This window comes from Carya illinoinensis, chromosome 16, assembly GCF_018687715.1.
Source record: "Carya illinoinensis cultivar Pawnee chromosome 16, C.illinoinensisPawnee_v1, whole genome shotgun sequence".
In the NCBI taxonomy this organism is placed as follows: Eukaryota; Viridiplantae; Streptophyta; class Magnoliopsida; order Fagales; family Juglandaceae; genus Carya; species Carya illinoinensis.
The window spans coordinates 6,289,618-6,361,706 of record NC_056767.1 but is presented as its reverse complement, the minus strand read 5'-3'; the positions used below and the strand labels follow the sequence as shown (position 1 = coordinate 6,361,706).

The window sequence follows — 72,089 nt, the reverse complement described above, 5'->3', positions numbered from 1 at the left end:
TACCGTAAATCTGCGTCTTCGGGGAATAGAATAAAGAGTTAGAATTGGCTCAGAAAAAGAAGAGGGATGCATATGGCATTGTTCCCCTTGTGTAGCTGGGGTCCATTTGGTTGTATCTTGGCATCTTCTCATCTGTGTAGACAGTTTTTGTGCTAAAACTTATTGCAGTATTTTGCTAAAACTTGTACAATTGACTTAATTGCTTTAGAAAATTTAGTGAAACTTCAATAGTCTCATCCTCTATATTCTCATAGAGCAAAATAAAGACAATCTGCTTCAAACAAAAGAAAGAACACAAGGAAAATGGAGGAAAATTAAAGAAAAGAGAATAAAACGAGATTTATCAAACCAGATAAATGTAGCCGTCTACATTCAAACCATACAAATGTAATCAAACCAGATAACTCAAACCGTAAGCATTGAAAACATCTTCACAAATCTACAAACTGACTTTTCGTAGAGATGGCGACAGGGTGATGGTTTTGATTAGAATTTTCCACATCTGTGGACTGCAATAAGAATTTTCCTTTGTTCTGTCCATTACCAAGTTAAGCATCTTCCAACAAGAAAGTCTTGACCATGTAGTTTTGATATTCTTTATTGACAATAATCTTATTTTTTATGTATCTGAACAGTTCTATGATATCTCTAAACCTCTGTAAAGTCTTGACCATGTGCTAAGATAATCTCAGATAATCTAAACTGATCTGTAAATAATAATGTTTTGTAAATTTTATTAAGCTTTGTTTGAATGCATGAAATAAATTAAGATATATTTAAATGTATGAAATATGTTAGAATATGTTTAACTTTTATGTTAAGTTCAAAAAATAATAGATCCTATCAATAATTCATTTGAAATAAATTAAGAATTTGACTCCCAAACATTGCCTTATTTTCTACCTCGAGTATATTCAAAAACAACCAACGTTTGGATGTCGCAATTTCTCCAAACGAATTAATTATACATGCACAAAAACTTGAAACATTAAGGCCACGTTTGGTAGGGAGAATATCTGAAATTGAATGGAACAGATATTTCAGTTTGATTGGTCTCTGTGACAAAAATAACCATTCCATGATGAACAGACCTTTAGAAAGTGAGGAAAATAACTACCCCTGAGATATTGGTAAATTCTTGGTGAAAATACCTCTATTTTCAAAAACTGATCTTCAAGACTTCAACCATTTTGGATTATCAGCTACCCCACAAAACCCATGGGAGTGGTCTAATGACCCCTGATTGTGGCCATGGACATGGCCTTTAGGGGTGGTACAATTACCCTCAGACCGGCTTTCCAGGTGTGGAACCACCGCCGTGATCGTGTGTGGTGCCCTTTGTTAAGGAATAAGAATGAGTATTCCTAATGAGAATGGAGAGGAATAAAGAATCCCCATTATGCACAGACAGATCAAATCATGGCCATGTTTGAAAGGGTGTGTTCTGTGCATTCCAAAAAATAAAAAATTACATTGAAATGCCTATGTTCAAACTTATAGAGGAAATTCTAGGCTAGGGAGAAATGTAATGGGACATAATATTGTAGATCTTACCACATAAAATTATCAATATAGATAACATGCATCCAACTAATTCATTCCCTAGAGGTATATCTTACAAAGAAAACATCTCTTAAAGCTGCAAATCAAGCCTTACAATAACAACAGTTTCCTTTTCTCACCAGTCATCACATTCCATAATTCAAGGCTATTGTTACTTATTTTTGCTTACTGATAATTTAGTCTGCAATATTCTCGGTAGTAGCACAAGCCCCCACTATTGGTTACCATTCCTATATATAACTTCACATTACTTATATATATATATATATGCATATATAACATATGGACATGCCCGAAAGGAGGGGTGTGTTTGTGGAGAGGGAGTGCCAAAGGCAAAATTTAAGGCATAACCTTGCCTATGAGATAGAAGCTCAGCCAAATCTGATTGCCCCAGAAACATCATTATTGTTGGCATCAGCATAAATGTCACTGCTGCAATCAAGAACAACCATGTAAGTAACTCTTTTAGTTACATTTATGGGTCACTCCTCCACATATGTTAGCTGTGCAAACTCTGTACTCAGACCCAAAATTTTTCAGTTACTGATACATTATGTCACGTTTCAATGTATTATCTGCAAGCGAAAAGGCTGGCAGCACCAATGACAACAACTTTTTTGTTTTTTTGATAAGTGAAATAATAAAACATGTTTAATCAATTTTTTATTTCAAGATACTTGCACACCCACAAATATAGATTAGAATGGTAACATACTGGCAAAGATTACATGTTGAGTAAACAAGGACCATCAACATACACACAAAGTTTAGTATACCTTTATATTTGTCTTCTTTTCTGGCCAAAATAAGCACCATGAGCAGGCCAATGAATCCTGTCATTATAAACTGGGGAACTCCCATCTAATGCACCCTAGATTGACAATGCAACCTTAAAGAAGTTGACACCAGAGGTCATGCCCTAGCATCCACGATGATTGAAACCATTTTACTCCAAGACTACCAATAATCAGCTGCTCACTGCTCCTCCCTTAGCAAACTTCTTATAACAATGCAATCATGGACGCCTGTTGGGCCAATGGGCAACAGCGTAACAAGTGTAGGCTACCAGGTATTTTCATACTTGCATCAGCAAAAAAGCAATTCTCTTGCATCATATGGCAGAAGTATCATGAGCTTCACACGAAACCTGTTAGTGAGAAAGATCAAGCCCCCCTGCCTAGGGTCCTCACCCTCAAGAAATAATTGTCTGTGATATGCAAGTATGAGAGAGAGAGAGAGAGAGAGAGAGAGAGAGAGAGAGAGAGTAGATATTGACCGTATGATACAACTAATAACATTAAATACTACTTTCTGAAGATTTTCCTAACCATCAAACAATAACCATAGAAACAGAAACAGTTTAGCTTGAATCACGAGTTAGGCTAATCAACCTAAAATGTTCAACATAAGGCCAAACTGATCGCTACTAAAGATGGACAAAAAAGGTAAAGGTTGATTTCCCATATCCAAGTAGACACGTAGAGATGTCACCAGAAGTTGTCAATATCTTAAGAGGATGCGCATGCATGAAAGAGGGATTTTCCCAAATTATGAAACCAAGAGAAAAGGTTAGGGTTCCCTTCACTTCACTAGACAAATGTTGCTACTGAAAACAGATAAGTTCAAGGATAGGAGGTTGGGTGAATCAATATTTTGCAGATCAAAATGCAAGACCAACACCAATGCAGTAAGAATTTGCCCCGCCAGGTTGATATATTGTCATTAAAGACAATTATCTAATTCAGTTTACAAGGATCTCCATTAGTGTTTTTTTTTTTTTTTTTTAAAGTAAAAATATTCTATGTATATATATATATATCAATCAGAGTAACCAAATACACTAGACGTATACAAAAAAACACCTAGCCCATACTAGAGATCTCCTAATGACCTGAAGAGCCCATGAAAATTAGAAATCTATCCGAAATACACCAAGCCCAAATTGGAATGGAACACACCTCCCCATATCCAACCCCTTGTTTCCCTTAAGACTAATACTCCTCCCAAAACTCCCTCTCTACAAGGAAATCTTCATAAGCCCTCCCTTTAGTCTTCCCTCGACTTAAGCTACCTCCCTTAGCGTCTTAGTTGATTGCCACTCCCTGCTTTTCTTAAAACTTGATTTGGTTTCAAGCAAATAGCCCGCCTCAGTCGCAGTGAGTAGTCTTTAAATTGGTCTTCACATCCTCCATATGAAAGCCCCACAATATACTGAATCTCGTTAACCTTATGCAAACCAAATTCAATGATGAACCCGCTATATTGTTTATTAGAGGGAAAGAAACTAGGGGAATAACATTATCCTCAGACACAGTTCCCAACTACACTCCTGACCTAGACATTCCTCCTCATAAGACACCAATGACAAACCCATAATTTCCTCTCCTCCCCACCATACCCTACATTCAAATCCCGAACCTCCTCAACAGCTATATTGTTGTTGTCCAATGCTGTTGTCACCATTAATGATTCCGGCATAGGTGTTGTCATTCCATTGACGAGGACAGTGCTTGCAGGTGCCCCACCCCCTGACGATCCTTTCTGTGCCACTTTTTCAGACCCCATTGCTCCCTTAGCAGGCATAGAATTGGTAGGGGAAGCACTATTTTTTGTTACCCCATTTTCATCTTCTGAAAGAGACTCATCTACTTTTTCCAAAGCACTCAAAACCCTTGAAAGACCCCTATCTTCAACTGAAAGTGAACCCTGGAAAAAGGTAACAACCCCATTTGCAACTGGTGATTGAGGGCAATCAGATGACAAGCTGCCAATGTCCTAAGTGATACCGGTGTGAATTGTGATGCTAGCGTCCGATGAGCCTATCAATGATGGTGTCAAAATGCCTTGTGTCAGTGCAATTAAGGCCTTCAAACCCATAGGATCTAACCCCCACCCCCCCCTTTTGTCCGTTTTTAACCCACCATCCAAACCCATGACCAAGTCTAGCCCCTTATCCATTGTAATAATAAGATCCTTCACATACTCCATAACTCCCGTCAATTAAGCTTTTACAACCCACAAGACCCCCTCCACTTCTCCCACCCTTAAACACTAGACAGAGGCAACCATTTCACCTTGCAACACATGGTGCTTACCTTCCACTTCTCTCAATGTCACCTGACAACCATTGTCTCCTCCAAGTGTCTTACCCTTTCCTTCCGCCGCGGAGCTATTATCTGTCGGACTACCTGTCTGTGACCTCAACACCATGGCGTATGAGGCACCTTTGACCGAGGGAGGCCTTCCCACTGTCTTTCCATCAACAAACTCCCCTTTGTTTGCATGCTTCAGAATAGAAGCTTTAGACCTAATGATGCTTTGAATGGAATGCAGAAAACCTTTCCATCAAATGCCATTGCGCATTCCAAGATCACCAATATCCTTTCCTCCTTCCATTCCATCTAAGAGTTATAAAAAAACTACTCCTTGCATTAATATGATGTTGAATGATGATAACTCCATTACCTATCCTTAGCTCCCTAAAGAATCCCCCATGACAGATGAGTTCTAAGCAATCCTCTATCCCCTTAGCCACCCATAAAGCTGCCGTCTCACATAGACACATGAACTTAGACATCCTTTTACTACATTCAGAAATGCGAAAACCATTTCCTCCCTCTTTCATAAAAACGAAAGTTTTTTATTCCACCTTCAACCTTATCCAACCCTATCTACTGCATACGTTATATTTCCTTAGGCAGCACCTAAATATCTTTGCTTTTCACCAAAGGATGACAGAAAATTTAATTCACAAAACCAGAAACCACAATTAATCTCCAGACCAAAGCAGAACACACATCAAATCCAACACAATAATCCAGTAACTAAGTACTCATCACAGACTATGAATAATGTGTAAACCTATTCCAGCATCCCAGGGATGCAGAACAAGGATTGCAGATAGGCAATATAACCCTGTTTCCACATCACCCTGTTTGACACAAGGAAGGCATATTGGCTGCAGGGAAAAAAAATAGATGTGCGAATGGAATCAAATATGCAGTATTACATGCATTCCCTTAATTGTAGGAAATTATTGCGCTTTGATCATCTCCCCCTGAAAATTTATTCTTAACTAACAGTTAACAACCTTTTAAGTCATACTCTCATTCCCACCTCAGACTAAGGTCACTCATGAAATCCTCAGATACTAACATAAGAACTTAACAGTTAACGTATCTACTGCCCTTCCAATTATGTGCATCAAGAGAACTAGCTAATAGCAAAGGCTTTAGTAGACAATTTCTTGTAATTAAAACCAACAAAAGAAAAGCAGCAATTGGTTAGGAAAACATGTGCCGTGTCTGTGAACAGAAATGGCAGGGGGTTTCACTCATTCAATAAAACACAGTCAAAGAGTAAGTTTACCAAATGAGCAGAAATGGTATGTGTGAAATTACAACTTGCAACAGCAAAGATTCAAGTCTAAAGGCAATTAACAGCATTCGGAATCAAATTAAATACATTTAGAAAAAAGAGGCAGAACTGGATAACACAACACAAAACAATGTAAACGGAGCAAGAGCAAGCATGCCATTTGAGCTGGAACTTCTGCTGGAAATGCTTATCTAAATACCCCGGGAACTGCTGTTACCACTTGACCACCTCTTCAAAATGCTAACCACCCCTAGCTTCGACTTCCACGAGCTTGATCGAGCAGTACTGCTCGATGGAACAGCCGCCTCCATCTGGGTATTCACAGGAGGAGGAGGTGGGTTTTCAACAACGTTTTCTTGTGCTCCACCGTCACTCGCACTCGCATCCTGATGATCGGCCGTACCATTATCTAAATTCACCGCAAGTGATTCTCTAGTTGCCCTCAACCATTCAGCGCCCTCGGGCGTTACTCCTCTACACTTCTTAAGCTTCACTTTCACCAAATTCGGGCAACCGCCCGCAAAAGCTTCCAAACCTTGATCCGAAACGGGGCAGCTTTTTATACAGAGCTTCTTTAATGCTAAGCATTTCGCACCAATGCAAGAAATCTCTGCGTCGCCAACGGTATCGCTTCCACATAAAGCTAAGCGCTCTAGATTCTTGCAATTCGATGCTAAAGATTCCAAACTCAGTTTTGTAGGATTCACACCGATGAGAACCAGTTCCTGAAGATTAGAACAACCTTTCGCGACAGCAATTAAGCCCTCGTCGCCTATCCTATTCGCCTTCCATCCGTCAATGTGAAGCTTCCGCAAGAGCCTACAACGCTCTGCGAGCAATACGAGCCCCATGTTCGTGCACTCCGGGGTCTTGACAAGATGCAGAATTTCCAGATCCAAACAACTAGAGATCCCCGCGAGGCCGAGATCGGTGACCTGAATACGTTCGAGATGCACTTCGACTAAGCAAGTGACACGATTCGCTATCACTGGGAGAAGCTTATCCCAATCGCCAGTGCACTTGATCAGCTTCAAGGTTCTTAAATTCTTTGCGCCAATAATAACTGGACCGAAACACTGCCCGTTGTAGAGCTCCTTCAGGCAAATCGTTTTGAGAGCTAAAGCGGCTACGCCCGGTCCAATCGGCTCAGCCGCCCCATCGGTGATGCCACGCAGGCGCTTCACGGATAACTCTTCGAGAGCCGAGCAATTATCGAGCACCGCGTTCATTCCCTTGGCTCCGAAGGTGCAAGATCCACAGGAGAGCTTCTTCAAACCCTTGCAATTCTTCGCGAATGCCTCCATGCCAGCATCGGTCAAACCGCGACAAGAACGAAGCTTGAGGCGCTTGAGATTGCGACATTTAAGTGAGATGAGTACGAGCCCCTCGTCGCCGATGCTCTCGGATTTACGATCAGATTTCAAGGCGAGTTTGGTGACGGCATCAAATCGAGAGAAGATACAAGGGATCATATGGAGGAGTTCCGACGGGGCGTTAAGTGAGAGACGGTGACGGCTCTGTCCCTCGATCCGGAGCCAGCTGCGACAGACGAGAGAACAGCGTTTGCGGTCACCGGAGCCGAGGGACTGGAAAATGCAAGCCAGACACTCGTCTGGCAATTTGGAGATGTAATCTTTATCTCCATCGATCGTCCCCTGCTGTCCTTCCGCGTCATCAACTTGCATCGGGTAGATCAGGGCCTTTGATTTGGTCTTTGATATCTGGCTCTGACTGCTTTCACGGCGGCCAGAACTTGCAGCCGTCGAGGTTGACTGGCCCATCCAGGGCTCAAAACAAAAGGTCGGGCTACGCGGCCTCAGGGTTAGACACCGCCATGGCAAAGCTCGAAGTCGGAGCCACTCATCTCTCGGCCTGGCCTTCTTCCTTCCACGAGTTCTGAAACGGATTCGAAATCAGATTTCATTTGGGTTTTGTTGAGTTCTTTCGTACGTACCCTCTCAGACTATTATCATGAGCTTCGCACGTTTCTCCTCCGAATTTTATTGGATACTTTCCCTAATTTATAGCGGGGGTTGGACACAACACGTGTTATAGGTCCCAAAAATCTACGAAATCTTCAACCATCCATGGGGATACACGTGGAAGTCAGTATGTATGGTTTCATACTTTTTTTAAAAGAGTTTTATGAATTTTTTTAAAAATGTTATATTTAAGATAGGAAATCTTTTAAATGATTCTTCACATTAAATAGCTGAGAAAATATTAATAATTATTTTTTTTGAGAAATTTTATTTAATATTTTAGAGTATACAAATCTCGATACTCTTTTAAAAATAATGAGTAAATTTCAAACTCATAAATTAATTAATTTTTAATAATAAATCTCACTTTTTAAAAAAAATCATAATAAATTTACACTTGTAAGACTGTATTTTTATTTTTTATTTTTTATAGAAAATAGAACTTGCAAAGAGATATTAAAGACCTCAACCTAAGTTCAAGATAACCGATCCACATAAACAAACGAGGCCCTCTTCTGGACGGTTACGCCGTTCTCAGTCCCTTAACGGCAACAAATAACAGATAGACACGTGAGCAATCCACTTTTAAATACTATGAACCACGTTATAGGGGATAGCAAAGTCCAATACATTAGAAAAATAGAGAACAAATTCACTTCGGTATTATCCCTTGCGCTCCGTCGCACGTTCCCAGTCCGTCACAGCTCGTCGAGCGCCCCATCACCCCTCCCTCCCTTCCTCCGTCTCTCTCTCTCTCTCTCTCTCTCTCTCTCTCTCTCTCTCTCTCTCTCTCTCTCTCTCTCTCTCTCTCTCTCTCTCTCTCTCTCTCTCTCAGGAACCCACTCCCTCCCTCCCATCGAGCCCACCCGTTCAATGTTTATCTAGATCTTACAAAAATCGCACTGTATTTTATAAATACAAAAATCATAGATCTATCCAAAAATTTTCACACTAAAATTTGAAATAAATTTGGGGAAGATTTTTTAAACTGGTAATCGTAGCTCCATCCAAAAACTTTTTGGTAGACTACTATAAATTTACATTAGAAAGAATATGGAGGAACAACCAGTTTTCCACCTTTGCTCTTGGGATAGAACTGATTTCGTTTATCAAGCTTTGTACACCTGAAAGTAAAAATGTAAGAAAGTTTATTGTTAGTCCATTGTACATGCATCTTTCCGATATTTGGTTTGAATTTTACTGCAATTAAAATTGGAAAAAAAAAAAAAATCTCAATGATCATGGGTAGAAACTCAGAAGCAGCTTTGAAGATAACTTCTTGATTTCCCAGAATCATCAAAGGAGTGAAGATGACTCACTTTGTTGCATTTTTCGTGTTTGGATGGAGTGGGTGGGGCTTGAGCTCGAGGGAGAGAGTAGTTCCCGAGAGAGGGGGGGGCCTGAGAGAGATGGAAAATGGAAAATTTCTCTACAATGCAGCCACAAGGTTGAAAAATAGAGTGTCTATGTGGCACATTCTCATTGGATGCCATTTTTGAGAGAATAAAGGATACGCCTGCGGGAAGATTTTCTCTAAACAATATGTTCAATAAAACTAGGCATAGAAAGCCACCACAGCTGCATTTGTGAAATAGTCCTTGCATGTCTAGCTAGCAGCATTAGCAAGTTGACCTCCATGCTGCATTGTGCAATCCGTGACGCGCTTCATTAATCTTTTAATTTCAGCAATGACAGTCCTCATGACTGTAAAAGAATCCTCTTCACTATTAATTTCATCAACCAAATATTTATAACCACTTTCTATCATAGAGTTTCAAATGCCATTGTTAAAACAGAATTGCAGTCCTCTCAAAACAGCAATAGCTTTCACAACTTTTAGTTCAAGAAATTCCTCTTCTCCTCTACTTAGAGCCATAACAACAAACCCATAAGAATCTCTAAGAATTGCTCCAATGCCGGTTTTATTTTGGTCAAGGAATATAGCTCCATCACAGTTAAGTTTCAGCCTATTAGAAGGTGGTGAAGACCACCTATACTTCACTGTTTTGGAACTAACAAGTTGTTGCAACCCAGAATCTAGCATAATCTTCTTAGAGAAAGAAAACTCTATTACTTGCAGAGGTGGTAAATTGATTTGCTCGTAGATCATCTTATTTCTCCTATGCCAAAAGCCCCAAGCCATTAGAACCAACTTAGATAAATCCTCTGCTGATCTTGCTAAAAATACTTGCATTGTAGTAGCCATGAAAATAGGAAACTGACTCTATTGTTGCAAAATAGGAAATTTCCTCAACCAGTACTCATGAATGAAAGGACAAAAAGCAATGCATGAGCAAAATTTTCCATCCTATAGTCACAAAAACAACAGCCCCATCAACATCTACCCTTTAATTAATTAGATTAGCTTTTGTGGTAAGTATCTCCTTGCATGCCCTCCAAGCAAAAACTTACTCAAAATATAAATTATTTATTACTTAGTTGTCAATCAACTAACATCATCTTAGAAGATTTTAAATAAAAAGATATTTTAGTCACAAAAAAAATCTTACAAAAGTAAATCTACAAAATGAATAAGCCTTATATGATATGTTATTTTGTAAAATTATGTTTATTATTAAATAAATTTAATATATTATATAAAATCACGTCAGTTTGTGAATTATTATATAAAATACAATAGTGTTTTTTCTATCCAACTTACACTTTTAAGATAATAAAATCAATAACGTGATCTTACAAAGAGTTTAGAAAATTGAGTAACGAGACACATACGATTTTTTTATAATTTTAGGAGTAATTAAGTAAAATTAAAACATTCAAATCAATAAAATTTTAATACTTTTTAATGGAAAAGCACAATTAAATTAATTAGTTATAAAAGAGTAGTAAAATAATTATAAAACCAATATCGTTATTTTAGAAAGTTTATTGCCTAATAATTGTTGCTTTACCAAAAACCCAAAATCTTCAACCGTCTATGGGATACTCGTGGATCACCTAAAGGCTGTCTGGATTAAGAAATATTCTTAATTTATCTCATTTCATTTTATCATTATAATTTTTTTAAATTTTTATATCAAATATAATAAATAACTCAAATTTTTTTTAATTTCTATTTAATCTTTTCAAGTATCAAAATAATAATAATATTCTAACAATATTTTATTTAACTTTCAAATTTCATTTAAAACTATATCATCTCATCCCACTATCCAAACAATTCTTAAAGCCAAAGTCATCAACAAGTGAGAACATGTTATACTATTAAATAAAATGAATTCATTTTTTCAAAAAATAAAAATAAAATGAATTCATAAATAATTATTAAGTTATTTTAAAACTAAATTTGTGATATTTTCATATTATCATTAAAAATCAATAGTTTTATATAAAATTAATGACACAATATTTTATAATAAAATTAATAACACTTTATCAATCCTAACTTTCAAATTAGAGTGATGCTAAATAGAGTTTTAAAGTGTGTAAATTTTATTTTATTTATAAAAAGAATATATAATTACAAAAATAATATAATAATTGATATTTTTCATACGGTTCAGATACGTTGAAGGGTAATATTAGTACGACAATGACCTTAAAAAAGGGAGCGGTCAAAAGGGTAGGGAGGAAAGGACTTTAGGAGTGGCATCATGTATCACGTTGTAGGCCACTAGGCCATAATGCAACGTGCAATTTTGCAAAGAAAATGGTTTTATCACGGTACGAACGTGAGATGAACGTCCCTTTTCTATCCTTTCCGATTATAATCTTTCTCACCACAAAAATAAATAAATAAATAAATAAATAATTTAAGTTAAGATATTTTATTAAATTATGAAGAATGAGATAAAAAAATTAAATAAAAATATTATAAATTTAAAAATTGATTGGATATATGTTTTTAATATTATTTTTATTTTAAAATTTGAAAAAAGTTATACATTTTTTGTATTTTATTTAAAAGTTTAAAATAATTATAATAATTAAGTACTGATTAGATGAAAATGTTAAATTTGAAACATATATTATATGTTTGAGTTATATTTAGAAATAAAATATATATATGAAAATATCTGAGACGTTGTCAAATGTTCAAACTAGTCTTAAGAGATAATAAAGAACAACTATACATTTATAGTTTTAAATAAATACATATTTCACCTTTGGAAACTTGTTTGGTCATAGTTTTCTAAGTTTAAAAAATTTAGTTTTGATAAAGATTCCGTTCAAAATTTGTAGGTCTGATTTGGTTTTAAAAACATTTCAAACCATCTCGTCTCAATATTTAAATAATATTTAAATACAAACATTTTTTTATTTCAAATTTTTTATCTGATCATTACCTAATCATTACAATTTTCTTAAACTTTTAAACAAAACAATTAAACAAAAAAATAATTTAAATTTTTCAAATCCCAAAACAAAAATTATATTCTAACCCTTTTTTAAGTTTATATTTTTTTTAATTCCAATATTTCTCTCTTCTTTCTTAAAACTTCATAAAAATTTTAATTTAAATTATTTTATTAATATTCATAAATTATCTCATTACTATTTATATATTTCTTATATTAACGAATGAAGCTAAAGTTTTGGGATCTAATGATTTTTATTACTTTTGTGGAGGGAAGGATATTTTGGGTGTTTAAAATATTTTGGGTTTTTAAAATTTTCTAGTTAAATTTTGGTCAAAATAATATTTCGCGTAATTTTCTAAGAATGTATATCTTAAAAATAATAATTTGGATTTTTAAGTGTTAAGATATTAAAGGTATGTTTGGATATTTAAAATATCTTATAATTTTATAAATAGTAGTAATATATTTTGAGTGAATATATTTTATTAGATTTTTGAACGAATAGAAAAAAGTTGGATAAAATATTATAATATTTTTTTAAAAGTGTTAAAGTTATTGATTTTTATGTTTTATTTTTAAAATTATAAAAATTGTATTGATTTTTGTGTTTAAATAATAATATGACATTGATTAAATGAAAATTTTAAAAATTTAAAATTAAAAAATATTTTGTATTTAAATAATATTTAAAAATAAAATTATGAAAAGTTTTAATAACTGAATAATGCATTTCACCCTAATGAAACTTTAAAAAGAAGTAAACAAAAATAAGCGACGTGGTGCAATCTAGTGGAAGCTTATCTTAGGGTTCAATTTGATAACCGACGGTAATTAAGGAGTAAAATCTAAGTGTTTTTGTAGTTTTTTTAAAAATTAATGATTCTTAATTTCTTAGTAATTTACAAATGAAAAGTGTATTTAAATCCCAAAATTTAAAATACTTCTGATGGCAGGTGGGAGGTCAAAGCTGTCTACACTAAAGAAGAGGTCAAGTCTTGATACGAAATCGATTCATTGGCAATTTCCTGTGTGCTTCTTAAATGGATCAAGCACAGGGAGGGAGATAGATTGAGGTTCTCTTATATATTTTGTGAATAATAAAAAAAATAATGATAAAATATTAAATAGTCGTATAAAATAATAAAAAATAAATAATAAATAATAATAAAATAATAAGTAATAGTGAAACATGTGAATAATACTCCACTACTCAAAACTGCAAGTTAAATGTTTAGATGGGATATCTCTTAAAATCCCATAAATGTCTGTTAATGATTTAGCATTTGCCTTCTCTCTCGTGATAATTCTTAGTAATATAGTCTTTATACCCCAATCCCTATATTAAAATTAATTATAAAAACATTTTGTTTATGTCAAACTTCAATTATGTCAAGCATTAGAGCTTTAAGGAATATTGGGGGAGCGAGGTCAGGTGAGAAATATATAAATAGTAGTGAAATAGTTTTAATTAAGATATTTTATTGAGTTTTAAAAAATGATTAAGGAGAATTTGAATAAAAATATTATTAGAATATAATTTTTTGTTTTGAAATTAGAAAAGATTGAATTGTTTTTTATATTTTGTTTACAAGTTTAAAAAAGTTGTAATAATTAGGTAATGATTATATAAAAAAGTTGAAAAATAAAAGTTAAAAATTAAAAAATATAATGATTATTTATATTTGAATGATATTTAAAAATGAAAATATAAGAAATTTTGAAATAAAATTGGCTATATTTCCTAAACAACCCCTTAGTTTTTTTTTTTTCTTCTTCTTTTTTTCTTTTTAATCACCGCCATATTGTGATCAACAAAAAAAATTGTGTTAAAAGGTAAAATAAGAACATGTGCAAAGGCCACCAAAGGCCCATGGAAGATTGAAGCTCCACTGTACTTGAATAGAAGAGAGTAGGAGGTTATATGACAAATACAAGGAAATGATTAGACATAAAGTAGGAGGGAAAATGACATAAAGTTGAGGAAAGTTGAGGGAGATGAGATATAAAGTAAGAGGGGTAAAAATTTTAAATTGGGAAGGATGAGACATAAAGCAAGGAAAATAGATCAACTAGAAGAGGAAAGAGAGGCGGCAAAGGGAGGAATTGACTTCATTTAGAGATCTTAAGGGAAGGGAAGAACAAGAGAGAAAGAGCTCCAAATTCTTTTTTTCTTAGAGAGAACTCTATGGGAGCAATTGTAAAGAGTTTTGCAAGGATAAATAGTTTGTATATCCATGTGAACATAGGTTTTGGTGTCGAACCAGGTAAATATTAATCTTTTTTATTTGTTGCAACTTATTGTCAAACAGGCCATGGATGAACACTTCAAATACATTACTTTCAAGAACAACTGTATGAAAGGAGAGGGTCATCCAACCAAAAACAAATGCATCAACATACTGTATTATTGAAGATATACCTTCAATGAAAATAAAACTTGGAAAAGAGAAAAACTTATCTTTCTAAAATATCATTTGTTTCTCTTTCTCCCCCACTTTAGAACATAAGTTGTAACTTACCCTTTTACTAAGATGAGACAAATAGGTAATACTAACATCTAAAAAACTGAAATAAATTGTAAAAATAGTAACAACTCAAAAATAAAGTCACAACTTTAATAATTTAATGCCCCTATACAAAGTTTGACTTGAAAAAGAAAAATATAGCTGTACCATAAAGCCAATGAATTAAAGAAGTGTGTGATCTCTTTGACAAAATTGGCCAACAACACTATCACAAGAAAACCATGATTTCAGATCTCCTCAAAAAGTAAGTTAAACCCATTAATAAATATCTTGCAACACTAACTCCACCACCCACCAATTGTTGAACCTTTGGAAATTTGAGATTTGAACTTCAACGTCATTCACCCACCCACGATCTTATCTTTTCCCTCCTACTGTCATCCAACCTTAGATTATTTCATTTGCCACTCTATAGAGATTAACACGGATTAGAGATGTGCATCTGAATTTGGATTTGAATATTCGAAAATGTGATATCTCTTTTTTACGTATATTTTTATTGAAAGAATATTTTAATTTAATTAAAATAATAGTTCTTTTATTTGAAAGTATTGGATTTTAATTAGATTTTAATTGCTGTTGAGTTTAAATTATTTAATTTATTTTAGCTTATCTTTGGATTTAAAAGTAAATAGTTAGTTTTTACTAGTTATTTACTTTATTTTAGTTTTACGTAGTGTTTAAAATATTTTTTTGGTTTTATTGCTTTTAAAGTTGTTTCCGTTAGATCAATTTTTGGACTCTAGAGATGAGGATTGGATCTCATTTCTTTTCCTTCATCTTTTCTTTTCTCTTTTCCCTTTCTCTTTTTCTCTTTTCTTTCTTTTTCCTTCTCCCCCGTGTTTTCCCTTCCCCCGTTCGGACTCACTTTCTATCTCTCTTTCCTACCCATTTCGCCGTTTAACCCAGCCGCCCAGTACCGCCGCTCGCCGGCGACGTGCTCCACACCACCACCACCAATCTCTTTCCCTCCCTCCGGTGAACCACCCCACAAATTTCCACTGTCAACGGAGTTGCCGTTTAGCCGAAATAGCTCCTCCAAGCCAAACGGTTTTTGCTCCGATTTGTCGCCGTCGCTCCACCTCCGACCACCACCTCTTCACCACTTCATCACCGACTCTTTGCCATCCTAACCCACCCATTTCCGGTCTCGATCCGTCGCCGGAGTAGCTCCCACAAGTTAGTTTCCGATTTGGATATTTTAGCCCTTCAACCGCCGTTTTTGCCGTCACCCACGGCCAAACTCAACTTCCCTTAACTTCATAAACACCCCTAACCAATTCCCTATAAATCCTGAGCTTTGGTTTGTTCCCGTTCAAAAGTGGGTATTTTACAACCCACAACCACAGTGTTTTTACACTGTTACGTTGCTTTTTCTTGGCCATTTGCCGCTCGTCGATCATTCGAAAATTATCTTATAGCGCTGTAAGTATTTTTCAAACTTCATTTTAGATTTAAATATATTATTGCTTTTTCAATAAATACTTGTGACTGGTTAGTTATTCCGGACTGAGTCCGAAGAGTCGAGGGTCAGATGGATTTGAGGATGGAGTTGTTTGTTTGGTTGTTATGGATATTTGGAAATTGTTGGTTAATTGGTGTCGTATCATTTTCATTGCATTGTGCACGCATATGCATGTGTTAAATATTGAAAAATGGGTTTTCAAGTGAGAAATATTTTATTAGTATATGTGAACGTTTGGATTGATTGGTTTGATTCAGAGGCATGTGTAGGGATGGTGGTAAGCAGGGATGGTGGTAGAGTCCCGCCTGCGATTCTTGCCTACGGTGCATGCGGCGTAGGGATGGTAGTAAGCCGGGATGGTGGTAGAGTCCCGCCTGTGATTCCTGCCTACGGTGCACGCGTAGGGATGGTGGTGAGCAGGGATGGTGGTAGAGTCCCGCCTGCGATTCCCGCCTACAGTGCTCTGATGGTTTGGTTAATGGGTTATTTTCTGGAAAACTGGCGAGATTGGTTTTTGGGCCATTATCTGAGATAATGGCGAGAATATAATTAAAGGATATATTTTGGGTCAAATGGGATTTTGGGGTGCGTGGTAAAAAATGTGGATTTTTGGGATATGTGCATTGGGCATACTTTCATGCATATTGTTGTGACTTTAATATATTTTTATCTTGTGGCGTTTGGAATATTACTTACTTGTGGTACCATTTTTGGTACCGTAGATTTTGATACAGATGTAGAGGAGGAGGGGGCTGAGCCTGAGGAGGTGGCTCCGCCGGAGGAATGATTTGGAGTGTTTTTTATGTATAATAGTTGTAGTTGATTTTATTGGTATGTATTTGGATTTGAGATGTTGTTGAACATGTAATATTTTATTTACGCTTGTTTTAAACCGGTTTGTAATTGAACAAAAATTCTGGTACTTAGTTATATGACTTTATCATCCGTTGCGTATTTTTAATTGTACACATATTGCATGTGTACACACTTTTGGCACTTGGCAATGGGATGTGTGACCCGTGTTGACATCATCCCGACGTCTTGATTTCCACGTGGTCGTACGTGGGAGTTGGGGGCATCACAGATAGTATCAGAGCAGTTCTGCTCTGGGTAAAACCATAAGTCCCATAGGTGGAGTACCAGAAAGTTTTAAAATCTTGAGTTAAAATTATTTTATTTATTTAAGTTGAATTGTTTTTCTTTAACTTGATTCGATTTTATTTGATTTGAATTTATTTTATTTATTTCCGTTTTATTTGGTTTGATTGAGTTGATCTTATTTGAATTAAAAGGATGTTGTTTTAATTGTTTTATTTATTTTGTTTTAAGTTATTTGTTTTGTTTTGTCCGAAGTTAAAAGTGGGGTTGAGGATTATGCTATGGTAGGAGAACAGTACTATTGAGAATGTCGTTGGTAGGAATAAATACTTAGTGTAATAGGTTTGAATTTTATCGGGGTAGGTTACTTTTATAATATTGTGGCTAGAAGGAAATGACATGGTTTAGGCGATCTCTTGGGAGTAGGAATGCAAGTTGCAACTAAGGAGGGGAATTAGCTTTAGGTCGCTTAAGATGATTGAAGTTCGAAGTTCTGTAGAATTTATGTATTAGTCTATGGAGTAGGGAACTATAAGTTCAACAAACTTCAAGAATAAGTTTATGGGATTTAAAGTGGTAGCTTCAATGAGCAATTGAAGGATTACTTAATTTAGAAGTTTTAGATTTTGCGGACTTTGAAAAAAAAAAAAAGTTTGATAACATTGGGGTTTTAGAATTTACGAACTTTATGAGGTGATGTTTTAGGTTTAAGGTCATCGAACTTGAGGATTTCATAAAATGATGCTTGTATAATTTAAAGTTTTAGAATTCGCAGAATTGATGGATTGAAGTGTGATAAGATTTGAATTTTAGTTTCACATACTTGGTGCGCGAGCTTGATATACTCTGGAGATTGATTAGGTTGTAACCACAAAAATGGGGTTGATCATGGTTGAATGATAAATATAGGAAATTTTCAAGGAGAATATTTATTTGGGGAATGAAGGTATTGATTTAGTTTGTGTAATTATCTGAGAATTAAAGATTTGTATCGAATTCGGGAAAATAAATGTGATAGCTCGAAGTTTTTGTAGTAGATTTTAGGATTGATCTATATCAAGTTTGAGGATAATAGATGGTACAGGTTTTGGAAAATGATTTTTGTTTATTTTGAGGATATAGCTAAGGATGTTGGAAATAGAAGTGATGGATCACTTATACGTTGGAATGCTTATTGGTTTTAGCTAAGGGTGCATGAGATCCATTTATAGTGGTGGTGAGTGTGTATGGATTTCGGAGAGTACAAATCCTAGTCTCATTTTGGCTTGAGAGAAGTGGCTTTGGGATCTTAACTTTGAGTTCTTAGTGAGTTTATCGGAATGTACAATTGAAGCGGATTACCAATTGGAGTGACGGTTGGCATTAATTGTTGAGATTATCTTCAAGAATTTATTGTGACTTTAGGTCACATAGGAATTTGAATTTTGAGACTATACTTTCCTTTGGAGTTTGAGTGTCCAGTTGGGAGAATTATAGACATTATTATTTAACTTGAAAAGAGATTGTTGGGTCGTCATGTGTGGTGGATAATAAAATCTTGAAAGTGGAAGCTTAGGGATCAACTATGATTAGCCTAACTAGATACGTGAGGTAATAAGCAGTAGGACTCAGGAGTTTAGTGCAATAGTTTTGGTGGATTGGAGATTTGAATAGCATGGCCTATCTTGAGATTTAATTTTGTATGCAATTGAAGGAAATAGTTGTGCTAATATTAGGGTTATGAGAATAGAAGTAGGTAAGCGAGTTTACAAGAAGGGTTCATTAAGGTTATGGTGAATTTAATCGTGGTTCGTAGTGAATTTAGTTATCCCTAAATTAGACGATATTCAGAATTTAGGTGATGATCTTGAAAGTATAAGTTGTTGGGTAGGAGTTATAGGTGTTTTATTAGTTGGTCGGGACGGATTCAAGTCTTATATTCTTTATCTTAGATAAGATTGGTGTATTCTGAGACAATGTTACTTGTTTTTAAGTTGGAAGGTTGCAATTGATTGATATCGTCTATTTTGTTGATGATCATGGGTGTCATTGCGGAATTTTGATTTGATTAAAGTAGCTAGAGATAATTGAGTGATAGGAGTGATAATTCATGATTTTGGGAGACTATATTTTCTATCAAAATGTGGTAAAGGATTTTCTTGCTTCCAGGTGTTAGAGTTAGCTTGTACTCAAGGGTGTTAATTTATGAGGATATAGTCTTTTTACATTTTGGCGAGTTATCAGAGTGCGCACGGAAGCGTGATATTTTGGAGATAATTAGGTGTTTAAATCTTGTGCTGATTTTGAGCAATTAGTGATGACTCGAAATTTCAAGAAGGTGCTTGTAATTGGAGAGTAATATTTTTGGTTGGGAAAATTATGCTTATTGATGGTTAATTTGAGAAGTGGCTATTTGGTTACCAAGGTGTAGTATACAATGAAGGTTTAGAAGTTATGGCACAGGAGTTGATTGAGGTTAACACAGTTTATTGTGAAAAGATACTAATTGTTGGAATTTATTGGGGTGCGGTTTTGAAGTTCTTGTGGATATGGTGATTTAGGTTTACGTGGTCGCTTTAAGAGTTCTAGACGTGATGCGTCTCTGGGAGATTAGTGCGAATGTGATGGAATTGCTTATAGTAGTATATTTGGGAAGAGCATTCTTCATAATTGTGTGGAAATGGTTGATGGTATGATTTTTTCAAATATAATCTAAGTTGTATATTGTATCCTACTTGGCGCTGATGTTTGATCTCACAAATTTAGAGGACGAAATTTATTTTAAAGGAGGGAGGATGTGATACCCCTTTTTTACGTGTATTTTCACTGAAGAAATATTTTAATTTAATTAAAATAATAGTTCTTTTATTTGAAATTATCAGATTTTAATTGGATTTTAATTGCTGTTGAGTTTAAATTGTTTAATTTATTTTAGCTTGTCTTTGGATTTAAAAGTAAATAGTTAGTTTTTACTAGTTATTTACTTTATTTTAGTTTTACGTAGTGTTTAAAATATTTTCTTGGTTTTATTGCTTTTAAAGTTGTTTCTGTTGGATCAGTTTTTGGACTCCAGAGGTGAGGATTGAACCTCATTTCTTTTCCTCCATCTTTTCTTTTCTCTTTTTCTCTTTTTTTTTTTCTTTTCCCTTCTTCCCCTTGTTTTCCCTTCCCCCGTTCGGACTCTCTCTCTCTCTCTCTCTCTCTCTCTCTCTCTCTCTCTCTCTCTCTCTCTCTCTCTCTCTCTCTCTCTCTCTCTCTCTCTCTCTCTCTCTCTCTCTCTCTCTCCTACCCATTTCGCCGTTTAACCCAGCCGCCCAGTACCGCTGCTCACCGGCGACGTGCTCCACACCACCACCACCAATCTCTTCCCCTCCCTTCGGTGAACCACCCCACAAATTTCCACCGCCAACGGAGCCGCCATTTAGCCAAAATAGCTCCTCCAAACCAAACGGCTTTTGCTTCGATTTGCCACCGTCGCTCCACCTCCGGCTACCAACTCTTCACCACTTCATCGCCGGAGCAGCTCCCACGAGCTAGTTTCTGATTTGGGTATTTTAGCCCTTCAACCGCCATTTTCGCCGCCACCCACAGCTAAACTCTACTTCTCTTAGCTTCATAAATACCCCTAAGCCATTTCCTATAAATCCCGAGCTTTGGTTTGTTCCCGTTCAAAAGTGGGTATTTTACAACCCACGGCTACAGTGTTTTTACACCGTTACGTTGTTTTTTCTTCGCCGTTTGCCGCTCGCCAATCCTTCGAAAATTATCTTATAGCGCTATAAGTATTTTTCAAACTTCATTTTAAATTTAAATATATTATTACTTTTTCAATAAATACTTGTGGCTGGTTGGTTATTCCAGACTAAATCCGAGGAGTCAGGGATCAGATGAATATGAGGACGGAGTTGCTTGTTTGGTTGTTATGGATATTTGAAAATTGTTGGTTAATTGGTGTCGTATCATTTACATTGCATTGTGCATGCATATGCAAGTGTTAAATATTGAAAACTGGGTTTTCAAGTGAGAAATGTTTTATTGGTATATGTGAACGTTTGGATTGATTGGTTTGATTCAAAGGCACGTGTAGGGATGGTGGTAAGCAGGGATGGTGGTAGAATCCCGCCTGCGATTCCCACCTACGGTGCACACAGCGTAAGGATGGTGGTGAGCAGGGATGGTGGTAGAGTCCCGCCTGTGATTCCCGCCTACGGTGCACGCGTATGGATGGTGGTGAGCAGGGATGGTGGTAGAGTCCCGCCTGCACTTCCCGCTTATAGTGCTCTGATGGTTTGATTAATGAGCCATTTTCTGAAAAAATAGCGAGACTGGTTTTTGGACCATTATCTGAGATAATGGCGAGGATATGATTAAAGGACATATTTTGGGCCAAATGGGATTTTGGCGTGCGTGGTAAAAAATGTGGATTTTTTGGGATATGTGCATTGGGCATACTTTCATGCATATTGTTGTGGCTTTAATATATTTTTATTTTATGGCATTTGGAATATTACTTACCTGCGGCACCATTTTTGGTACCGTAGATTTTGATGCAGATGTAGAGGAGAAGGAGGCTGAGCCCGAGAAGGTGGCGCCGCCGAAAGAATGATTTGGAGTGCTTTTTATGTATAATATTTGTAATTGATTTTATTGGTATGTATTTGGATTTGAGATGTTGTTGAACATGTAATATTTTATTTACGCTTGTTTTAAACCGGTTTGTAATTGAACAAAAATTCTGGTACTTAGTTATATGACTTTATCATCCGTTGCATGTTTTTAATTGTACACATATTGCATGTGCACACACTTTTAACACTTGGCGATGGGATGTGTGACCCGTATTGTCATCATCCCGACGTCTTGATTTTTACGTGGCCGTACGTGGGAGTTGGGGGCGTCACAAAAATATCTGGATTCGTATCTAGATTTTAAAAATTGGGCAGATATCCGTCAAGGTAAAACAGGTTCAACCTTGACGGGTACCAGGATTGTAACCAGTATACGGTTTTAACTTCAACCTTTTTAACTTTAGTTTTTGTACACATCGTTTTGCATGTACAAAAATGACGTCATTTGGAAACAAAATTTCTATATTTAAAAAAAAAAAAAATCCAGTTACGGATAACAAGTTAAATAACCAGATATAATTATATTCTACCCACCTGGGTTCAATCCGAGTGGATAACTGTCCAGATTTCTGAGTTGCAGATGCACACCCCTAATTCAAACCATCTATTATATATCATATAAAAGAAGTGTTACATCTCGAAGAGATCTTATAAAAATATCAAAAAATGGACATAATTTCATATGATGTATTAAATTTATTTTTTAATACAAGCAGTTTTGCAATTTAAAGCATAACATCAAAATATGTCAATTTGTAAATTTAATTTTATAAAAAAAAAAAAATTGTGATTAAAGTATTTCGCATCATAAAACCTTGGTAAATAGTAGTACTAGAAGGTCATATGGATTATTTAAAATGTCTATCTCAAGTCATTGTCATGCCTTGTAAAACGTCCATCTCAAATCATTGTCATGCCTTGATATCATTTCAATTTGCTATATACCTTGTTCTTCGGAGTAAATGCGTCTTGAGCTAGTGAAGTGACTAAATATTTTTCTTTGAAATAAGTGAATTTTGAGTACATTATATTACTTATATGTTAGTGTGTCAATAAAACATTTGTTTGATAACCTATTATAGTTATAAAAAAATAAAAGCAAAAATAATAATTTTTAAATATTAAATGTTCACTTTCACAAAAGATCTCATCTTATTTTACTTAATCATTATAGCTTTTTTTAAATTTTCATACAAAATAAAATAAATAATTAAACTTTTTCAAATCTCAATATAAAAATAATATTAAAAAAATATATTCTAATAATATTTTATTCAAATTTTAATTTTAATCTTATCTCATGTCTGAAAACAAATAATCATATTCACGATGTATTATGTATGTGTTAATAAACATGATTACAAAAATATTTTTTTCCTTTTAAGAAGTAATGTTACATAAAGTCGTAAAGTGTTGTGTAGTCACTTCGAAAAAGAATAGAGTTTATTATTAAAAAATTAATTTTCTTTTCTTATGGGTCTTGTATTTATTCACTTTTTTTAAAATGATTACATGACGCTTATATACTTACAACTACAAGTATTATTTCTCTTTCACTTAATTAGTTATCCAATAATAGACTACCTGATAGTTCATTTATTGTCACATCCTAAACAAGAATGCAAAAGGGAATCCATGAATATTTTCTTAATTGAAACCAATTTAACAATCTTTATTGAGATATTAGACGTCGGCAGAGCCACCATAACCATGCCCTTCTTTATAGAATTTTCATGGAACAAAGTGAAAGCAAAAAAGAAAGAAAAATTTTGCTTACAAGTGTTGTGAAAAAACGATGACAATGAATTGAAAAATAACACCGAATGAGAAAACGATCACACACGCAATCACACACGACACAAGATGTACGTGGTTCGGCAAATTGCCTACGTCCACGGGAGCTGCAGAGGATTTTTATTATTGAGGAATCACACTACAAGATGGGTCACAACACTGTTCATCCACAATGTTTTCGTAGCTGCTCTGTTACAGACTTAAGAGGCAAAAATCATATTTATAGTTCAAACGGCGGAATCCCTAAATCGTATGTTCGCTCGAGCGGCGTGTCGAGCGCGCGTCGAGCGAACTTCCCTTCCGCATCCCGCTCGAGCCCACTGTCGAGCTGACGTCGAGCGTTCGACTCTGCCTAATTTCGCTCGAGCGGCCAATGCCTCCGCTCGAGCGAACTCCTCCTGCTCGAGCTCACTGTCGAGCCAACATCGAGCGTTCGACTCTGCCTGACTTCGCTCGAGCGGCCAATGCCTCCGCTCGAGCGGTGTGGACCAGACTCCACATTCCTCAACAATTCTCCCACTTGGAGACTGGTACACTCGCTGTATCTCCGTCTTCCTCAAACATGATATCCTCCACCTCTGCAACTCACTGCTCCTGTCTTCATTCTAGAAGACCAACTGAAGTTGCGCACAACTTCAGTTTCTCAAGCGTAACACCCTTTGTCAACATATCAGCAGGGTTCTTGCTTCCACATATCTTTTCAAGTAACAACTGTCCGTCATCTAACAATGACCGTATGAAGTGGTACCTGATCTGAATGTGCTTGGTCCTGGAATGGAATGCTGGATTCTTGGCAAGGAATATGGCACTCTGACTGTCACTGTAAAGAGTGCCTTTCTGATTCTTCTTACCCAATTCTTCCAAGAAGCCTTGTAGCCATACCATCTCCTTTGCAGCCTCTGACACTGCAATATACTCAGCTTCTGTTGTAGACAAAGAAACTGTTTTCTGTAAATTAGAACCCCATGACACTGCAGTACCACCAAGTGTATAAACAAAGCCCGTGGTACTCTTTCTGCTGTCAATATCTCCAGCTAAATCAGCATCAACATAGCCCTGCACCTCCAAGCTCTCTCCAGAGAAACATAAACAGGTTTCTGAGGAACCCTTTAGGTACCTCAAAATCCACTTCACTGCTTCCCAATGTTGCTTTCCTGGGTTACTCATGTATCTACTCACAACTCCCACTGCATGGGCAATATCCGGTCTTGTACAAACCATAGCATACATAAGTGAACCAATGGCTGAGGCATAAGGAACCTTACTCATGTAATCTCGTTCCTCCTCTGACTCTGGTGACTGATTCTTGCTGAGTCTGAAGTGACTTCCCAAGGGTGTGCCAACTGGTTTGGCCTTGTCCATGTTGAACCTGCTGAGTACCTTTTTCACATACTCAGCCTGTGAGAGTCTCAACGTACCTCTGACTCTGTCTCTGACAATTCTCATGCCAAGGATTTGCTTTGCAGCTCCCAAATCCTTCATTGCAAAGTGCTCTGACATCTGCTTCTTCAGATTATTGATCTCATCAATACTAGCCCCTGCAATAAGCATGTCATCCACATACAACAGCAAAATAATATAAGAATTGCCAAAATGCCTGACATAGCAACAGTGATCTGCCTGACATCTAATATACCCTGCACTGTGCATAAAGTTGTCAAATTTCTTGTACCACTGTCTAGGAGCTTGTTTCAGGCCATACAAGCTCTTCTTCAGTCTGCAAACTGAACCTTCCTTTCCCTGTACCACAAACCCCTCAGGCTGGTGCATGTAGATATCTTCTTCAAGGTCTCCATGAAGAAAAGCTGTCTTCACATCTAACTGCTCAAGAAATAGATCTTCAGTGGCAACCATAGCCAGTACCATCCTGATAGTTGTGATCTTTACCACAGGAGAAAAGATCTCAGAGTAGTCAATACCCTGCTTCTACTGAAAGCCTTTTACAACAAGTCTAGCCTTCTACCTCTTACTGCCATCATGCTCAGTTTTCACCCGGTACACCCACTTGTTGTGTAATGCCTTCTTCCCTGATGGAAGTTCTGTCAACTCCCATGTCTGATTCCCTAGCAAGGAATCCATCTCGTCTTTCATGGCCAGCTCCCACTTGCTAGAATTCTCATCTTGCAAGGTTTCTTCATAACTCTGCGGTTCTCCACCATCTGTCAACAGAATGTAATTCAAAGTAGGTGAGAAACGCTGTGGGGGACGTATAGTCCTAACTGACCTGCGAACTGCAACTGTAGGAGTAGACGGTTCTGAAACTGCCTGCGGAATAATAGGAATGGGTGTACTGGACCCACTCTCCCCGTCACTCTCATTTCTACACTGCACTGTGACCTCTGGTAGGTCATCCAATCCTACAAACTCAGACTCCTGAGGAGCTACTGCAGGAACTGTACTCGACTTATCCTTGTACATCATTTTCTCATTGAAAATTACATTCCTGCTTCTTATGATTTTCCGACCCTGATCATCCCAGAAACGATAGCCAAATGCCTCGTCTCCATAGCCAATGAAATAGCATTTCTTTGACTTAGCCTCAAGCTTACTGCGAGCATCAGAATCAACAAGCACATAAGAAAGACAACCAAAGGTTTTAAGGTGAGAAAACTTAACCTCTTTCCCGCTCCAAACCTCCTCAGGCAATCCACAATCCAGTGGAACTGATGGCCCTCTGTTTATCAAATAAACGGCAGTGCTGACTGCATCTGCCCAGAAAGTGGGTGGTAGTCCAGCGTGCAACCTCATGCTTCTAGCACGCTCATTAATGGTCCTGTTCATACGCTCAGCAACTCCATTTTGCTGTGGTGTCCCAGGAATGGTCTTCTCCATTCTGATATCCTGAGCTGCACAGTACTCCTTGAACCCGCCATCAACATACTCACCACCATTGTCAGACCTCAAACACTTCAGTTTCAAGCCTGTCTCTGTCTCAACCATGGCTTTCCAAGTTTTGAAAACATCAAATACTTCAGATTTATGTTTCAAAAAATAAATCCATACCTTTCTACTATGGTCATCAATGAACGTAACATAGTAGCGAGAACCTCCAAGAGATGCAACTGGAGAAGGACCCCACACATCTGTGTGCACAAGATCAAGTCTTCCTGTCTTTGGCGTCCTGCCACTTTTCAAGAAGCTGACCTTCTTTTGCTTCCCCATAACACAACTCTCACACATACCGAGATCAACTGTCTTCAGTCCTGGTAGCTTGCCTCTAGACAGAAGTTCCGTCATACCCTTCTGACTCATATGGCCAAGCCTACAATGCCACAAATCTGCTGTGCTCTCTGCAACGGTAGTAGCAATAGTGTCAATTAAACCAGTAGTCATATAAAGTGTACCAGTTTTCTTACCCCGAGTTAGTACCAATGCCCCTTTTGTGACCTTCCAGGTGCTATCTGAGAACACCACTGAATGACCACACTCATCAAGCTGCCCAACAGAAATGAGGTTCTTCTTCAACTCAGGAATGTGCCTGACCTTTTGCAAGGTCCATTTGTTCTTGCCAGGGAGTGCAATGTCAATGTCTCCCATCCCCACTACGTTCAAAGCCTCACCATCAGCCAAATATACCTTCCCAAAATCACCTGCAACATAATTCCTCATTAGTTCCCGGTGGGAAGATGTATGGAAGGAAGCCCCTGAATCCAGTATCCAGTCATCAACTGGACTATGAACTGCAAGCAATAGTGCATCCTGTACTTCTTCAGTTACCACATTAGCACTATCATTCTCCGTCTTCTTGGGGTTTTTGCAGTTTTTCTTTATGTGGCCAGCTTTGCCACAATTCCAGCAAGTTGCCTGCTGACCAGGCCTCGACTTGCTCTTGCCCCTATACTTTGATTTTGATCTTCCTCTGTTTGAATTCCTGTCATGTGATCTCCCTCGAGATTCAACATTCAGGGCTGAACTCAAACCCGAGGTCTCGCCTGAATCTTTCCTGCGCACCTCCTCAGCCAAAATCAAATCACGAATATCATCATACTTCAGTTTATTTTTACCAGCAGAATTACTAACAGCCATTCTCATGGCTTCCCAACTATTTGGCAATGAAGCCAATAGTATCAGTGCACGTATCTCATCATCAAATTCAATTTCAACAGACGACAATTGATTTGTGATAGTATTAAAATCATTCAGATGTTGTGCAACAGACGTACTATCTGCCATTTTCAAATTGAATAACTTTTTCATCAGATGTACCTTGTTATTCGCTGACGGCTTTTCATACATACCTGACAAAGCCGCCATGAGATCCGTCGTCGTCTTCTCCTTGATGACGTTGTGTGCAACGGATCTCGACAGGGTTAATCGAATAACCCCCAGAACCTGTCGATCCAACAGATTCCAACTAGCATCATCCATCTTTTCTGGTTGCTGCCCCAATAGTGGAAGATGGAGTTTCTTCCCATAGAGGTAGTCCTCTATCTGCATCCTCCAGTATCCAAAATCCGTGCCATCAAACTTCTCGATCCCCGATACCTTCAATTCATCTCCAGCCATCGTTTCTCCTCAGACCCGAACCTTGGCTCTTGATACCAATTGTTGTGAAAAAACGATGACAATGAATTGAAAAATAACACCGAATAAGAAAACGATCACACACGACACAAGATGTACGTGGTTCGGCAAATTGCCTACGTCCACGGGAGCTGCAGAGGATTTTTATTATTGAGGAATCACACTACAAGATGGGTCACAACACTGTTCATCCACAGTGTTTTCGTAGCTGCTCTGTTACAGACTTAAGAGGCAAAAATCATATTTATAGTTCAAACGGCGGAATCCCTAAATCGTATGTTCGCTCGAGCGGCGTGTCGAGCGCGCGTCGAGCGAACTTCCCTTCCGCATCCCGCTCGAGCCCACTGTCGAGCTGACGTCGAGCGTTCGACTCTGCCTGATTTCGCTCGAGCGGCCAATGCCTCCGCTCGAGCGAACTCCTCCTGCTCGAGCTCACTGTCGAGCCAACATCGAGCGTTCGACTCTGCCTGACTTCGCTCGAGCGGCCAATGCCTCCGCTCAAGCGGTGTGGACCAGACTCCACATTCCTCAACAACAAGTTGGTGCGAATGATACATATTCTATGCTATTGATATGGTATGATTTGATTTATAAGAAAAAATTAAAAACTTGAATACTACAAATGAAATATTACCATATAAGAGATTTAGATGATATGCCTTACATACCGACTTGTAAGCAGAAATACTCAAAACGAAGACAATAAGTAAAAGAAATAAGCTTGTATAAAATCTTAGTACATGCTTGGAACCACTAACTCATGCATTAACCACATTACTTAAAAAGAAAAATTTCTCATTGGATTACAATTGTTGATGGTTTGATTGAAACTAGATAACAATCTTAAAAGAAAAATCTTTACAAATTGATGTGTCTTGATATACTACGTCAGATTTATTATATAATAAAATTTATTATATAATCCAATATACTATATATCATCTTAGCTCATAAGTATTTTTTTAGAAGATCATTTTGTTTACCAAATATCTTTCTAATAATAATAAGTGGTGCTACACAAAAGCCTTTTAAGGGAAACACATTGCACGAAAAATCAACTTCAAATTCTCTCTCTTTTCTCTTGTATAGAACACCCTCCCTTCTCTTGTACATAATCCCCCCAAATCGTTTCTTCTCTTCTTCTCCCAAGATTCACTAGGTTAGCATCCCTCGCTCAACATTTCTCCCAAGATGCAATGATTTGCAGACATCTATATACTTGGGCTGTGGAAACAAAAAATCACAAACAAAATACTGGAAATACCAAAATTTGTTGTCTAAAACCCTAATTATTTGCAATGAGAGAACTCAATACCATCTTCCTTCGTGTTGTTTGAATCCTCCTAGGCAAGTGATTCATCCTCTTCCTTTGTGAGTCTTCTGTGGGCGAGCTCTTCCTCCCAACTCATTGGATAATTTCATATGTGGACATCTAAAAGTAATTTTTTTATACACGAGTAAAATAGACTTTTCATGATGCTGACATAGATTTCATGCATTAAGCAGTGCTAGGTTGCCGCCCAATAATGATCGCTGGGCATGCCACCTAGCACAAATGTGCTTGTTTATTTTTTTTTTCTTTTTCTTTTCATACTTTTTTACATATTTAAATATTTTTAAAAAATAAAAAAATACACCAATATACTAAAAGTCACTTTCTTAATCATTAAGTAAAAAAATTAAATATACGAGCAATCATAGTGAGACACGTAGTAGCATTTTCCTTCATGCATTTTATGCTCTCCTCCCGTTGTGCATTCTAACATTTTTGTAAAGAAAAAGTCTAGATTCAATCATCTAGGGTAGGCACCGCTGATGTGGCTAAAAAATTGAAATGCATTGTTTTTTACGGTCCAACACGAACTCTCCATCCCTCCCTCAGTTTCCATCTGTTTTGTCCAAAACGAACTCTCTCTCCCTCCCTCAATTTCCATCTCCCTCGTTGCGTTTCCATTCCTTCCTCCCTCGAAGCACCTCCTTCCCTCAAAGCGCCACCCTATCTTGAAGCTACCGCCCATTCTCCCTTAGTGTCGAGATGAAAATCTAAGATAAACCACATGGAGCCGGCTTCGAAACCTCCTTCCTTCAATTTCATCTCCCATTGAAGCCTCCCACCCTTCGTTATCCTCTCTTCATCTTCATCTTCTCCTTCCCACAAAGCCTCCCTTTTTGGTCGCTGTTAAACCTTTGTCAAGTACAGATCTCGAAACCCCAGCCCGCCCCTTCCTCTTCATCCCAAAACCCTAACCCAAGAAGAAGGTGATCAAAGACTCTAGCAATCGAAGGCAAGCATTTCTTCAAAGTGAAATATATATATATATGATTTTTCATATTTCTTGCATTTCTTTGTTTGGTATTTTATAATTGCTTAATTTAGAAGCTATTTCCTTTCAAATGCTTAATTTAGAAGCATTTGGCTGAGTACGTAGTTTCTTGATTGATTGTTATTTTTCATGGAAAACTATAGAGTGATCATAGAGAGATAACAGAGAAAATAAATCAGAACATACAAGTTCTGCATTCCACAAGGCTCTTTTCTAAGTCTTCACCCCCAAAAGACAAAGGTATCTAAATGAAATAAATTTCATTCTACCTAGGTTTGTTGAGAGAGATATTATAGAAAGTATTATTAATTGATGTTACTTGGTGGACTTCATTGATTGAAGGTAGCAACATTTGTATATTAAAGCAAAAAGGGAAAATTGAAATTTATCCTCCTAGTTTCATTTGGAAAAATATCCTCTATGTTAAAAGAAAACATAGAGTTCTATGTTCATGTGTGATGCAATATCAAAAGTAAAAATAATATACATAGCAAGGGAAAATGGAACCCTCCGCTTCCCCTTCCCCGGTGGAGGAAGGGCAAAAATTCCCTCTCAAGTTTTTTTTTTTTTTTACCTATTTATTTTTTTAGTTTTGTTTTTATTTTTTGCTTTTGATATATGGCATGCCAAGTAAGTCTTTCCATCAAGATTTTGGATGGATCCCTGCGAAATAACCTTTTCATAGGTCCTTAACTTGGGGACCTTATTTTTGGTAGTTTAAGGACCTTTTTCTTTCAATTGAGTATATGACATTTTTTATGATTAGAAGATATAGAATTTCTAGCTACGATGTGGATCTTCAATGAACAACAAGTTATTTACACAGTGTTGTGAAACTTGTTAGTGCTCACTAATTGTTATTTATAATGTGTAGTGATATTTTTTAATGCTCACTAACTGTGATACTTTTTGCTCAGAATTTTGTGGCAGTATTAAGAAAGTTTTACAAACTTATATATATTATAGATCCCAACTGTAAGCTGGATAATACGATATTTTCCAAAATGATTGTTTTATTTTAATGCTATCCTAGTTGTAAAATTATCTAAGGGAGGTGCTTGTTGTATAAACCACTGATATATGTGCCTTTCCATTGTGATTTTGGTTCACGTTAGAATGTCGTCATCATTGTTATCTTCTTCATCCTTTGTCAAACGTACTTTGGTATAATCATTGAACTTCTATGAGGTTGAATCTACATTGAAATATTCAAATACAAAAAGAAATCCAGAACGACCCTTCTTAGGGTGTTCAAAGATAACTACAGGTCTGAAATAACCCATCTAACATTTTTTATATATGTGTGCAAACATTAGGAATTACCATACTGCAAGTATTTCAAGTGAGTAGATAGTAATCAATACATAGAGCCAGATCTACAAAAAATAAAAAAATGAACTATTGAGGAATGAGGAAGAGATAGAAAAGAGACTTAGGGATGTCGAAAAGAGGGAGATTGAGCTCCGTAAGATAACATATGAGATTGAGAAGAGAGAAATGGTGCTATCTAGTAGAAATGAGGAGGTTCGAAAAAAGGAATTGGTACTTCTTTAGAGAAAAGCTGTCCTAAGGTGTTCACGCACGCTACCCCGGGTGTATTGGGGTTTTGTAGTTGTTTGTTTTTAATTGGTGACTTGGTAGTGGTTGTGTTACATCTTAGTCATAATTTATAGTTTAAGTGTTCTAAGTTATTTAGAGAATTGATTTGTATAATTAAGTGTTATAAGTTATGATTAGCTTTAGTTTTTTGGCTTTTGGCATTGCAAGATTGATGGGGTTGCTTTATAATCAAGTATGCATCATGCTTCTCGATGACCTTAACAATGGAAGAAGTTCAGATCTTTGAATTGAAAAGGCTATTTCATACAAGGAATAATGAAGGTATACTGACCATTGAGGGCTTGAAGGGGACAATGAAAATATATTGACCATTGAGTGTAAGTGCTTAATGTGGAATCTAGAAATATATAATACTTGAATCAAGTAACTAGGTAAAAACAATGGATACAAAACAATTTTACAGTTTACTACTTTTCATCTCAATCCAAAACATCTTCCAAGCTTGTTTCTTCCAAAAATAATTACAAAAACTATCAATAGGAATATACTCCTGCCAAGCTTTCTTTTTCCAAAAATAAAAAGAAATACTATCACTTGCCAAGTTTTATTCTTACAAAAATAATTACTAAAACTATCACTTGCAAGCTTTCTTCTTACAAAAATAATTACAAAAACTATCACTTGCCATGCTTTCTTACAAAACTAATTACAAAAACCATCACTTATAAGCGTTCTTCTTACAAAAATAATTACAAAACCTATCACCTGCCAAGCTTTCTTCCAAAAATAATTACATAAACCAGATGTTGCCAAGCTTTTTGTTCCAATCTTTCAACAAAAATAAGCAGTACAACCTCCACACACTATACTCCTGCATCTTGCTAAATTAAGAATATTTAATGAGAAGTCATATCTAATAGACAATTCTCATGCACATACCACAAAATTGAACCAAAATATATAAAGTTTCTTCCAAAAATATTTGTAGAAATTAAAATTCAACTATATCATTGCACCGGTTGTGATCCATCCAACCCAAGTTGCACAGGTTATCCAACCCAAGTCGCATCTGTAAATAATAAAATGCAAATATTAATGTGATATCAATATGACTATTAAAATATCAAAAGTTTAGAAATATTGCACTTTCTTGACTCCCAACCATATTTTGGGTTCTACTAATGTCAAAAGCTGAGCTGCTTGGAACAGTCTAGTGATAGATAACAAAAATATGGCTAATATAAGTCTAACGTATATATATATGCACATAATTATTCATATAAGGCAGCAATTCAAAACAAAAATATTTATACCTACACGTTTCCAACATTGGAAAGATCCATCTCTGATGGCTCAAATAAATTCGTACATGTGTCCTGAGCTGGCGTATCTCCTCAATCTCACTAATAATCAAGTAACAAGTAAAAACTCTATGTCATCACAACATTTGCATAAATAAATCAACTCAAATAAACATGTATATGGCAAATATTCTCCTTATTAAAAATATCAAACATCTTTACGTTTTCCTTTTATAGGTGCTTTCTCATCCTTGCTTTAACTTTCCACATGTCTTGCTCCATCTTGGAAGCTCTCCTCGGAGATGAGGGTCTACATTTTCCTCATACAACTCGTGGACTAAATACTTGCTGCAATTTTCCAACTATAGTTGTGTCATTTGTCATACAACTAACATTGGAACCCGTTTGGGCCATTGATGAGGGTTCTTAATTGTCACGATATAAGTCAATCATTGTATATAACTTTTTAGTTGCATCTTCAGTATGCTCTTTTGAACCCATTGCATGAGTAATCATCCGATAACATATATTCAATAGAGTTGAATATCTGTTGGTATCTTCCCACTAATACCTTGTGTCATAGGTACTGTGAATTAACGTGTATCTCCATTTGATATCCTTCTTCTATTGATCTAAAATGTATCTATTTGGCAAATATTTTATTCTGTTACATTTGAATATGACCAAGACATGCCTACACAGTATCCCTCTCATCTGAAATAACTCACATGAACACTGAGCATCTCAGTCTTCCTCATTAAAGTCCAAACAATATGTAACATATTTAGTGAACTCCTCAACAGGAACTTCATCTTCTACCAGATAAGTCTTCTTCTCACCATCCCATCTAAGTAAAGATGGATCCGTATCGAGTACACTCATAACTTGCTGTTGAACTTCCTTGAATTTTGTGTTCGTGTACAACTCTCGAAATCTCTTTTCGATTGAAAATCTTGATATACATGGAATTGTAATGCTAAATGAGTGGAAGTTCGAGTTGATTTCATTCTCGATTTTCTTACTCAAAGTATTGTTAAACTGGTCGACAAACTCCTTCAAGTTTGTCCATTGAGTTTTATTCATGCTAGACCAAAAATACTCCTTTAGGAATACCTGTACCCAATGCGTGTACTCAAAGTACAAACTTTGCAACCAAATATTCTCTTGCAAGGTGTACCTGCTAATTAACTCTTCTCACGATTTCTCAAATTCTTCATTAGTTTGAGTGTCATACACACATTTCATCAACTGAGTTTTCACACCACTTTTGTAGGCACAATGGGAGCCAAGCTTCTTGGAAACCTTTTTCTGTATATGCCACAGGCAAAATCTATGTCGGCTTTTTGAAAATACAATAGCAATTGTATTTTTCATTACTTTGTCCATTAGTAATAGCTGGTAGGGCTATACTATCCATACACTGCAATCAGGTCTAAAATATCCATATTACAGTCTCTGTATCGTCACTGAAAATTAACCATACTCTCAAGTGAATCGATTGGCTATGATGGTTTACATCAACAAAGGGTACAAAGGGCACCCCATATCTATTCATCAGACACTTAGTGTCAAATGTTACTATATCACCAAAATCTTGATAAGCTATTCTATTGCAAGGATCTTCCCAAAAGACATTTTTTAAACTTCTATTATCATCTAAATCAATCAAGGCAAAGAATCTAAAATTCTTCTACTACATCCTAGAAAAATAGTCTTGAAGCACTCCAGCACCACCTGCTCCAAGTCGTAAATGTCTTGTCTTATCGATGTAATTACGACAATTATTTAAAACAAAAATGTAAGGTTTTCAAATCCTCTCGCACCAACAACAAGAGATCCAAAACTCTTGCTCATTCGGATGCCAGCCAGGTCGTTAGTATCTAGTACTCTTTTTATGGCCTTATTAACTTCGTGATTACATCGAAAGAACCGAGATTTTTGTGGACTCAATTCGTGATTATAGGTATTATGAACTATGGTCAATCATATCATTCTCCAAACTTTTAAGGCATTAATCATTGCCTTACAGTCAGTCTTTTCCGTCGGGCGTGGTTTGGCGACATTCATCATCCTATTCCAAACCTTTTCCTTAAGGGAACAACTAAGGGTGACATATCTGACACTTCTATCGTCATCCTTCTCATTTCTTTGTGTCATGGATCCAAACTCATATTTCTTAGCATATAGCTTATAATAGCTCATTAATTCCTCCAAAGAACCTAACTTCATCCTCGTTTTTGGCTCATCAATCATATTACCACCATTTATTTGGTCTAACTAAGGTGTCTCGGCAATGCCATCGTCAATATCCTGTGAATTTGGCCTATTCTCTTCACCTTGTTCATGAACTCTAGAGGAAGAACATGGCGCTTCAATTTCCTTACACTCGAGTGTATCCTCTTTACCAAATCATGTAGTCGTTCCAGAGATTGTAGCCATGAAAGGAGCCAGAGGTCCCATTCCATATTGAAATGGGTAACTAGCATTATACTAAAAGTAAAAACAGTTAAACTCCCAAAAAAATGGAAAGAAAAATGAAGTTGCATCACCATCTGAATGTTAATCGTGCATGTAATTTGAAAAGTTTGGAGTAGTTGTTGGGATGTCCTAACATAAAAATAATAATGATAATTGCAAGTACAAGGTTGATTTATCCTAACAGATATTAAAAATCATATAACATACCACGGTTGGGGATTTGAACTAGATGGTGTTGAGAGAGATGAGTTTTCTTCTCCTTTTCCCATGTTGACAAAGTGCATCAAAAAAAAATTATATAACCTTTTTTATAGGAGTAAGATAGTTTAGAGAATTCAACACGTTTGAAAAATAGTAGCTTTTTTAAACTTTATGTAACAATTCAAACATTTAATTTACTTTTAAACTAATTATTTAATGTAGACAATCATAATTATAATGTCTATCATACCAGTGACAAGTGGATAAATGCAGGAGCAAGCTTCCTCAATGGATACAAGGGAGGTTCCTTTGAGAGAAATTTACAATGAGAATGAAGCTGATTCCAACATCACTGTGCAAGAGGAGATCAAATTGATTCTTGAAGTTATTTTTCTCTGTACTGACTCAACTTGAACTTAGTGTAGTCTGACAAAGAAGTCCTAAATAGGTACCAACCATATATTGTTCTTGGCTTGAACAACAAATGCATCATCTCTTTGGTCACACAAGTTTCTATTGAGATCAACTAAGATTTCAGTAGGAAAAGATTACTTGCAGCTTTTTTTTTCTTTCATCAAAATTCAATTATAAAGAATTTAAAATATAACATCCAATTGAAGGCTATATGTAGCACATTTCTTTTTAAACCCTAGTGGTAATAATATATAATTATGTAATTTCTATTCAACTAGTTTAAGAGACAAAATAAAAATCACATGGGGATGACTCGGGCTTTGTACATGCATATATAAGCCATGTGTCAGTCACATTAGGGGTGGGCAGCGGGGGCCCGCCCCTCTCTACCCCGCCCCCGTCCGCCCCGCCTCCGCATGGGCGAACGGGGTACCCCGCATCGCACATGCCAGGGCGGGGGACCCCGCCCCGCATGAAAAACACTAAGCGGGGGTGGGGGGCGGGCAGGGCTTAACGCCGCCCCCATTTTATATTTATATTTATAAATATATATATTTTATATTTATAAATATATATTTTTATTTTACAAATTGTATATATATAATATATTATAATTTGTTAAATTTGTTCACAAGAATCACTGAGTCCCACATTGCTCAAGTAAGACTCTTGTATGGCCTTAGAGTTCTATATAAATGAGGCCTAGGGTGCCCATGGCATATGCAAGCTTGTGATGAACAAGTCTCACTCTCTTATGATTTTTGCGAACAAGTTTAGCAAATTTAAAAATTAGTAACATAATTTTTATGTTATTAGTTTTTAAATTATTATTATTATATATAAATTTTAATTTAAGATTTAATTATATAATAATTTGGGTCTAAAAATAATATTTTTAGACACAAATTTTTTTAAGCCCATTGAAATGTGGGATTCTTGAAGTAGGCGGTGGGCGGGGGGATGGGGTGTTCGCCCCGCCCCCCCGGCACCGGAGCAGGGGGGCCCGCCCCTGCCTCACGGGGGCGGGGTGCGGATGAAATATTCATCCCCCGCATCATGCGGGGGCGGGGTGCGGGGAAGGGGTGCACCCGCCCCGCATGATGCGGGTAGCACCCTGTCACATGTAATAAGAAAAGATGAAACTTTAGCATAGGTACATGTTGATAATGATGAGGGGACTTGCAATAGTAACGCTTGTAGAGAAAAACCATATCTAGATGGACAAATCCTATAGCGAACAAATGATAACCAAAAAAAAGTAAAGGGTTGGTTTAGTCCTCACAAAATGTATCCCTATTCTATTGGAGGCACACTAACTAACATGGATGCTTTTCCAATTAACTTTTTCCTATGTGCACATATGGCCAAGGCAAACTAATTCTATCATGCAAGCCAATGAAATTGCAACTTTCAAAAAGAGTGCTTTTCTTAAAATATAATAAAAAGTTGACAGTTATGTCATCTATCAAACAAATAAAAATCAAGTTGACATGAATTGCTCATGCTACTTTGGAAATTATAATGCTCCATATGTGGTTTGGAGATTGGTATATGCAAAGTGACTTGGTTAAGCACTTAAGCTTTTTCAAAACAGTTGTAGCAACAATATTGGTGGTAGTAGAACCCACAATGGCAACTAAAAGAAAAACAAATGCGATAAGAGCATATTTGGAAACATTATTTCTTTGTTTCATTTGACATTTGTGGAATGCTTACCTTTGAGATAGTCATCCAACATCACCCATTTTATGAGGGCCCAATGAAGTTTCCATTTTTTTTTTCTCGTTTCATGAAAAAGTAAAATTAGATTTTTCTAATACTGTACATCTTTTTTTTGGGGGGGGGGGGGGGAGGGGGAAGCTACGGTGAGAACTTCATTGGATATAACTGAACATTAGATTTCTAGTTTTATTTTCTTGAATATTATCAACTCAAAATTAGTATTGTAAAGCATTTACCTCTTCTGCATGCTCTATAGAGAATGTTAATTTCTTCTCTCAATCCAAAGCTCATAAGGTCGTTTCTGTGTAGATTTCTAGTTGTATGTTTCATCAAGTTATGATGTATGTTCTATTGGATTTGGATGCAAATCCTATGTTTGTACTTGTACAATTGAAGATGCAAAATGATTTATTAATAATGAGTGGACACTTTAAGAGGCTCTCTAATCTGAATATTTAAGAAATCAGGTGAATGAATTGTTCTACAAACATCCTTCCATTGGCCTGAGAATTGAACTAAGATGACTACAATTTTTAAAAGAAATAGTCATTTTTTAAAGTTTAGACCAACAAATGTAATCTCTTTATGTTGGAATTTACATTTGCTTGTGTTGCTAAGACTTACGGAATTTCTTTAACTATTCATGTAGGTTGAACTCGGTGGCACAGGCAGTGGAGTGGGATGAACAGAGCTTCAAGCATAGAGAAAAGGAGGGAGGCAACTGGTACATGAAAAAAGCATGGAAGAGAACCTAAGAGCCGCTGTTGGACTGCAAACTCAATAAAAATGAGACTGCGATGCAAAGATCTAAAGATATTTAAAAAATTAGAGTTTTCAGTAAAAATGATATGTGTAAAAGACTAAGTTTAAATCTAATCATATCTCTTTTTCCATTAATATATATCACAAACACTCACACGCTAGAGAAGACCCACACGAAGAGGAAGAAGACCCACACGAAACTCTTACCAGTTTGCTTACAGACGACAACGACAAAGACTGCGATGCAAAGACCCAGTTTTTTCCACTTTATTTCAAGGCACAACATAAACTACACGAACGAAGAAGACGACCACGCATAATATGAATAAGCCAAAGCTCAGATCACACAATTGCAAGTGCAGCTAAGACCATAATCGGTATTTCATAGAAACTTGAAGAACAAGCCAAGCCAAACCCACATTTCATCTTTCTCGCATTTCTTCTTCTTATTTTTTTTCCTTTTCTTTTAATATAACAGCTGACGTGGCATAATACCACGTCAGCCAATTGCCTACCATTTGCAAGGGCCTATTGTCCCTAGAATAATTGTTTTGTAAAAGGGACGTATGGGTAAAAAAGAAGTGGTGAACTGGTAACCCAGATCCAACCGGTCCGGTACTGATTCCATTTTTTTCAAAATCAGTCAAAATCAATCCAATTTCAGTTTTTCTTTTTTTAACATTGGATCGAACCAGACCCGGACTGGTTCATATAAATATATATTTTAAGATTTAATATTATATAAATATTTTTTACATGATTTTTTATATTATATATTCTTTTTATATATAATTATATATAAAATAATCTTATATTATATTCTAAATTACTAATTAAAATAACATTAAATGTTAAAATCCTATATAAATAAATATATATTCTCACTATAATCTATAATATTAATAGTTATACTAACACAATATCACTATATACTATAATATACTACAATATATTATATATTATTATTTACTATAACATATATATACATATATATAAAATATATTGAAAAAATTCATATTGGAATCAGTAAAACCGGAAGTATTAGTTTAAGGTTGTAACCGGTGCGGTATCAAATTTTCAAATCTCAAAGCTGATGTATACCGATTTAGTTCTAAAATATGTCTAAAACCAGATCAAACTAAACTGATTATACCCTTAGAGTGATGCTACTCATTATCCCACACTATATCCCTTACATTTTTTAAATTTTATTCTATGTTATTCTTACTAAATTAATTGAGTTGTTCTACTATTATTTATATACAACATAATTGTTATGGAAAAAAGGAAAAAAAAATTAAAAGATATGTGGTGTGTAGTGTGTGGGATAGTAAGTTGAATTATTCTTTTTATAATAATAATAATAAATATAATAAACAGCTTGATAAATATGATCATGTTATGTATATTATTCCTGTGTTGATTAATGGAAATCCAATAAGGCCTATTATTTTTAGTAGAGGGCTATGACAAAGGGATCCTCCATCCCCTTATCTATTCCTTTTATGCATTGAGGGGTTTATATCTTTACTGAAAACAGTTGAGAGAGATCATAAAGTGTCGGGTATCAAGATATGCAGAGGGGCTCCTATTATAGATCATCTACTCTTTGCAGATGACATGATTGTATTTTGCAAAGCAAACCTTCAGACAAACAAACATCTTCAAGTGTTGCTCAATAAATATAAGAAGGCCTATGGCCAGAAGATCCATATGCACAAAACCTCTATACTATTTAGTAAGAATGTGAAATCTAAGGTGCAAGGGGACATTCTTCAGATGTTTTGGAGGGGGCTGGTTATAAGTGTTCAACAATATGAGAAGTATTTAGGGTTGCCTCCTATTGTAGGGAAATCAAAAGTATAGGCCTTTTCATACATTAAACATAAAGTTTGGCGTAAACTTCAAAGTTAGAAAGAACAACTTCTTTGCCAAGATGGAAAGGAATTGGTAATCAAAGTTGTAACTCTTTCTATTCTCACATATGCCATGAGTTGCTTTCTACTACTTGGTAGTTTGTGTTCATATATGGAATCTATGATGGCTCGATTTTGCTGGGGTTAGAAAAAGAGTGAGAGGAAAATTGACTGGATCAGTTGGAAAAAAATGTGTGAACCAAAATTTAAATGTGGCCTAGGTTTCAAGTATTTGAGGACATTCAATCTAGCTTTCTTAGCTAAACAAGGATGGAGAATCTTGCTAAAGGAGAACACTATGCTGCATAGACTCTATAAAGCTAGATATTTTACAAAAGGCCAATTTCTTGATGCTGGGCTAGGGCATAATCCATCATATACTTGGAGAGGACTTTGGGAAGCTAAGAAGTGGCTGATTCAAGAGAGCAAATGGAGGATTGGGGATGGAAAGAGAGCTAAAATATGGAGAGACAGTTGCATCTCTGGGCATCAAGCCTTAGATTTGGAAGATATAATTATTAGGAAGAGCAAAGGGATGGTAATGTTGATAGTATCATTGAATGAGAACACTTAATGATGGCAGGTGGATAAAATAAGCTCTACTTTATCCAAATATAGCATCAAATATTTTGAAAATTATTATCTATCCTTGTGAGCAACTTGATAAGTGGATGTGGCCATATGAGAAAAATAATAAATTTAGTGTGCGAATTGCATATAGATTTATTAGAGAAAAGTCCAACAGATTCCCAATAGAAAGTTCTAATGCTAGTAGACAACAAGCTCTATGGAAGAGCATATGGAAAATGAAGGTGCCTAACAAAGTAAAAGTGTTTGCATGGAGAGCTTGCAAAGAGGGTCTCCTTACCCAACTCAACTTAAGTAAGAGGAAAATACCTACTGAAGAGGTATGCTGTTTTTGTAAAGCAGGGTTAAAAGATCTGCCACATGCCCTCTTGTATTGTTCTACAATAAAGGAGTATTGGAGTAGATATTTGTCTATGATGGGAAATATGGAGCCAAATCTGTCTCTTATGGATGCTGCAATGAAAGTGAAAGAAGGTGGCAAGGTTGAAGATTTAACAATCTTTTTCTTAATTGCTTGGAATTTTTGGCTTAGAATGAATAAAATGGTTCATGATAGAGAGTGTATGGAGCCAAGGAATGTTATTGAGCATGCATTATCTTTACAAATAATGTTTGCTAATATTAAGGCCTTGCCAAACTCAAAGACTAAGGAATACTTCAACTCAAAGCCCCCCTGGATATCTGAAGTTAAATGTAGATGGTGCCATATTTAGTGACCTTCATATATCAGGAGTTGGTCTTATACTCATAGATGAGAGAGGTGATATACTAGTAGCAGCTAGTAAGATTGAAACTGAAGTGGCTAACCCTGAATCTATTGAATTGCTTGCTATTTTTTGAGGCCTTCAACTTTGTTATAATATGGGCATAAGCAAGTTAATAGTTGAAAATGATTGTTTATTGATGGTGAATGAAATGCATGAAGAAACTAAATCTGATGCATTGTTTGAGAACCTGCTCATGTAAACCAAAAAGGGGTCATTGCTTTTTAAAGAATGTTCCATTCAACATGTCTATTGATTAGGCAATGAGGCAGCTCATAGGCTCTTCCGATATGCTTGTAATGTTGAGAGTTTAATAATGTATTAGGATTGTATTTTAGACTTTATTTTTCAAGCTGAATGGCTTAATAAATGTTTGTAATGTTTTTTACGAATGAATTTTGTTTTGATACATATAAAATAAAATAAAGTATAATAAACAGCTTGGGAATTTAAAACGACGGCGCTTCGCTAATACTCATCTCTTATCGGTCCTACGTCCGCCCCGGATCTCCAGACAAAGTGCGTCGCTCACTATGACTACTATGGTCGATAACGAGCTTCTCCAATCCTAATCCCACTCCCATCTCCATGGCCGCTCCTCTGCTTCTCAGAGGCCTTCCACTCTTTCGCCTCCGACTCCACCACCACCAGTACAGGGCCGCCGCTGGTTTCTTCTCGACGCCGCGCCGTCCCTGGTGCACCTCCGCCGAGCCGAGTCGGGCCGACGATAGTTTATCCTCTACGGACAAATCAACCCCAGCTTGGAGCGCTGGAGACCCTCCCAAGTACCCTCGTTGGGACGACCCTGACTACCGCAAATGGAAAGATAAAGAGGTCGAGATTCTCAAAGACATCGTGCCCATCACTTTGCTCACCAAAGAGATTCTGCACTCCAACAGGTTTGTCTCTCTCGTCCGCAGATACTCGTAGAACTTCGGTAATGTTGTTGACAAATGTCGGGGAAGGAATGAAATTAAGGCTTCTGCCAAGTTAGAAAATGATACTGTCCAATAATTTACTTGACTTCGATTTCGTTGCTTAGCATTGAGATAAGTGATTAGTGATATGGGCTTCAAGTTTTGTATTTTGTTTTATGTTATATCCTGCGTCACGGCTGGTAAACGAAGCCTTGAGGTTATGCTGCTATTTTCCTTTCTACTTTTCGTTTAAACTTTGTATGACTAATTCTCATTGTATTTGGGTAGGGGCAGAACTTGGACTTGTACTTGCCTTGGTACTGGAAGAGAGTCTCTAGTAAACTTGCTTGCTGAGTTGTCAGGCATGATCTTGTAAACTAAATTGAAAGGACTGTTCTGATGGTCTTTACACGAGCACGCGCACGCATAAAAATATGCATATGGTTAGGTTGAGTTCCGCTGGGCCTAACTTTTGTTAAAAGTGCGTCACCTTTGCATTAGATTAATGTTGTGTCCATCCCATTGTTAGATCACACGTTTCTCTTCATGTTTATAGATCACACTAAATTTCATATATATCGGTTCATGGATTCAGTGTTGTTCAAAGTACATAAAAAATCCAAAATTTTTGAACAGTTGAGCAATTTGATGGTTGTAATCTCTATTCATCCTGATACAAACATGACGGGCACCTAAAAAATGTGGAATTTCACGGTAGGCTTGATGGAAGCTTCGCTAATGACATTAACGAAAATTTACTTACGGTGTAACTTCATCCCTAGTCATACATATATACATGTATATTAGTATAATCTACCGAGGAATATAGATGTTATATAAACTTGAAGTCTTAACTTTCTTGGACTTGATACCAAAGCACTTGAACTTCTAACATAGAGTGGATTGAGATTTGAGACCTTTTACAAGAGAAGAAGAAAACAACTTCTATCTTTTATCTTGCGAGTATATTGTCAGATTTATTTTCAATGTATTTGTGGTGTTTCTTTTACCACCTTGTTCAGTTCATTCATGCATCTCATTAAGTACCAAAATAGAGTTGAATGATGGAGTCTGGTTTTATTGGCAAGTAACTAATAGGCAAGTGCTGTGGGCAGTACCACAACATGCTCCCCACTCCCCATTACTTTAAAAAGTAGGCCATTTATTCAGGTTCATCACATATAGCGTAATTGCAAGCGTACAGCTGTCTTAACCTATATGTCCCTGCACCAAAGCAGAGCAATCACGAAGGATTCTCTTTGTACAACTGGGTCACATTAGGCTTTCATGATAAAAATAATCTCTTCATTTTGCCTTCGTAAAGAAGGCAGATTCTTATAAATTATTGTGCCCCCCACCCAAAAAAAAAAAAAAAAAAAAAGAAAACCAAGAAAATTCTGTATCTTATTCAATTGTGGACCTCTTTGGTCTGCCCTTGTTTCAATTACAGGCTATCCTATATTTGGAACCACGAAATAGAGGCTCTCACTCACTTTTAGACAAAGTGTTGGAAGTTTTGACATGGGGTTGTGTAACATGAAACTCTTTGCAGTTTATCCCCAAAACCTTGTGTTCTGGGTGTATTGGAAGGAGAACCTGGTCCGAGTAAGAACACTGAAGGAGCTTATTCAAAATATAGGGGTTGATGGCGCACCTTGGCCCTAAGGTAGTTTTACCCTATAGCTACACCCTTCTAACCAATAAGGATACATAAATACCAATTTGGCAATCCTTTTTCTTTCTTCTCATATTCAAGACCATGGATAAGCATGATAAAGCTTTGGTCAGATTCTTAACCTTTAGGTCTAGAAAAGTTGGTTGATGGTAAAACAAAATGCATACAGGCATGCATGTCAACTTAGTCAAGCCATGGAAACTGATAATGGAGAACATAACTAATGCTGGTCACAGTACATCAGGCACTTTTGTTCTGTCTATTATCTTTGCCTAACATGAATTTTCTATCTTTTGTAAAATCTGTGGTGTGAATTTAAATGCTTAGTCTGTTTATGCAATTTTCTTGTACCCTAAATCTTTTCTCTTTTTGACTGATTTTTCCATTGCTAGGTACCTAGATGGGGAACGTCTAACAGTTGAAGATGAGAAAGCTGTGGTAGAGAAGCTTCTTGCTTATCATCCACATTCTGATGATAAAATTGGATGTGGACTTGATTCTATTATGGTAAGCTTTAATTTGCATAATATGTCATATAATTTTTAAAACTACCCAGCTAATATTTAGTAACGGACGTCAAACAATATTCTGATCATGATGCTCTCCGATCCAGTTAGTATAATTCTCAGATGGTTTTCTCAGATGCCCTTCTTAAAGTTCCTACTCTCTGTGATCTGCTTTTGTTTAATCAATTTTTTTTTTGATAAGTGCTTTTGTTTATTCAATTTTTTTTTTATAAGCGCTTTTATTTATTCAATTATTGGGTTGAAGAATTTTTCATTTTAGAAAATATTATTGTTTTTCTGTACTGTACTGTGCTTATAATTGATTGGATAGAATGGCAGAAACAAATCGTGTGGAACGGCCCTCATTAGTTGGGGAGGATCTATAGAGCCAATCCCAACTTAATTGGAAATTAATCAAGGATATGCATAGCTTCATAATGCTTTCGTTGTAACTATCTTATGGATATTCAAACTACAAAATGCACACCTATGAGGTTTCATGTTTGGTGTCCGATGGTGGTCGTGGGCGTTTGAAGGCGTGGCTTTGGCTGTATTGGAAGGAAAATGCCTTCTACGAAACGTGTTGTAATCGAATCCAAGGTGTTTGAGGTGTTAAGGGATGGATGCTATGTGCTATTAACTGAGAAAGGTTGGAAAGTTGTCAAAGATATGAGCTTGGGGCTAGCTATAGTTTGATGGTTTTCTAGAGCTTTGGAGGAGTGTTTGAAGGTTGGAGGTAAGGAGTTTTATATTGCTCATCGGGAAGGGGACAGGGGCTTCATCGCACAGTGCTGCTCTAACTCTCGAGGTTTTTACATGGCTCTGGTGGAGTATGGTGGGGGAGGTTACCAGAGCTTAATCTTCATTCCAGGGGATAGGGATGGAATGGGCTGGAGGAAGCTAGCAGAGGCATTGAAGGAAGCTAGAAGAGAAGGTGGTTCTGTGCGTTTGTTACCCCCAGCGACGACGGCAACCACTTTTGACTCTCGGTTGTACAGGGAGGTACTCCAACAACCGCGGGTTTTGGAGCTGCCTCGAGAACCTGCCAAACTAGGAGTGGTAGGTCTACATAGGTCAGGTGGCGCTACCCTTTCGACGGGGGCTCAGAGATGCAAGGGGGGTGGCAGGGGCGTTGTCAACCATGAAAGAGGAAATCCAGCTTCAAATGTTGTCTGATATGAAGAGCCAGCTGGGCGAGATGACTGATGAAGTCAACTGGCTTATTCGGTGCATTAAGGAGAAGGATGAATCAGGCTCGAGCTCGGGCTTGAGCCCGCGCCATGGCTTAAATTTAGAAGACAGGAGGGGAGTTTAGGTTTCCAGTGATCATAAGGGCCAGGGTCAGCTGAGCGAGGCTAAACGGAAGGAGAAGTATTTGGGTTAGACAAAAGGAAAGGAAAAGGTGCTAGGCCCAGGCATTGGGCTTTAGCCCATGGGGAAGCTATGATACCCTATATGATAAGTATTAGGGTAAGTGGTGTATGAGATCCTACTATGAGTGAAAATTTGTACCGAAAAATTGGAGAACTAGCCCGGACCAGACCGCTTGGTTCGGTTTTGAACCGGTTTGGTTTATGACCAGTTCCTACATTTTAAAAATTGGCTAAACCCAATCCAGTTTTGGTTATTGGCATTCCAGCATCGAACTAGACCTGACCGGGCCAATTTATAAAATATACATATAATTTAATTTTTAATATTATATAAATATTTTATATATATATTTTAATAATATAATATCACTATAATATATATACTATATGTAGTAGTAACACTATAATAGTCTAATATATAGTATTAGTATATATTAATATATTATAAGAGTTATAGTATAATATATGTATAATAGTATAGTCAACTTAATATGTTAGTATTAATATCACTATTAGCATAGGATATAGTATTAGTAATAATTTAGTATCAATTTATTATTATATTCCATAATGTAGAACATATAAGTTTATAATATTAGTATCACTATAATATATATACTATATGTAATAGTAACACTATAATAGTATAATATATAGTATTAGTATATATTAATATATTAAAAGAGTTATAGCTTAATATATGTATAATAGTATAGTTAACTTAATATGTTAGTATTAATATTGCTATAACTATATAGTATTAGTATCACTGTTGGTATAATTAACTTAATATGTTAGTATTAAAACCGAAAAACCAGATCGAACCTGACTGGAATCGGTAAAACCGAAAGTACTGGTTTAGGAGAATAACCGGTCCAAGATTGCTTCTTGAACATGCAAAACTGGTGTATAATAGTTCCGTCCCCAAAGCAAGGACAACTCCCCTAGATCCTATATTGCTTGAGAATGAGAAGTTTTTGCTTTTTGTAAGATTCCAATGAGGCTCTAATTGTATCATTGACTAATCCTTTTGGAGTATAGGCCGTGTGGTTTGGGCCTTCCATTGGAGCATTATAAATGGTATTAGAGTCTATTCCAAACAGAAATGTGAAATTTAAGCTGTGTCACCCACAACGGATTGGCTCGACAAGGATGTCGAGAAGTTAAGGGAGGTAGATTGTGATACCCCATATGATAAGGATAAGGCTAAGTGGTGTATGAGATCCCACATTGCTTGGAAATGGAAAGTTCTTGCTCTTTATAAGGTTCTAATGGGGCTCCAATTATATCATTGATTAGTCATTTTGGAGCATAGGACATGTGGTTTGGGCCTTCTATTGGAGCGTTGCAAAGGTTTTCATCCAATTAACAGTCAGGCCCTATTTGGAGAAGACACACGCATGCCCTGGTTGAAGCTAGCCCATCGGCGCCGGCAAAGACTCTAGTGACCTCGCTGAAGGTTGTGGAACCACCGACGGTCGCGATGCCTCCGGCGGTAGCACTCACAGAGCATGGAGAGGGGAGATTGAGCAATATTGTCGTCTCCCTAGCCCTCGACGTGTCGAACTTGCATAGACTAGTCCGACGGTGGTCGCTAGTGCATCTACGACGACAACCCAGTCAACTACACTGCAAATGATTGGAGTTCTAGAAGAAGGGGCTCTGAGACTCATCGACTGCCTCATTTCCTCTGCTGGGTAGCCACAGGGTGTTTTGTTGGAGGCCTCTGCCCCCACCTATGGTGTCAAAATCTCATTGGAATCTAGAGGAGTGGGCTCTCAAAATAGTCACATGGAGTTGGGCAGACAGAGGTGCTCTCTGTGGGGGTGCTAGATGGGGAATGCTTAGAGGAGGAGGAGGAGGGGAATATGCACACTCCCTCCTAGCCCCAATTTAGAGAAATTCATTTCAGAGTGGGTGTTCAAGAAGGTTGTGAAGATACAAGCCTGCATTGGGGTTTCCTGTATAGGTTTTGAAGAGCAGTTCAGGGCCCTTCTTGTTGCCATTGAAGATGGTCGATTGAAGTCCGCCACAAAGAGAGACAGGGAACTCAAAAGGCTCAAATGTTCTATTAATTATGAAATGAAGGAGGGGAGCGGCGGAAGGGATAGATCGAAAGGGAGGGGGGTCAACATTGTTCATGAAATCTAAGATCCTCTCTTGGAATGTGCGAGGCTCAATGATCGCAATAAGCGCCTTCATATAAAATCTTTATTGCAAACGTAGAAGGTTGATGCGGTGTGTTTTCAAGAAACAAAATTGTGGGTCGTTGATAGAAGAGTCATTCATAGTCTATGGGGGTGTTCGTATGTGGGTTGGTCCTATTTGGCTTCGTTGGGTGTGTCAAATGGCGTTCTCTTAATGTGGGATAAAAGAATGGTGGAGGCGGTAGAAGAGTGTGTTAGGTCTTTCTTGTTCATTGATTTTTTTAAAAAAATGTGGTAGATGGCTGGGAGTGGACTTGTGTAGGCATCTATGGGCCTAACATGGATACAGATAAGAGAAGGCTTTAGGAGGAATTGGTGGGTTTATATTGTTTATGGGATGTGCCGTGGTGTATTGAAAGGAGGGGGGGGGGGGGGGGACTCATTTCACTCGCTTTCCCAGCTAGCAATCGGGGAATCATCGCAACTCTTTGGCCATGGAGGAGTTCTCTGAGTTCATTTTTTATTTGGATCCTATGGATCTCCGCCTAGTTGGAGGCTCATTCACATGGTCCAATAGTCGGGGTTGGTCGAGACTGGACAGGTTTCTAATCTCTCCTTCGCGGGAGGCCCACTTCCCGAAGCTGTGCCAGAAGCAGTTGACCCGTGTTTGCTCGAATCATTTTCCTATTTTGTTTTGAATGTGAAGATATTCACGGGGGACGCCGGAATTTTAAGTTTGAAAATATGTGGTTAGTAGCTGATGGTTTTGTTGAGAATGTTCTTTCTTGGTGGTCTTCTTATTAGTTCACGGGCACTCCCAGTTTCATTCTTCCAGGTAAAGTTAAGGTTTTGAAACAAGATTTAAAGAAGTGGAATTTGGAAGTTTTGTGGTAGCATTGACAACCAGAAGACTACCTTAATGTAAGGGCTTCAGGAATTATAGGGGCGGGAATTGTCGGGAGATACTTCGGAGGACGTTTTGTTGAGGAAGAGTTCAGTTGTGACTGAACGGGAGAGGGTATTGTTGATGGAGGAGACCTCGCGGCGACAAAAATCCAGGGTCCTTTGGTTGAAAAAAGGTGATAAGTGCACGAAGTTTTTCCATAAAGTGGCTAATTCACATAGGCACAACAATGCTATTGAGGCACTCCATTAAAGTAATCAAGGGCTCTCTTTCCCTTCTAAATTAGAGAACCATATTGTACATTACTATGAGAACTTTCTTGTGGAGCCGACTTGTTGGAGGTAGAAGCTCGATGAATTGTTTTTTGAGTCCATTGATCAGCAGAGCGTGAGCTGGTTGGAAAGACCTTTTGAAGAAGGGGAGATTTACAAGGTCATTAGTGATATGTCTAAAGATGAAGCACTGAGTCCGAAAGGTTTTTCGTTGGGATTCTTTCAAGTTTGTTGGGAGTTTGTGAAATGTAATATTATGGAGGTTTTTCTTGAATTCCACTCGTTCAAAAAGTTTGAGAAATGCCTTAATGCAACATTCATTACTCTCATACCGAAGAAGCGGGGGGCTATGGAAGTTGAGGATTTCCGCCCTATAAGCCTGGTAAGTGTGTTATACAAGATTATACTGAAGGTTCTTGCTAATCGATTTAGTTTGGTAATTGAGCAAATTATTTCTAAGTCTCAGAATGCTTTTATTTGGGAGATACAAGTACTTGATTCAGTTCTCATTGTCAATGAGTGTTTGGATCATAGGTTGAAGAAGGGAGTACCAGGCATTCTATGTAAACTTGACATGGAAAAAGCATATGACCATGTGAATTGGGAATTTCTCTTTTATTTGCTTGGGAGGTGTGGCTTTGGTGATAGGTGGATTTCATAGATTCGTCATTGTGTTACCACCGCTCACTTCTCAGTGCTAGTTAATGGCACCCCTGCTAGTTTTTTTAACAGTTCCTATGGAATGCGGCAAGGGGATCCGTTGTCTCCTTTTTTCTTCGTTATTATTATGGAGACATTTGGTTGGATGGTGAAGGCTGCTGTTAAAGGAGGTTTTTTAGCCCATTTTTCGTTGGGTAATGGTACTAATGGCTCTATCTTAATCTCACATCTCTTATTTGAAGATGAAACTATAATCTTCTATGAAGCAGACCTTGGCCAAATTCAAGCTTTACAAGCACTCTTGTTATGTTTTGAAGCCGTGTCAAGGCTTAAGGTAAACCTTGGTAAGTCTAAGATGGTAGCAGTGGATTTGGTGCCTAGAATCAACGAGCTGGCAAGTCTCTTAGGTTGTAAAGTGTCTTCTCTGCCCATGAAATATTTGCGTCTTCTGTTGGGGGCAACCTTTAAAGCAAGAGCTATTTGGGATGAGGTTATTGAGAAAGTAAAGAAAAGGTTGGCTGGTTGGAAACAATTGTATTTATCGAAAGGGGGTCGACTTACACTAACTAAGAGCACTTTATCTAACCTTCCTACCTATATCTTATCTCTATTTCTGCTGCATACAGGGGTGGCAACTAGAATTGAGAAGTTATTTCGGGCTTTCTTGTGGGATGGTATGGGAGAGGAAACAAAATTCCATCTTGTTAAGTGAAATAAAGTTTGCTCCCTAATCTCATTCGAAGGTTTGGGAGTGCGCAACTTGAGGACCTTTAATAAAGCTTTATTGGGGAAATGGCTTTGGAGGTACCACTTGAAGGGGGATTTGTTGTAGACGGAAGTTATTGACTTTATACATGGAAGTGCTTTTTTTTTTGTGGGGGGGGGGGGGGGGGGGGGGGGAGGACCAATGTAGTTTTGGGGGGGAGGGGGTATGGTGTGGGCTTGTAGAAATTTATTCGGAGGGGTTGGCCGTGTTTTGAAAACCACATCTGTTTTGTAGTTGGAGAGGGCACCATAATCAGGTTTTGGCTTGATGTTTGGTGTGGAGAGCGTGCTCTTGAAAGGGCTTTCCCAGCTCTCCATAGTATTGCAGCTAACAGGGATGCTTTGTGGCGGATCTACTTATTTTTTCATGGTTCTCACCAATGGAATGTCCTGTTTAATAGGGATAATCATGATTGGGAATTGCATACTGTTTCAGAAATTTTCAGATTGATATGCTCCACAAGAAGTATAACAGCACAGGGGGATACGATACAGTGGAGGTCCATTGGCAGCAAGAAGTTCACAGTTAAGGCTTATTACAAAATATTGGCATCACAAGGTAATATACCTTTCCCGTGGAAAAGTATTTGGAGGTCTTGTGTGCCTTCCAAAGTAGCTTTTTTTGTATGGACCGCTGCTTTTGGGAACATTCTGACCACGGACAACTTAAGGAGGAGGGGAATCATTGTGATGGATTGGTGTTATTTGTGCAAAAAACATAGAGAATCAATGGATCACTTATTATTACATTGTGAGGTGACAAGAACATTGTGGAATGAGATCTTTAGAAGAGTTGATGTTTCTTGGGTAATGCCATTGAGGGTGGTTGACTTGTTTGTTGGAAGGACATTCATAGCTGTCCCCAGGTGGCGGTAGTGTGGAAGATGATACTGTTGTGCGTTATGTGGTGTACTTGATTGGAAAGGAATGCGTGGTGCTTTGAAGATAGGGAGCACGCTATGGTGGAGCTTTAGAATTATTTTGTACACACGTTATTGCTCTGGTTTTCAGCCATTGTGCTTAATGGAACCAATGCTCATGACGTCTTATCTTTAATTTCTTTTAGAATGTATTTAGGTGTTCTTCTGTATACTTCTCGGGTACATAAGTTATGCCTATTTCATTCACTTCAATAAAATTTACCTCTTACTTATAAAAAATAAAATAAAATAAAAATATGAGGTTTCTGGCAAGAGCCATTGAATATTAAACTTGGTATTTGGGTTCCATCCATGTATTTTGTCCTCAGTTGTGTGTCAAGAATTTTCTTTAAAAAGAAAGAGGCCGGTGGGTGGGGGGGAAGAGGCAGTGAAAATGGCAGGCTTGTCTAATCAATTCAGCCAAACTGCTCCAAAGGTTAACATGGCCATTTATTACTTTTCCCCCTCTGAGAAATTATAGTCGACTTTTTGAATAAAGTTTTTCACTTGTTTGATTTGTAGATCACCATCTTTTACTTCTCTAGACTCATGCTGATCCATTAAAGGCTTGAGGTAGAAGTATGTTCCTTGAGAACAGGCTCATGAGTCAATGACAGTTTTGAAGCAACAATTCTTGTTTTTGTTTTGTTTTTTTTTTTTTTTTTTGTAATTCTCTAGGTTTCTGTTTAATCAGATTAGTGCATCAGTGTCCAGTTGCATATGCATGGACATGAAGTTGCAACAAAAGTTATTAGCCACAAAAGTCACTAGAGGCTGGAAGCCAAGAATTAGGTGCTTATGTTTGCACACTGTTGCACCTCTTTGATATAATGTATCAATGGCTGCCAAAGCAGTCTTGTTGAACATGGTTTCAAACAAGTTTGGGGTTCTTTCCTGGTATAGTTAAATGAATTATGGTTTTTTAATACTATTTCAAGCAGTCTACGTTACCTTTTCTGTGTTTGTAATGTTTACGGTATATTTCTATAAAATTCTATGATCAGATTTTGTTGTGGAAATCACTTGTATATTTAGCAATTTCAACACATTCGTAACAAACCACGGAGAGCCCTAAATGCGTCCATGCTTGTACTTCAGAAGGATTCTTTGAGGATACAATTGAAGCTCATTGGAATCATTATAGATAGTCATGCCAGACCGAGTGGTCAAACATAGATGAAGTTTAGCTTTGAAACCTTGACAGATCCACCAGCCATCTTTTGATGAGGACTTGAAGCCGGATCACTATTTAATTTTCTGGAACAAGTGGTTCCAGATTGAATTTGAACAAAATAAGGATGCAACACAATTAAAGACGAGCTGCCTAGCTTGTTGAACAATTATAAAGCTCTGCCACAAGTACTTCTCCCTTTTGGGCAATGTGAAATCTCATTCACCATCCTTTTTATACTGAATTTGGGTTGTTATAACATCATTCAAGTGAAAATGGTCCTAAAATTTTAATGAACTGTATGATAGTCCCAAGTCCACATGAATAATTGAGCAACAGGTAGGCTCTTTGGTCTATCTCTCAGTTTACTTTGAACCCTCACAGCTAATCTGTTCTTATTTATGTCTCTTTCACTGTAAATGAACCAGTAGAGACAGTAAATGATGGATACATTCTGTCTTGTGGTCTCTTGTTGGTTTTTACCTTGCACACATTTTGCTCTGGGGATGTGCTGGATGTTTGGCCGACACATAGTTTTTGTGTAGATCAGTGTATATTGCCTTTGATTGGTGTCAATTTTTTACCTCTATTTCCTCTGTCAAGAAGAATAGTTATCATTTTTTTAGTCCTCATCTAAACAGTTGCCAACGTTGCATTTGATATTGAATAGTTATCTGCTTTTGACCTCATCTAAACATACTAACCTGTTATTTAATATGTCTTTATAAAGGTTGATCGGCATCCACAATTTAAACGCTCAAGATGCCTCTTTGTCGTAAGAACTGATGGTGGATGGATAGACTTCTCCTATCAAAAGTGCCTTCGAGCATACATTCGAGATAAGTACCCATCCCATGCAGAAAGGTTCATTAAAGAACATTTCAAACGTGGTAGTGGTTGATATTAGTCAGCCCAAAGGCTTACAATTTTTAATATCACTAGAGATGGTCTATTTTGTTTTTAGTTTTGTTTCCCTTATGGGGCAGAGAACATGCATTTTGGTTTCAGTGACTAAACATTTTTTTTTTATAAGTTTCAGTGACTAAACATATAGCCTAGATCTGCTAATTGTCAATGCGGTAGATAATCCTTGACCAGGAAGTTTGTTTACATGAAGACAGGAAATGATTGAAGTAGGCTGTTTTTGTTGACTCGCATCTCTATTTGGTTTTGCACTTCGCATGTTGGTAAGCTTTTTCTATCGAGTCCTAAGGACCCTGTCTTGTTTAAGTAGTTGCACTGATTGTTACTTAAATAACTATAAGAACCAAATGTCCCCAAACCTTGTTTGAAATCAACTCTCTATCTCTCTCTCTCTCTCTCTCTCTCTCCCCCCCCCCCCCCCCAAAAAAAGAAAACCTTTTCTTTGGCCGAAGACCTTAAGGAATGTTGTTACATTATTTTTGGGCTCTCTTAGGTAAATCATATCTAGTTGTTGTGAAGCTTTTAATCAGAGAATAGTCGTTATCTAGTTACATTGATACCATATGCATGAGTTACTATGCTGTCAACAATGATGTCCAGTCTAAGGGGGCTCCAAACCCAAGATGGTATTTGCCTCTTGGCGTCCCATATCCCTGTGCTCATGTGAGCTTTGTCTTCTTGTCTGTCCTGTGAATATCAGTAGTGACAAACACTACCGGTCGAAAATATACTCTCAAAAGGAATTGAAAAGTCACGATTTCGACACAGCTGTGATATCTGATATAGTTAGAAATCATCAAAGTTATTGGATGGGACCCAGACAATCAGAAATTATGAAAGAGTAGTTGAGGGGGGAACTAATGCAAAGTCAAAAGAGTCAAGCGCAGCTGGGGTTGTGATGCTGTGCTTGCTGTCCAGTAGGGAATCCTCCTCCTAGGCTTTGATAAGTCAAAACGGTGGGAAAGTGTCATTCCTCCAAAATGAAAATGTCCACAAAGATCTGAGGAGTTTCGAAGACAGACGGACAGACGCATCTTCCATTTTCGTAGGTTGATTTTTACTGGTCAATGCATGTCCTGTTAGAACACAAAAATGCCAGCCACGGGTAGCTAATTATTGCTATCATGCTCTTGAGTTTTGAAAGGCTCGATTTTCCAGCCGAGGAAGCCTTTTGTTTTGTGGAACAAATAGTGACAATTACAAGAACGAAAAACATAAGCTGTCAATACTTATTATAACGATGACATTATAATCATCAAAAATGATATTTGCAGTTTTAAGGTGTGTAAATTTCATATACTTCCGTTGAAAAAAGTAGATAAATCTGACAGTGACATGAAGAAATCATTTCTTTTAATAATGTACTTTATTTTTAAAACAAAAATGGTTTACAGGATTTGCACACCCATGATTATATTTAGTATTACTCTAGTCAGAATCATTATCTCTAAATTAAATATAATGCTCAGTCAAGTCAACTGCTACAACATTCCCAACACATGTTCATCCATCCCAATCTCCTTCTCAAGTGATATTTGAACATAGAAAGATTTGAGGCGAAATTACACAAACCCTCCTCAAGATATCATCAATTACTTTCATGTTATAAAGAAATTAAAACATATCTCAATTTTTATCATGTAAAAGACAAATTATTGGCCCTAGAATTCTCAAAAAAAGGCTTCTTTTTTTTTTTAATCAAGGGTGTTGTTAATATCAAATATTTTTGAGGAGTGGGTATAACTGTATTTTTTTTCCTTATTATGAACTGCTACTTTGACAGTGTACTTGAATCAAAGGTTAAAAAAAATAAAATAAAAAATCAATAACAGGATTTCTTGAAGTTGTGGGCCTGAAGTATAATTTTTGCTCTGTCAAGTCTTCTGTAAATCTATCTGGAGCAATTTATGGTTTTTGACCATTTCTTTCTTTACAAATGGCAGAATTAAATATACTTTTAGAGTGTGTAAGATATATAATTTTTTTAAAATAAAAATATGTATACTATTAAAAAAATTATTTTTTTATATGAAAATTATATTTATCTATTTTTTCAAAAAGAATTTACGAAATTTATATTTCTTAAAATTACAAATATCAATTTTCTTTTTTACTTCCATATTAACGAAGCAATTGAATAGGGCTGGGTAATCATCACGTGGCTGGCAAAGCTTGTCTCTAGTAATTGTAGTGAAGTGTATGAGTGATTTTCTTTTTGTGGCCAAATCAAGCATGGAAACTGTGAGTTGTCTCAGCAGCTACATGCTGTAGGTCAAGGATTTGATTTTGTTTGTGTCCCATTGTTTTTAGCCTTGCAAATGTCCCGAGGAATAGTGTTATGCTTGTGTCCAGAATGTCGTTTACTTGATTCATATGCAAGCACCTCAGCGCAGGTTGGATTCCATGGTTTTTAGTTCTATGCAAAATTCTATAGAAAACGATGCCCTTAGCATATTCCTTTAATCATTGTTTTATAATTCAATGAATATATGAGTTTTTACATTTTTACAAGCCGAGATTACAGTTCTCAACGTCTATAACATTGGCACCAAAGATAAAAATAAAAAAAATCTTAATACTATCCCTTATGTGTAAGTCAGACTTTTCTTCAATGATTAGCCTAACACGTGAAATATCTAACTAAATAAGGTCGAATGATCAATTAGGATTTGGACTTAGACCTCTATTCTGATATCATGTAAAATCAATATTTATCTCAAAAACTTAAGTGAATATGTAGATTTTATTATTTATTTTATATCTTAATAAATATTATGAATATTAAAAATTGCAATCTCAATTTATAAAAATATAAGCAAATATGATTTTACAATTACTAAAGGAGAAATATTTTAATTATAAAAATATTTAATTAAAATAAATTTATAAATTGACATGATACGTTATATTATAAAATTATTTTTATTATAAAATATAATATATAATTATATCTATTTATGAATTTATTTTTATAAAATCAATTATTTTAAACAAAATTATTAAGAAAAAAAACTACAAAAGAAATGGCTTAAAGTCAACTCTCTACGGTAATAATAATGCTAACACAGCCCCCTCTAGTAACTACAACCAATAATGAAAAATTCTTCCTAAGAATAAGATATGCTATAATTAGGAGACAAGTATGATGATTCAGTTGGAGACCCATTTCTGAGAGGTCCTCCACCAAGCTAGCTGGAAGGAAGAAGATCCACGTGGGACCCTCTCACTCCTCCCGGACCCCACAATTGCCTACACACACATGGATGAAATTATGTGAGAGAGAGGGAGAGCAAGAAAAGAAACATCATATATATTGATGTTTCTTACAGATCTTGAAGGGCTGTGATCACTGTTCAGGTCCCATCAACTGCACTGTAAGACGGTTGATGAGTCCCAATAAAGGTTTGTTTGCTTTCTGCCGCTTTGAGTGAAATTCCAAAAAAAGTAAATATATATTTTCTCATTCATGGGAGGGTGGGCTTCTCTCTCACTTTGACCAGAATGATCAAACAGCTATTATTATTATTATTAAAATTAAGAAAAAAGAAATTTATGTCAAACATAAAGAAAAATAATAAAGACACGTTACATTTTATAATATTTTATACAATAATGTTTTAAAATATGATTATTTTTAGAAACTATTTTATAAAATTAACATCATTTTACAAAAATATTTTTGTTTGAATTGGTTAATCAAAACTAAATAATCTTATTTAATTATTACACTTTTTTCAAATTCTCATATAAAATATAACAAACAATTTAATTTTTTCAAATCACAATATAAAATTAATATTAAAAAAATATTTTATAATAATATTTTATTTATTATTATTCAAAATATTTTATCTCATCTCATCTAAACTGTATAACTAAATGGGACCTATTTTACAACATATATATTGTGTAAATTGTTGTGAAATATGTTGTATATATATCATTTCTCTTACAATCACAAAAATATTTAAAAATAAATTTATAAATTAACATAATTTTATATGATACGTTTATCTATTTTATAATAAAAATAATTTTATCATTAAGCGCATTACATAAATTTACATCAGTTTGTAAATTAATTTTATAAAATCTCATTGCGACTAAATATTTAAAGGTTGTCTTTAGTAACAAGAGAGATCGTTCGATTCCTATTTGAAATCTTGAAGCTCTAATAAAAACCCTACATGCCATATGACACATTCAAGTGACAACTAACGTTTAAACGACATATATATTAAATCATTTAAGAGATGCAATATCAAATACGTTGTAAGCAAGAAGAAAATAGAACATGAAAGTTAAAAAGAAAAAGGAGTGGTAGTTGCTTTTGGAGGGTGAGCCAATAGACATGTACATGCTGTAGAGTGGGAATATAGGGAGGGTTTAGGTTGAGAATACAGATTAAAAAAAAGGAGGTGAAATTCTTTGATTGCAAATAAATTTTATACAAATAAATTTATAAACTGTAATTTGATATGTTATGTTAAATTATAAAATTATTTTTATTATAAAATAAAACTAACGTATGTATTATATAAGAGTAATATTAGGTACAAGTTTTAAATAGATAAATCTCATACAAATTTTTTGTAAAAAAAATGGATTATTTTGAAGAATAAATTCCACATTACTTGTGGGCAAGATTTTTGGTATTTTTATAAATAATGTATAATTCTCTTTTGTTGAAACGTTTTTATAAGATGAATTAAGTTCATAAATTTCTTCATGGTATCATAAACAATCAGGTTTAGAATGAATGGGACCTTGCACGTGAGGAAGGGTATTGAGGAATAAATCACATATTATCTGCAGACAAGGTCTTAGATATGTTTATAAACAATATAGAATTTTCTCTTGTTTAATCTGTTTTATGAGATGAGTTAGATTCATAAATTTTTTCAAATTTTACTAATAAATAATAATATTTTTTACATTTTTTTTAGATAGGATAAATTTTTATAAAGATTTGCACGATGTTTATCTATTTAGGGTTTATACAAATTAATTTTTATTATATAAAATTAAATTATATTAATTTATAAATTTATTTTTATAATTTTTTTTTATAATTATAATTGTAGCACTGCAAGAAAAGGACAAAAAATGTACTTTGGAGTTTGTGGTGTGAGTTGGAATGCACGAACAGAGCCCCGCAACATCAAGAATCAACTATTCAACTCCCATGTCTTTCTCTCTTTCTTCATTCATTCACCTCCTTCCTTCTTCATTCACGCTGTCTCTCCTGATCACCTGCTTGCACTAGCACCTCTTTTCTTGTCCTCGCACTGCTCTGATCTCTCTCTCTCTCAACAGCACGTTCCTTGGAGATTGAGCCTGTAAAAAAGAGTAAGAGAACTAAAAGCAAAGAAAAATGAGAAAAAGGAAAAGAAAGAGAAGCTTAGAAAGTAACGCATCAGAGCTGAATGGAATATGAATCCCTCCATGCCTCTTTCTGATTGCAAGACTACACCTATGCAGACTACCATTTATGGTTTTTAAAAATCATGAAATAAATCTTAGGAAAATGCTTGTGTGCCTTCTTTTCGTATCCTCTCAAAGTGACTGCTGGTCAAAAATTTTTTTTTTTTAATTTTTTTTTACTTAATAATTAGGAAAGTAATTTTAAGTGTATTGATACTTTTTTTATATTTTTTAAAAATATTTAAATATATTAAAAAAAGAAAAAAAAATTGACCGTGCGGTCAAATAAAGCGGTGCACTCTGGACAGTAGAGTAGCACCGTCCTAAATCTTAATCATGAAAATAATTCCCTATATAAATTAAAATACATAATTGAAACAATCTTAATATAAAAATAAAAGTAATGTTAAATACAATTATATGAGATAGGTCTGAAATTTACTTATTTTTTTAAAAAGATAGTACCTGAAATTTGCACACTTTAGACTGTAAATATCTTTTTTCTAAAACTAATATTAAAACTTACGAAACAATCTTATCTAGTTTTTGTAATAAAGAAAAACAAAGAAAAGATTTAGGATTGGTTTGGGTGGTGAAGTACTCAGAATACTTCACTATAATTCATTATTTTATCATTACTTTTTATATATTTTTTACTATTCTGTATTACTATTTAATACTTTTTTATTACTATTTACAAAGCATCTGACATCACATCACTACTCAAACATAACTTTAAACAAAACTCTATTTTTAAATAAAATTTTTTCAAATATAAAAATAAATCAAGACATATTTTAATGAGTCTCAACACTTTTAAAGAATCTCATAAAACTCAAATTAAAAAAATTTCATAATTTTTTCTTTTAAAAATCTTACTCCAAATATTTTTCCTTGCTCAAATGTTACATGCAAGGTACATTCTGGGAGATAAAATGAAGTTAAAAAAAGAGTTTTGCTAGTACAAGTCTATTTATGTATCAATTTGAGTACTGATAATTTTTTTTAAAAAATATATAAAAAAAAATTTTAAAAGAAGAAAAAAATCTCTTACTTTATAAAAATTATTTTTATCTTCAATTCACATTATTTTCTTAAATATATATTTTATATATCAATACCGGTAAATAAATTAATGCGTAAAGTGTGCTTACAAAAAAAAGATTTCCTTAAAAAATTATAGGGTTCAGCATTACTCTTCATCTCTATCATTCTTCCATAATGTAAACTTGCACTGCTGTAAACATTAATGTTGAGTGCAGAGACACCTCTTTTCGTACCAAAAATGAAGTCAGTGATGGTGCTGTGTTTCCTGTTTTTGTCGTACTGTATTTTTTTGCCCATATGTTATTGGTCGAGCAAAGGCAATTATGAATCAACCCCAAAGTTAGATAGTGAGTAGAGTACATACTTCAATGTTCAACTAAAGAAGTAATACAGTAACGTACAGAGATGTCATAAAAATAAATTTATGATATAATTTTATATTATATGATAAATTTATTTTACGATAATTTTATATATTTTATCTTTTAAATAATGTCAATTTATAAATTTAATTTTGTAAAATCTATTTATGATTAAAACATTTCTCATATGGAATATATATATGTTTTTAGATTTGATAAATTATATTTACAGTCATAAAATATACAAACGTTATATATTCATTTAAAAAAATAAATAAATATAAAATCTACGTGAAATAATAATTTTTTTAATTGTGAATCTTATACTTTTTTAAGATAAATTCGCGTCGCTTGCATAACTCATGACTGCATATAACATAACTCATAATTTTACAATCTAATATTATGTGAGTTTAATTTATTTTTTGTGAAACTAACAAATCAGTTTCCTATTTCATAATCCTTCCGAGCTTGTGAAAAGAAGATATATCATTTCCAACCAAAAAGCCTAAAGAAGTGGAGGAATACATGCGATAAAGTTTGTGCTTTTTTGCTTGGACTTCAGGGAGATAATGCAGTTTTGTGCGTAGAGTGTCCTGTACGCATGTTAATGGTAATTGGGCAGATCAGTTGCCTGCATGCGTTTCTGACTTTGATTTATTTATTGTCTTTAATACTTGAAATTATGTGTATAAAATGCAACTTTTCCTTTTGCCATTCAATGGTCCTTGAAGGAAAAAAAGGTTCAAAGGCTGTTTTTTTTTTTTTTTTTTTTTAATTATTATTATTATTATTATTTGCAATAGATATTAAGGCTCAAATATTAAAATTTTAAATTATTAAATTCATCTCAATTCAAAATATTTTTACACGTATATTTAATATTTTTTAACTCAATATCTATTTACACGAAAGATTCACAATCTTTTTTAACTTTTTATGAATATATTTAAATTTATTTTAATATCTAAACACATCTAAATTTATTTTAAATAAGCTCTACAAAATTTATTTCACTATCTTAATTTATTATTATTCATAAATAATTTAATTCATCTCAATTTAATTCAATATTCTAACCGTAAATCGTATCTTTTGTAAAGTTAATATGTTAAAAAATAGAGATAAATTTGATGGAATTTAATTTTGACAGGCATTGAACGGACATGTACAGCTTTTGGAATGCAAGGAGGAAGAGAATACCACATCTCGTGGGTTAAAAACAGCAAAAGGTAACGTGTACAAGTACAATATTGATAGCAGTCTCATTACTGTATATTTTACTGTTTATGTTTACGAAATAGAGTTAGAACTTTGCTGCTGAATAGTACCGTTCTGTAAATTTTTTTTGTGTTTTTCTTATCATATTTTTATATTTTTAAAAATTAAAAAATATACTAATATATTTAAAATTATTTTTTTAATTATTGATTTTTTTTTTATTCAACGGTATACTTAAGCGGCACATTTGAGTGGGCATAGTAGCTTTTTTCTTACAAAATTATTTTCAAGTGGTTTGAAGTGTGTTGCAAAATTATTCTAGAATATGCAAGTCTCCCATATTTTTTTTAAAAAAAATTAAGTAAATTTATAATTTATTTAAATAAATTAATTTTTTAATAACATATATTATTATTTTTTTAAATAATTGCATGAGTTTTACACACGGTAAAACTGTATGATATTACTCATTAAGTAATGGGTTTGAATATTGATTTATTTTAGATTATTAGTATTAGTTGGCTAACCATTTAATGAGGAAAATGATTATAAGTTATAATTGATATGAGTATATTTCTACATATATTTAATCATAAATGTAAGTTTTTTCTGATGGATGCACGATAATATTTCACTTAAAATTTATTTTTAATATAGTAATTTTGTGGTGATTGATTAACCCATTGGCTATGTGTAGTAGCTGGCCACCACTTGATTTGATCTCTCTCTGTATTTTTTTATTTTTTATTTTTTATTTTATTTGGGCATTCCAAAATTGTGATTCTCAATCTATTTTCATAAAATCAAACCCAACTATTGTCACAATTTTAAATTTACGTCAAGCCCATCATATTTTTCATGATTGAAAGTTTAATGCGGAGCTATTAAAATTGTAGTTATGTTCATAAGAGACTTTAGGAATTAACATTTTGGCATTGTTTGGATTTATAAATTATTTCATTTTATCTCATCATTATAATTTTTTAAAATTCTTCCACAAAATATAATAAATAATTTATTTTTTTAAATCTAAAAAAATAATAATCTAAAAAAATAATATTTTAATAAGATTTTAACTTTTAATTTTCATCTAAAACTATCTCATCTCATCTTACTATCTAAATAGATTATTAAGTTTCAAATAAATAAAATTAATATCTTTTAATTTAAATTGTAAGATAAGGTAACTTTATTTCACACTTCATTTTATTTAATTAAATATTTTATGTATTAAACAACTTTATTAAGATAAATTAAACTCGGCCATTCGTGAAGAAAAAAATTAGAATATGATTAAAATAATTAAGTTTATTTCTTTCCGTATTTATATATTTTTAAATAAAAGTATTAATTTAACTTTTCAAACTCTCAATCAGCCCAAAAAACAGTTTGACAATGTGAACAGTTCAATTGATTTTTCTGCGTATTATCCGCATGAGATGTTATTTTCTTGCCTCGTCTGTGTTGTCCTACTCTTTTTTATCAATCATTGACATAAAAATTTTAGAAAAATAGAAATATTTTAATCATAAATATATATATATATATTTTATACAGGAAGTGGGGGGTTTTTAATTCAAAATTTTCATTTGAAAAATCGGATTATAAGTTATTAGTCACAAAAATATTTTATTATTGACGATTTGATGTGTCTTAATATAATACGTTAGATTATAATGACATTTTTACATGTAGAGTCTCTTGAAAAATTATATAATAATAATAAGCAAGATTTCCATTTTAATATTATATAAAAAATAGACACATTCAATCATTTTTTGCAACTAATTATTTTTAATGAGGGATATTTTTACGAGATAACTTATAAAGGTAAAAGGAAAAATTTTATTTGTATTTATAATTTTTACCAACGTAACATTACGTGCTGGCGTGTCACTTATTTATATACTGAATATTGTGAGATTTGAAATTCAATATTTGAATTTAAAAATAAAGCTAATAAAATGGTTGTGTTAGGTAAAATTTTAAGTATATGTAGCATTATTCAAGTAATATTATTTTAGTGAAATAATATCAATTAAAAATGAGAAATGTTACAAGAAAGTCTCAAATTACGTATGTCTATTTAATTAATATGTGATTTGTTATTTTTTTCTTCTATTTAAACTCACACATATTTAAATATTAAGATAAAAAAATAAAAATAAAAATTAAATATTAATTAAGTGGAAATGTGTAGCTCTTCATTAAAACTATAGTTATATAAAGAGGGAAAATGCGAGAGCGCATACTACACCAGATAATCATTCCATATACATACTAATCCAAATAATTTTTTTTGTTTTTATTTTTTTATGAGCATATTTTAAACATATTTGACTATTAAATATATATATATATAAATTTACTAATAATCAATTTCTTAATTATTAAAAAAAATATGAATAGATATATTTGATGGAAATATTTAAAAATAATTATATCATTTTCCTATAAAAGAGTTATTTATACGTGTATCATTTATTTTCTGCCAAAATCTTACCCCTGTCAAATCTATAGCGATTTTGTTTCAGAAAATCGATGATATAACTATTGAGTAATGTTTATTATAATAAAAATTGAACAAGTATTACAAAATTTTTTTAAAAATAAATAAAATTTATTATTAAAAATTAATATTTTATATAAATTTATATTTATTTAAAAAAATTACAAGAATGTAAATATTATTTATCAGGTCTTTTATACTTTAAACATTATGAAAAGAGTAATGTTACTCTTTATTTTAATTTTTATTACCTTTTTATCATTTTATAATATTGTATTAAATAATTAAAAATTATTTATTATATTTTGTTTATAAATTTATCATGTTACATGATCGAAAAGGATGAAAAAATAAATAATAAATAAATTGTATTTTACGAAAAAACGTAACATAATGCAAAATTATGTAGCGGGGTCCCCTGACGGGGTGGGACTAGCAGGTACAAAGGTACAAGTGTCACGTGTCCAGTTATTGCGTTGCATGGCCGATGATTAAGGTCCGGTCCGGTGCTCTCTAACTGCACGTTTAGTTTTTTCTCTCTTTGTTTTTTTTTTTTTTTGATAAAAAAGGGCAAAAAACCAACAAATAAATTTACATCCTAGGACTCTGCTCGCTCCCCCCCACTCCTCTTTCTTCCAGGGAGAAGGAGAAAGAGAGATGAGTCCTCATGGGTCTCTAGGCTACTCTATGTCCTTCATTTTCTCTGCCATATAATGAACTCAGGCCCTAACCACTTCTTCTCAGAAGAAGATGGCTCCAAATCATGAAGATCAATCCAATGCACACCAACATTCACGACAAACCCAAGTTCTGGACGCTCTTTACTGCTCCGAAGAGCATTGGGAGGGAGAAGTTGGGGAGGTCTGTTTCCATGGAGAAGATGAAGTGGAAGATAACTTTTATGGAGTTAATACTGATATTGAACCAAACCGTTTTCCATTAATCTCGCTAGATCAACAAGAAACATTCAGGGATGATGGGCAGCTTGTCTCCTTACTCTCTAAAGAACTGCAAAATGATCAACTCTTTGAGAATCTAAAGAACGACCCATATCTTGCTGGGACTCGTGCAGAGGCTGTGGAGTGGATGCTGAAGGTCAATGCTCATTACTCTTTCTCTGTTCTCACTGCGATTCTAGCTGTCAACTACCTCGATAGGTTCCTCTCAAGCTTCCGATCTCAGGCTGGGAAGCCATGGATGATCCAACTTGCTGCTGTAGCTTGTCTTTCTCTCGCCGCCAAGGTCGAGGAGACTCAAGTGCTCCTTTTGCTAGAACTGCAGGTACTTTACTTTTGAATAAATTAATCTTGTTGGCTGTTTGCGAAGTGTGAAACGCTTGTGTTTGGTTTTCTCCGATCCACTCATCTTCGTGGATGTCTTTATTTTGATCAGGGGGAGGACACTAGGTACGTATTTGAGGCCAAAACCATTAAGAGAATGGAGATGCTGGTGCTCTCCACACTTCAGTGGAAGATGAATCCTGTAACTCCACTTTCGTTTCTTGATTATTTCATAAGGAGGCTTGGGTTAAAGGGTCATCTCTGTTGGGAATTTCTATGGAGGTGTGAGCGCATCCTTCTCTCCGTCCTCACGGGTAAACCATTCAAAAGCTTCCCCCCTGTTGATTATTTCGATTCTTGGTCGATAAAAATCGGAAGAACCAAGAAGATCGACCTCAAATTCTTTAACTTTTTTTGTTTCTCATTCTTTCCTTTGAATCCATAATTGCAGATTCTAGATTCATGTCTTATCTCCCTTCTGTTGTGGCTACTGCTACAATGCTGCACGTTGTTCGCAGTGTAGAACCCTGTCTTCTTGTCGAATACCAAAACCAGCTATTGGGTATTCTCGGAATCGACAAGGTACCCATATTTTTCCCCCGAAACGAAAATTTTCAAAAATCGAACATTCCAATTATTAAACATGAAAATCTAATCACATCCCTAATATTATCTTATATATGGCAGGAAAAGATCGATAACTGCTGCGAGCTCATCTCGGAATTGGCATCAGGAGGCTACTGCAATCAATCAAACAAGCGCAAGTTCGGCTCCATACCCGGCAGCCCAAAGGGCGTAATGGACGTGTCATTCAGCTCAGACAGCTCAAACGATTCATGGGCCGTGGCGGCGCCATCGGTCGTTTCTTCACCCGAGCCACTGTCAAAGAAGAGCAGGGCTGATCCGGACCAGCTTCCGCGCACGCTGAACCATCAAAGTGCAGATTTTTTCAGCATTCCTCACTCAAGCTAGTTCCCTAAAATTCCAATCTTTTTGTTATTTGTTTTCCTTTCTTATGGGATTATATAGTCCTGTATGTTTAATAATTATATATGTTCTTTTTCTATGTTAAATTGCCTTCCATCTCTGCAATATTTCCAGCCAACCCGAATTTCGCAGGCCATTAAACATGGTGTCATCACGACCTCTTTAGAGGATTGGTTGTGGGAGTTCTGGGAGCAGAGATGGTTGGCATTTTATCCCGAGGAAAGTAGTAGAAAGGACATGAACATACTAATTAATGAAAGGCTCTGGTGATCGCACTAATACATTCTCTTCCCTCCCTCTCCTCTTTATGCCTCATAATTTTCATAAAAACTATGTTTTGGTAAAAACCAACTCGAATCATTAGATAGAACCAGTTGCAGAATACCTCATCTGCCAACAAAACAATTCCAGATTTTAATGGGACATAATTATGAGAAGTAATTGTTCACAGTTTGAACAAGGATGAGTTGAAGATGAGGAATGATACACATGCATGCCATTCTTTTGACCATCTCTTATATGATTCTGTTGGAAATGAAAGTTATTTTTATAAAATAACTTATAAATTAACGTCTTATCGTTATTTTGATAGAAAAAGACAAAGTAAAGAGGATTTAGAAGCATGTATGTATATGATATGGAAATCAAATGAGTGAATGGGAGGGAGGGAGTGAGGGAGTGAGGACTTTCTTTCTAGGTTAAGCAGAAACGAGGGAAAAAGAAGGGGGGGAGAATACAGGATGATTTTTATTTTTGTTTTCAGCATGTGAAGGTCGAAACATGTTGTCGGCCACTGGAATATTGGCTTTTATTATTTGGGGATTTGACCTCGTTGCTAGAGCTCAATTTTGAATGACTTTTGTGTTTGAAATAGGCCTCATCGAGTAACCTAACCAGCTGTACCACCGTCCAATTTCATCTTTTATCAAGTTTCTCGCTGATCAGTTTCAAAGTTTAGAGTGGAATTATTTATATTAAATATATGTTATTATATTTACACAATACTTAATGTTATCGGAGAAATTCATCCAAACAATAAGAAATTATTTTCTCACTTATGTCAGTGCAAGAGATTCAAATCCTTTATGCATCCACTTTTTCATCTGTAATGCTATATACAATCGTGAAATATGTAAATATTATACAATTATTTTGAAGAAAAATGAGGTCTACTATTAAATTTTTTTTACGTAGATTTTGTATATATTCATTTTTTTTAAAGCGATTGTGCTATACTTGTATACTCACAACTGTAATTATTATTTTTCATTGAGAATTTATTTTGGATATAACCTAAGAGTAAATAGAAAAACATTCATGACACATTAGATGACATTATGGTAGAGAAATGAATAGAATCATGCTCCGTAGAAACAAGATGGGAGAAATGGTTAGAGATCAAAGAGTGTTTGCAAACAAGAAACGCCGCCACAAATGACACAAGAGTAAACAATAGGGATGGTTAATACATAAAAGACACGCACAAGAAGGGCTTGCCTGTGCTTTCTACCACTTTAAACTAAAGAGAATCATGACCAAAGCTTTATTCTCCATCTATCCCTTAAAAAAAAAAAAAAAAAAAAAAATCTCTATAGATTTCTAACCAAAGTCTTTCCTCTAATAATCTCAGATATTGGATATATATTTGTATTAACAAACTTGGGTTCATTTCCATTTTCCACTCATCTTGACCATATCATGCATGCTTCATGACCAGGCTCTTACTTGAGTGGGTTTGGTAATTTGGCATGTCAATAGATTGAACCTTTATGTGATAATAATAATGAAGTCACTATCCCATGACGGAGAAGTTTCTCAAGTTCTTTGTCTCCCGTGGGAGAAATATAGATAAATAAAGTGGATCTTACAATATTTATTATTATCTACTTATATTTTTTATATTTATTATTATCTACTTATAAAGTGGATCTTACAATAATAATACCATTGCTCGTAATGAGAGATCCATGTCCTTGTTTATATTCCTTTGTTCTATTTATATTATATTGGCACATTGCCATTTTTTACGGTAATCTTTGGAATAAAATTGAAAAAACTACATATGAAGGTGTTTTCTTCTCATTTTCTTTCTCAATTTATTGTATAGTGACATTGGATATGAAAATCTTGATGAGAATGCAATAATTATTATTATTATTATTATTATTATTATTATTTATTAGGGGTTGGGGGGGGAGATTAAGAGAGTCTAAAAGGAAAAGTACAAAGACTAATCAGCCTCATTAGTCCCATAAAGAAGCCGTAAGTGAAGATTAAAAAGACAATTTGGATACAATTATATTTAGATCCACCAAAAGCAAAACCCACAAAAAGGAAAAAGGTTGGGGGGGGAATGTTGAAATCATGAGACAAATATCTTTTGATTTTGTTTGAGATGTCTTTGTTGGTCCTTTGTTCTTTGCTTTTAGTAGTTAGGAGTGTAGACCGTAGTGTATTTCAACCAAAAACGGAAAAGAAAATGACACCATGCATTGACAAGATATATGTATTATCGATCACCTTTGTGTGCTTTTCTGGAAGAAAGAGATAGAAGAGAAGGAAAGATCAGTACCAGTTTCCAGAGAACATCTTGGGGACACTACCCATCTTTGAACTCCTCAAAGCTTTTAGTCTATGGACCCAGTTGGCATTAAAGTTTAGACCTTAAACAACGCGGTATTCTTCTTTTTTCTTTTCTTTTTTCAAAAATAAAATTATATTACTTTGTAATAGAAATAATACATAGGTTAATTACATTTTTTTTGGGTACAATTTAATTTCACAAACTACTAACTTTATGTCACTTATCCCTCTCAAATGACACATATTAATCCAAATTGCATCATATTAAACTTCAGGGTATGAGCGACCACGATTGATAGTTCGTGGGATTTTAGAGAGATTTGTGATAATAAATCATAGTTTGCCGGGGGTGGGGGGAATGTGATGAACTCAATAGAATGAGAAGATTAGCCTATAGGACTAATGTCATAATGTAAGTTTTGTAGAGTAGAAACTACAGTGAGAAACTGATGCATGAACTAGACTTCAATGTTTGAGCAAGCCTATCATCTCCTCTCATCATGGCGATCTTACTAACCAAAAAAGCAAGAAAATCTTGAAATCTAGTGTTCATATTATTTCTTTAGGTTGGAAGCTATTCAATTAAAACCTTTGTTCCCTCCTAATTACTCCTAAGAATCATAACCATCTATCAATAAATTTTAGAGATTGTACTGTGTGCATCTATTTGCTCTTGTAAGTTGAATGATAATGATGACAGAAGGCAGAATTAAATACATGTAATTACTTCTTAGCATTCATTTTTGCAACACAACACTAAATGTTACTCGTTTATGAGCCTGATAATGTTACTTGCCATCATGTATTGACAGTATTGTTGCTCTTGGCAATGAGTCTATAAACCTATGTTCATATAAATGAGCCTTAATTAGAGAAAATTATACAAAGACAAACTTCGGGGACATAATTGCCATCATTTTGGCACTACTCAATGCAGCAAGCCACCTAATTCTTGACATTTTACATGCACCTATTTATACTATGGTTTGGGGACCTCTTTAAGGTATCCCATGTAATCAAGCCTGGTACCTTGAATAATCCCTAAGATAGTCCTAGGAGGTCGGGAAACTTGAACCACACCAAAAGGAAGAATTTCTTAAATACCGAATTACCATTTTTCATTTTATGTTCGGTAAAAGAATACTGTGGTTACAAACTCCGACAATTTAAGTTACAAGATTCACAATTAAATTCAAAACCAAAGTTCTAAAGAAGTACCAAAACTACAACAAGAAAAGACATCTAATTACACAAAGACGCATTCAAACTAATATAAATCCAAAGGCTATTTACTTAATAAGGTAGGAATTCCTGAGAACAAATACAGAAAGAAACATAGAACAAATAATGGGATCGAAGGTTTATGTAGTAGGGTCACTCTGAGATGATACTGATAAAATGGAAACAGGGTAGAGGGATGGATGGGACAATTAGGGTACGTTTGGATGTTAAGAGTATATCAAATTATATGTGAATAGTAGTTAACTGTTTGTAAATAGTAGTGAAATAGTTTGAGATGGTCTAAGCTCTCAAACACAGCCTTAGAGTCATCACTTTGGCAGGAGGAGATGCACATTCCATGCGTGAATGGTAAAAATATTGTGCAGGACCCTTTCAGAAACATTGATATTCTTGTTGAGATTGTGTTTCCATTTTCCAGGTTTTTGTTGCTGAATGATTGAAAAGATGCACCACAGAATGAGCATCCAATGGGGTTGGGCTCCTACCGTCTGATATTTGGTGTCACCATCTCAGGTTGTGCCAAAATTTCTATAAAGCCCTTTTTGCTGAAGACAAAAGTCTTGCATCCAGCTGATCTGTGCAACTCTTTTATGTGCAATGAGGAGAAACCATTATCTGTTGAAACAAAGCTCTATTATATAACTAACTTCTAAGCCAACCCATGTGGGCAGGACCGTACAGTGGTCCAACTCATCAAGGACAAGACAAACCAAATCAGCAATGGTCCAAGCATTGTTTTTTGTTTTGTTTATTGAAGTTAACTCGTATGCCCTAAAACTGTAGGTCTTAATCTTTTTAGGGACATGCTAGATCACAAATATAATCACAAAACGTTATCTTGCAAATTGATGTATTTTGACGCGATACGTTAGGCTATAAAACTTTCTTTCTTGTAAAGCAGATATGACATACT

At 35.2% G+C, this 72,089-nt stretch overlaps 3 protein-coding genes across 3 annotated transcripts; 2 read left to right on the top strand and 1 right to left on the bottom strand.

Moving 5' to 3' along the window:
• Window positions 1-5,842: 5,842 nt before the first annotated feature.
• On the bottom strand, window positions 5,843-7,941 carry LOC122299160 (F-box protein At1g47056-like). The gene has a single exon (XM_043109163.1). The coding sequence runs from the start codon at window positions 7,719-7,721 to the stop codon at window positions 6,132-6,134; it is 1,590 nt and encodes a 529-aa protein (XP_042965097.1). The 5' UTR covers window positions 7,722-7,941; the 3' UTR covers window positions 5,843-6,131.
• Window positions 7,942-42,752: 34,811 nt separating this feature from the next.
• LOC122298368 (protein DCL homolog, chloroplastic) lies at window positions 42,753-54,760 on the top strand. The gene is made up of 3 exons (XM_043108091.1): window positions 42,753-43,186; window positions 45,272-45,386; window positions 54,328-54,760. The coding sequence occupies exons 1-3, from the start codon at window positions 42,876-42,878 to the stop codon at window positions 54,496-54,498; spliced, it is 597 nt and encodes a 198-aa protein (XP_042964025.1). The 5' UTR covers window positions 42,753-42,875; the 3' UTR covers window positions 54,499-54,760.
• A 10,913-nt stretch (window positions 54,761-65,673) lies between these two features.
• On the top strand, window positions 65,674-67,630 carry LOC122298399 (cyclin-D3-1-like). Its single transcript, XM_043108122.1, has 4 exons — window positions 65,674-66,365; window positions 66,477-66,678; window positions 66,816-66,946; window positions 67,052-67,630. Exons 1-4 carry the CDS (start codon window positions 65,835-65,837, stop codon window positions 67,334-67,336), a joined length of 1,149 nt encoding a protein of 382 aa, XP_042964056.1. The 5' UTR covers window positions 65,674-65,834; the 3' UTR covers window positions 67,337-67,630.
• The last annotated feature ends 4,459 nt before the right edge of the window (window positions 67,631-72,089 follow it).

What these genes read in the sequence shown, in the direction of transcription:
- LOC122299160 (XM_043109163.1), bottom strand. Translation starts at nt 7,721, where the DNA reads ATGGGCCAGTCAACCTCGACGGCTGCAAGTTCTGGCCGCCGTGAAAGC.
- LOC122298368 (XM_043108091.1), top strand. Translation starts at nt 42,876, where the DNA reads ATGGCCGCTCCTCTGCTTCTCAGAGGCCTTCCACTCTTTCGCCTCCGA. An exon ending in GAGATTCTGCACTCCAACAG is followed by an intron (nt 43,187 to 45,271) that starts GTTTGTCTCTCT and finishes TTCCATTGCTAG; the next exon opens with GTACCTAGATGGGGAACGTC. An exon ending in GTGGACTTGATTCTATTATG is followed by an intron (nt 45,387 to 54,327) that starts GTAAGCTTTAAT and finishes GTCTTTATAAAG; the next exon opens with GTTGATCGGCATCCACAATT.
- LOC122298399 (XM_043108122.1), top strand. Translation starts at nt 65,835, where the DNA reads ATGGCTCCAAATCATGAAGATCAATCCAATGCACACCAACATTCACGA. An exon ending in CCTTCTCTCCGTCCTCACGG is followed by an intron (nt 66,679 to 66,815) that starts GTAAACCATTCA and finishes CCATAATTGCAG; the next exon opens with ATTCTAGATTCATGTCTTAT. An exon ending in GTATTCTCGGAATCGACAAG is followed by an intron (nt 66,947 to 67,051) that starts GTACCCATATTT and finishes TATATATGGCAG; the next exon opens with GAAAAGATCGATAACTGCTG.